The sequence below is a fragment of the Hemibagrus wyckioides genome, linkage group LG07, assembly GCF_019097595.1.
Source record: "Hemibagrus wyckioides isolate EC202008001 linkage group LG07, SWU_Hwy_1.0, whole genome shotgun sequence".
Classification (NCBI taxonomy): domain Eukaryota; kingdom Metazoa; phylum Chordata; class Actinopteri; order Siluriformes; family Bagridae; genus Hemibagrus; species Hemibagrus wyckioides.
The window spans coordinates 21103264-21175352 of record NC_080716.1 but is presented as its reverse complement, the minus strand read 5'-3'; the positions used below and the strand labels follow the sequence as shown (position 1 = coordinate 21175352).

The following is a 72089-nucleotide window of genomic DNA, read 5'->3' as shown; positions in this document are numbered from 1 at the left end:
CAGACCCACTCTGAATAATGCATGGGCTGAGATGAACACAAACTGACTTCAATATGCTGCATTATGCAGGTCTTTCGAGCAGAATTGAACAACTGATAGAACACAAACTGCTGTCCAGTGGGCCGCTCAGTCTTACACACACACACACACACACAGGTATAGACCTCCACCATACATACACTCCTAGAGAGATTCCATCTAATCGCAGGCTGTGTGGTCACTCTGTATCTGACCTGACAGAGGCTTTTTCCATCAGCATCACAGCTGTCAGAGATAAACGTAAGAGAAAGGCATGGGCGGGGGAGAGGGTGTGAGCACCGACATTCTGCCGCTCAACATCAGCAGGAAGATGAACAGAAATGCCATTATTGGAAGAAGGTAGCAGAGGTGGAAGAGGGAGGAGAAAATACAGGCTGACAACACTACTCCAACATGGAAGAAAAGTTGGGCAAAAGGCAGCATGTGGTTTGAAAATGGAATCAGTTCAAGGGCATAAAAAGTCAAGAGCACAAGATGTCCATGATCAGATCCCTCATTATATGAAATGTAGCATATAATAAATGAATGTCACAGGCAGAGTGGAGGACTTACTTCAGCCAAAACCCAGTTTTACAGAAGAGTGCAGCTAGCGTAAGTCTAGTGCAAACAGTCGTGATGAATTAGGATACAAAGAGATATTACACTAGTGATTTAGGCAGGTAGATTTAGACATGCTAAACTAAAACATCCTTTGATGGATGTTTCCTATTACTGTATGTATATAGATTGGTATCTGGGCCAAATTCCAATGTCTGCAGTTCTCATTTTCCAAATCAACAAAATGTATAAAAGGAAAACGAGCAGCAGGGTTTGGTGTCTGGATAATACTCATGCAAGACACTGAACGTGACAGCTCCAGTGTGTGCATATTCTTAAAAATACTCTTAAAAGCAGTGATGTGTTTCTATTCAGGTTTATATTGTGAAGTTAAAGGTTTTTCTTTTGGTATGAGCATTATGAACTTTATCGCTACCATCTCAAACATTTCATAATGTTAAAAGTACAATGTGACATTCATTAGACAAATCAAAGCAAAGCAAATCACTGCAGCATAAGAGTGAATGTCTTGGATCGTGCTGTTATATGAAAATAAATGAGAGAGAATGCAATGGGGAAAGCTCTCCATTTTCATGAGAAAGTCTTCAGGACCAAGGCTTTATGTTTTGTAGTTGTTCAGTTACAAGCTGTTTATCTCTCTCTCTCTCTCTTTTTTCTGGAAAGTAAAAACAAAGAGGTTAGTGAGGGAATGACTGTTTATAGCTGTTATAATGTAAGTGTTCCACTCTAAATGGTTAAAAAGCATGTGTTTTTATTAACTACAACTCAGAATCGCTGAAAAAAATCACTGTAGTTTTCGTCACTTCGCTTCACACTGGGCCACTGCATCATGGATTATTTTTCTATAAACATACACCATGTTGCGCTTTCTCTCTTACATATTTATTATTTTCACATGATCCCGTGACGCTACGTCCTGCACTGATATTATCACGTCTTATAAATAATAACAAGTTTCTGTGGTCCTCGAGCAGCAGCTTGGCTAGTCGCTAGTCCGTCTGTCTACGCCTGAGGCAGAGCCTGAAGGCCATGTCCCACTGCAATTTCTGTCTCCGGCATCCACCCACCTACACACATATACACATCCACACACATGCACACACACAGGGACTGGCAATCGATCAAGCCAATCTTAAAGGCCAGCAAAGCAATAAACTGATAATAGTTGTTTGTGTGTACAAGTGAGAGGTGAGGGAGGTAATAGAGGCAGCCGACATGTTTGACTCTATAAATCAATTGATGATGTATACTGACACCTTCTCCGTTCCAAGACATTCCATTTCTTCACACATTGTTAAACATCAGCTTGATCCCAAGTGCTTTTAGCATGAGCAACACAACCACAAACTGACCTCAAAGCCCTTGAGAGCAAAAACATCCCCATGAACCTCTCTCACTCATGCAGTTCTGTCCTGAACGTCAACAGTTTCTCCTCTCTGTGAGTTTCTACATCTTCTCCACGTCTCTGTCACGTAGCTTAGAGCAGCTCAGCGTTCAGACGAGTCAGGGTATCATCCCTGACTGAGCCTTTTGTTCGTTATAAAAGCTTCAGTTCATTGGCAGTTTATGATTAAACAGTTTTTTTTCAGACGCAATCATCACTTTCCAGTGCCAATAATAACAGGGCAAGAGGATTCATTTTTTATTGTCAGAAAGCATCTAAAATAACACTTCAGCAGAGTTCTGTCATGATTGCTTGATTATTTTTTTGAGTCCTCACAACAGCTTTCAGGAATAATGATATGCTAGTGCACTAGCCATTAAAAGCAGCCCCGCTGGCTATATTGATTTGGTGCTTGAGGAAAGACTGTGAAGTAAAATGTTTGCAGTCAATTACAGCGAAAATGACAGAGATAGAAATAGTGAATGTCTGTATGAGTTGGGGGGGGGGCTGCAGATTTAAGCAGACTCATATAATCAACAAAATATTTTCACCCATTACGAGTAAACTTAATATCATATAAAAATTTTACAACCTAGCAATTTGAGTAATCAAGTAAGCTTGTTTAAATAATAGTGCTTTCTTATAAATGGTTGTGGCAGATATACTGACGATAAAAGATAATTCTGATAACAAACTCATTCATTCCTTCAAACTTCATGTTCTCTGGCTATGTTTTGACCCCTGACACAGACTTTGATATGGTTTCTGGATTAGCCTGAATAATTACTACACTTTATACCCTCGTGTCCTGCCTCACGCTGTAATACTAAAATCCAAACACATTTTCCTGGCATTTATTCTCATTACCAGCTCAGTGCACACTGTGCTTGACCTCTGAGCTGTGCTCTCATGACATATTATGATGCTGACTTTTGTAAATCAGTGAAAGAACCTTGACCAGGACAAAGACTGAAGAGCTTTTTCTCTACACTTCTCTATCACTCTCTGTAATCAATACTGACTAGGTAAAGAATTCGTTCTTTCATTTGCCTGGAAGAAAAGTACACACTTGTTTAAAGGCCACCAGAGACTCTACTAAAATATGTTTTCATTCATGTGGCTGAAAGAAGAAAAAAACGGATGATTGAAAGATCAAGCCTTCAGAGTGTCTCTGACGGTTTCGAAGGAGCGTTATACTTAAGCTCTCTTTCAATCTATTTGATCTCATTGTACCTTGTTCTTCTATTTAAACTGTTTTAAAGAAAAGTACTCTCTCTGGATCTGTTCCTTAAATAAACGTGAATAAAACATCATCGACAGACAGAACCGTGATTGCAGTAGAGTCCTTCCGGTTCCTAGGAACTGCAAACACCAGGGACTCGATTTCACAGACTCATCACTCCATCACTAAGAAAGCCAACTACTTCCTGCTCCAGCTGAAGAGGTTTAACCTGCCTCCGTGTCTGATGATGCAGACCTATCTACCTGTCTATCATAGAGTTTGTCATCTATCACACCTCCATCACAGTGTAGTGCGGCTCAGCCTTCAAACATGATATTCACAACTGCAGTGCATCATCAGATCATCAGAGTAAAGCTGCCCACCTTGTGAGATCTGCACAACTCCAGATCTAGGAAAGGTCCAGAGACTCAGCGCTGAACCATCGCACCCAGTTCATCACCTGTTCCAGCACCTTTCCTCAGGCAGGAGCTTCAGATCAGATTGAGGTTTAAAACAGCCAGAGTGCAGAGAAACTTCTTCTTCTTTCACATCATCACACTCATGAAGAATTGAACAAAAACCCTGAATCTGTACTTCAATATTTCATTCATTTTTCTTATTTCTTTATATTTTTATCAGGTTTATTTTAGTTTATTCCACCCTGCTATCTCTCATCCACCTGTTGCACTCAGCACCTTAAACCATTCCAACCAAAGTATGCATGTGCAAGGTCTGCAGGTAGAAATGTGTGTGTGTTGAGTTTCCATAGTGTCCATCCATATATGTTGCAGTTACTATATTAACAATAAACATTCGATTGAGTGCATTAATATAAATCCAATGGTTATGTTACATCCAGAACTATTTTCAGAGCAGAAAATGACCACACCTTGTGATCTGAGAATTCACTACTAATGTTGTGTGAAGAAAATTAAGCAACACTTTGTGGTGTAACAGTGGAGTTGGACTCCTTCCTCTCCTCCCTCCTCCCTCTGTATTGCTCCTCTCTCAGAGTCACTGATGTGGAGGGAGTGGTGCTGCTGAATAGCTGTAATTAGGAGATATGTAGCACAATTTCACTGAAGAACCCCAATAAAGCTTCACAGGAAGTTTCAGCAAAGTGGAGAAATAATCAGACGGAGAGTGAAACAGATATGACAAGCTAGACAGAAGAGCTATAAATAACCGTGTGAATCCTGGAGAGAAGCCCAGTTTGTGAAGTTTGATGAAAAAGGACGCTGTAAATTAACTCTGTCATCATTGTTATATTATGTTTTTAATCCCTATCCCTATCCTAGCTTTCAGGAATAATCATATAATAATCTGCTTCAAACATTACCAGTATCCCCACAGGCCACACTGATTGATATTTCTGATTTGAAAGAATGAACAAACTAAAACAAAGAGCTAAGCTCTTTATTACAGCAGGCCGCCAAAAGTTGTTAGAGAAGAATGGCTCATAAATGGACTTCTGTTCCCAAGAGTGATTTGAAAAGACTATGATTAGGAAATGTGAGTGCTTCAGGGCTGTGTCCTCGGGCCGCTCCCGTACTCCTTATACACCTACGATTATGTGTGGCCACAAACAGCTCCAATGTCATTGTCAGATTCACAGATGGTGGTTCCGGTCACCAACAATAACAAAAAGACAGAGGAGCTTGTCATGAAGTTTAGGAGACAGGACAGAGAACGCACCCTCAACACCAGCGATGGGATGCCAGTGGATTGGACCTCACATGGCCTACTCACAACCAGAAGAAAGCCAGCCTCTTCTTTTTCTTTCTCAGCATCTTCTTTACCTGCCTATTCTTTCTCTGCATCTTCTTTCTCCACCTCTTCATTCTCTGCCTCTTGTTTCTCAGCCTTTTCTTTCTCTACCTCTTCTTTCTCCACTTCTTCTTTCTCTGCATCTTCTTTCTCTGCCTCTTCTTTCTCAGCCTCTTCTTTCTCAGCATCTTCTTTCTCTACCTCTTCTTTCTCCGCCTCTTCTTTCTCACCCTCTTCTTTCTCAGCATCTTCTTTCTCTACCTCTTCTTTCTCAGCCTCTTCTTTCTCAGCATCTTCTTCCTCCACCTCTTATTTCTCAGCATCTTCTTTCTCCACCTCTTCTTTCTCAGCCTCTTCTTTCTCTGCCTCTTCTTTCTCAGCCTCTTCTTTCTCTGCATTTTCTTTCTCTGCCTCTTCTTTCTCCGCCTCTTCTTTCTCAGAATCTTTTTTCTCTGCCTCCCTTTTCTCTGCCTCTTCTTCCTTCACATCATCTTTTTCAGCCTCTTCTTTCTCCACCTCTTCTTTCTCTACCTCTCTTTTCTCCACCTCTTCTATCTTTGCCTCATCTTTCTCAGCCTCTTCTTTTTCAGAATGCTAAGGAAGCTCAATATGAGTGACAACATCCTTATTTTGTGCCTGCAACATGGAGAGCATCCTGACTGGATGCATTACCACCTGGTGTGGGAACAGCACAACCACAACACTCTACACAGTTTGGTGCAGACAGTCCAGAATATCATCAGCGCATCGTTGAGGTGATATAGTTCCCTTCAAAGCAGGATATCTACACTAGGCAGTATGTGAGAAAAAACAGGGATCAATGGAGATTCCAGCCACCTGAGAAATGGACAGCTCTCACTGCTACCATGAGGCAGACGGTATCACAGCATCAGATCCTGCACCAGCTTCTCCTCACAGGTCAATAACACCACCACAAGCACAATCTACTGTATCCTCCCTGCACTGCACTTTCTCATCTATCACTTACATTTCCACTGGACTCTTAACCCTGACTGATGGATAGAACTGATATCAGACTCTGACTGTCCTTGTACTGTATGTACAATATTCTCCACTACATCACGTTTTGTGTACTGCATACTAAAATTTTTGCAATGTTTAAAGAATATTATGCTTTTTTACTTGTTCATAACACATTAATAATTTAGACTACTGTATTTGCAAACTCTTCCCCTACATCACTTTTTGACTGCATGCATTGGATACAGATTATTATTATTTTTACTTGCTTTAGGGCACATTAATAATCTTGCACAGCCTTTTGTCTGTGTTCAATGATTACAGTTTGCTGCTTTGGTACTAGGTTAGAGAGGATTTATCATTGTGTCTGGGTAAGAGTGTACAGCTGTAGCAAAGAATTTCATTGAATATATAATATGCTTAAAGCACTCTTTATACACATGACAATAAGCTTGAAACTTGGAATGTATCGATAAGATAATGGGTGATAACAAAGAGGCGTACAAGGGTACAAGTGTTGGGCTGAAGAAGTCTGAACAAAGTTAAACATTTAAAATATTGAAGCTATTTTCATTTTCTGTACCGCTTATCTGATCTATCCTCAGGCATCATTCACTCACTCCAGGCAATTTAGAGACTCCAATCAGAAGCATATCTTTGGACTGTGGGAGGAAACCCACCAGGCATGGAGAGAACATGCAAACCCCGCACACACAGTGAGCAGGAGCCAGACTCGAAACCCAGGACGCTGGAGGTGTGAGGCGAACGTACTAACCACTAAGCCACCGTGCCGCCCTATACTGAAGCTTCTGGGTGACAATCTATCTGTCAATCATTTCAAGATTAGCCAATCATACGCAACTGGAAGCTGATGTATGTAGAAGAGGGCAGATAGTGCTTAGTGTTTTATGCTGCCCTGTGATGATCAATGAGCAGCAGTTTCAATAGATGTGTGGTTGGCTATATATGTTTCTGTAGAAGGGTGTGTTAGCCTTCTCCCTCACCAGTTGGAAGCAGTTGTGTGATGGGGAGTAAGTGGGTGGGAACTGGCAACAAAATGGGGAGAAAAAGGAGGGATAGATAGATAGATAGATAGATAGATAGATAGATAGATAGATAGATAGATAGATAGATAGACTTTATTGATTCCACAAAGAAAATTAAAAACACATTGAATATCATATAATGATTATGAAATGATAAATTAGGGGGCAATAAAATGGCAGTGAATAATATATACACAGCTTAACATTAACAGTAAAACCCCTGACAGATGACGTGAATAACATTAATTATCTTGTTACAGTGACACAGTGTAATGCTCTAGGCAATGTTCTGCTGGGAAAGCTTGAGTCCTGCATTCATGTGGATGTGACTTTGACAAATGCCATCTACCTAAACATTGTTTTAGACCATGTACACCTCTTCATGGCAACGGTATTCCCTAATGGCAGTGGCCTCTTTCAGCAGGATAATACATCACGCCACACTGCAAAAACTGTTCAGGAATGGTTTGAGGAACATGACAAGATCAAGTTCAAGATGTTGGCTTGGCCTCCAGATTGCCCAGAATTCAATCTGATCAAGCATCTGTTGGATGCGCTGAACAAACAAGTCTGTGGCTCTACCTCACAACATCAACAACCTCAGGATCTACTGCTAATATCTTGGTATTAGGAACCACAGCACACCTTCAGAGGTCTTGTGTGGTCCATGCCTCCATGGATAAGAGCTGTTTTGATAGCACAAGGGAACCTACACCATTTTAGGCAGGTGGTTTTAATGTTATGGCTGATCTGTTGTATGACAGCTTGCACAGAAGGTTCTTTGGAAGTCAGAAAGTTAGAAGCAGACTTTTCTTCTTCGGAGGAGAAAACACCTAAAATGTTCAAAGAAAAATTGTTCCAGGACGAAGATGGGTAAACAACGCAATAGTGGAAGAAGAAGAAGGTATGAAAGATGAAGAAATAAATCAATATTCATTCGTCTCCATTGTGTGTAGAACCAGAGACTATCCTGAGAGTTAAAACTGTGAGACTGGGATACACCAGGTCATCACAGAAAGAGAGAGAGAGAGAAAGAGAGAGAGAGAGAGAGAGAGAGCGAGAGCACTAGGGGCAACAAATATTCAGTCCACCTACAGGCAGTTTTAGACACTAGAGAACCCAGAGAAAACCCACACAGAAACAGGGAAAACACATGAAACTCCACACTGTCAGTAACCTGAACTCAGATCCCTGAAGTTTCAAGGCATGTTTTATTTTTTTTCTTAATGGAAAATAAAGGCTACAGGTTTGCTGTCAGGTCCAGTAAAGCAGTAACTTTTTGGCAAAAACACTGCACTCTATTGTCTCTCACTGAAACAGCACTCAGGCCAGAAATGAAATGCACGCAATTCTCCTCTTAACCAAGTAGGTTTGTTCAGCCAAAACAAGTTTGTTGTACAAAGTTTGCTTCTCTGGTTTTGCACTGGAGTTATAAGGCACAGAGTTGGCTCATTTTCATTGTCTTTTATTTTTAATAGCTGTTTCCTAAATGAGCAGCTTTGACAAAAAGCCCATTTTGTCTCGTCTTCATGCAAATAATGTGCCAATGTTCTGTCGCTTTGTTTACAGTAAAATAAAAAAAACTTTCTGTGAGATGCACTCAGAAGTTTTGCTTGGTTCATATTTTCATAATTAACATAATTGGAAGGCTATTGATTTCTTCAGATTGAGTTATTCGGTGAAGCTTGATGAGCACTGTGGATTATGCCACAAGATTTCACAACACTGTTGATGTGAATTTATTATTCTTTTAGCACATTTGGCTGTAATTCTGATTGACAGTATTGCAAAAAAAAAAAAAATGTTTTTTGTTTTCAGCTGTGCTTTCCGAGAAAGAGAAAGAAATAACATAAAGATAAAAATGTTAATGGAATGGAATAGAATGAAATGGATGAATACTTAAATAACCAACCATTCCAGTCCAATTATTGCTAGAATGATATCTACAGTTTTAAAGGATAATAATAATTATAAATTATAAAATCTTGATGCTGCATTCAGGTTACTGTCTGGATTTTCTGGTGTTCTCACCGTGTCTCAAAGTAATAGTATTGATTTTACATGAACACATTCTTTAGACTATGGAACTATTTTAATATTAAAGGTCCTTTGACCTTTTAGTGTTCTACATACATCCATTTTTGGACAAACCCCAGGGGTCTATATAGAACCCCAAGGCATCCTCGGTGCAACATAACTTTACTGAAGTTGAATGAAAAATAAATTTTTCAAAAATGAATGTATTAAAATATTTGTTTAGCTGCTTTTTAATATAATGTACTGTAGTTACCAGTCTAGACCATTCCATATTTTGGGGGATTTTGTGAATATAACAGGTCTCCACCACATCTGCTCTGAGAATGCTCTCTTTATCTAGTTCTCACTCTCTCACACTCTCTCTCTCTCTCTCTCTCTCTCTCCCTCCACATCCACTCAAAAGATATTCCAGCCAGAGCCAATGATGTGTGCTCCTGTTGCATTTCCCAGCAGTGTGTACCATGCAGACAGGTGAAATAAGCAGTGACTCAAAGTGTCTAGCTCCATTTGTCTAGCTGGTGATTAGTGCTGGCAGACAAACAGAACTCTTCAGTGTTCACCTGAAACAGACCACAAGTGCACCATCACCCACCATGAAGCTGCAGGAATGAAAAGAGAATGAAAAGGCAGAAATAGTTGTGGGTGTGGTACATAGGAGGGGGAAAAAAGGGAGGGGGTGAAAAAACAAGTCTGTCAAGCATAATATGAAAAGAAATAAGAAGACAAGGAAACATCATCGCAGAAATAAATGAATTTAGGCCACAAACTCTGTTTACTGGCAGACGTCCACAATTAAACTTACACTCTAGACCTCGAAGCAGTGGGGGTTTGAGTGGTTAAGGCTCTGGGTTGTTGACTGGAAGGTCAAGTAGCAAAGCTGCCACTGTTAGGTCCCTGAGCAAGGCCCTTAACCCTCCCTGCTCCAGCAGTGCTGCATCATAGCTGCATCTGCACTCTTAACCCAAACCTCCAAAGCTGTAATGTATGTGTGGCAATAATAATGGAATTTTCTCTCTCGGTCTCTTCTCTGTGATTTCCACCAAAACAATGAGGCTCACTGTTGTTAATTCTCCTCTGCTCATTTGCAGGATTCCTCAGGACAAATCTTCCTGTGGCAGAAGGGCGGTGTACTCTTCCCCAGAGTTAATGCCATGCTGCTCTAAACATGCATTAAAAATCAATTCATTGTTTACTTGTCATTTGTACACCCACTCTGCAGAGCAGGGGCTGGGGCGAGCTGATTAACAGCAACTGTGACTGAACGTACCACGTTTTACCAAATAAATCCCATCTGCAGAAGGCCTGAATACAGTCACCCACTGCAAAGCTAATTATGTATGTGATTATGAAGTGACTTGCTTCTGTACAGTTAGGAAACCTCAGCCAGAGTAAAATACATGCTTAGTGGTGCCCAAAACTGTGGTCCCTGAGATAGAACATATTATAGTTTGTGAACAGGACTTCGGAAAAAATTAGGAAAAATCAATCAATCAATCAATCAATCAATCAATGTTTTTATTCACCATATACATGCCATACAAGGTATTTCTTTCTGTGTAATCGCACACATAGCACAGGAGATTAGAAATCAAAATGATAGACCAGAACACAATACAATACAATGCAATACATCTGTACAGGTAAGACTTTGTGAAAGGTTTAATGCAATGTAAAGTACACTGGCCTTTCATTATATCCTGTATTAAAGTGAAATTCTCCCATTAACCATAAAGTTTTTGTCCTCTAGCTTTAGACACATCCCTTAAATTAAACGCAAAATAATTCATCTTTAAACATTCTATTTTTGTCAAAACCTACCTTTCTGAACTCTGTATCTCTCTCTGACCTGATGAGCTGCTAAATCATTCCCTTAAATGTATCTGACTGGATAAACAGCAACCAAGGATCTACTACAAAAGCTGTGCTCATATATGTTTAAATAAATAAATAAAAACTATGGCCTTTTTTTTATACACTGCACGTTGTTCTGCTCAAAACAGAACTCTGTCTGGTGTAATGCGGTCGTGATCAGAGCAGATTTCAAAAGACCTTTGAAAAGTTGCTGAATCGGAGATCAGAACTCAGTCAAGCAGCGATTTTATAGAAGAGAGGCATGTAGTTCTGTTGCTGCTGTCACTAACTGGACCTCCAGCAAAGATAAATGCAAGAGCTCACTGTAGAATCCTGACCAAAAAAAAAAAAGGTTCCAGCTGCTGATCTGAAGGACACATCAATCCAATTTTATCTGTAGAGTGCTTTTAACAATAGCTACTGTCACGAAGTAGCTTTACAGAGATATGGATGGGGATTTCGAACCCTTACAGAGCAAGTAGGGGCGTGACGGTGGCTATAGAAGTACTTGTTGATATGACATTAGGAAGAAACCCTCGAAGGGACCAACTCTGAAAGTTGACAAGAAAATCTTGGGTTCTATTTTCCACTGAAATGACAGCAGTAATTGTTATCCAACATCATCATCATCATCATCATCATCATCATGTCCAATCAGGAAAACATGCTTGTTATCATTGTCCCTTTATCTGATCAGTCATTTGATGAGACAGCTTCAACAAGTTCAACTTAAACAAAATCCCTCAGTAAAATGATTGTGAATAAAAGCTCTTGAAATGTAGTAATAATAACTACAATAAGAACAGTGCATCAAGATTTAATATTATCCAAAATTTCAAAATATAGCCAGACAGAAATAATATTTTAAGGATGTGATTGATGCACTAAAATGCTTGTGAAGTTGTACTTCATATGATCAGAACGTGAAAATTCTGAAGTTCAGTTCATGTGTGCTAAACAAAAATCACTGTATTACTCATTTATTAAATTAACCTTGAAAGGTTATGAGAAAACAGCACACCTTTTACCAGCACAAGCAATAAACCAGAGCGTTTAAAGGGCATTAATAAGAGCATGAGTGCAGCCAACCTGCGAGCACAGAGCAGCATCAGACTGCATGGTCAATAAAACTGCTTACAAAGTGCCATGAAATCCACCTGGACTCGCAAACAAAGTGTAGAGCCAGGGGAAAAACAGCATGTGTGCCTCTGTAGTGCTCTCACGAGTAACAGTTTATCTTGCTCCACTCTCAGAAATAACTTCACACTCTCTAGATACATGTTTTATCAGGTATGATAGAAAATTGCTGCAGCTCCTCCTCTTGATATTTTCACAGTACACAGTTTGCAGTCTGCTTTGTTTTGAACATTAATTGTGAAATACATTCAGGTCGCGGTGATTTTGTTATCTGTTCATTAGCGTGACAACATACACTCGGATAATGTTACATGATATTGGAGAATATATCACAAGTGCAAGTAAATTAGCATGGTATTGAACCAGTATCAGTATCAGTGCTGTATTGGTATCAGTGCATCTCCAATCTGTGTGTATGGTGTGGTATGTTGTGTGATGGAGTGCTAACCAGTCAGCAACAAACAGCGGCATGCCAGTGCTAAAGACATACCTCTTTAGCCAGGCATACACGTAATACATCCCATAACCTTGTGCTCCAGTAGATCTGATCAAATGCACATTATCATCTAATGCTTGCTAATATTATGAACGACGCTAATTTCTCTCCACTTGCTTCTCTTTTTCTACGCATCCAGAGGCATCTAGAGATGTGCTCCAGCTGTGTTCCGCTTCATGAAGATTTCGGACATTCGGAGAGAAGCTGCCATGTGGACTTTGAGGATAACAACCTTCTAATCAGTACACAAAATAACATTCTACATAGGCTGTATGTCCATCATTGAGCATCTGAAGGCTTCAGCATGGAGGATTTGGAGTTGATTCTATAATAATCTCATATGTTGAGCTAATTTATGAGTTGCTCAGGAGCTCCTGGAACTCCATCTGACTGTATATGACTGTAGAAAGGACATTATTCATAATCACACTCTTTGTTGTTTATAATAATTTATAATCACACTCTCTGGTGTTACCCAAATGAGGATGAGGTTCCTTTTTGAGTCTGGTTCCTCTCAAGGTGTCTTCCTCTTACCATCTAAAGGACTTTTTCCTTACCACAGTAGCCTCTTAGCTTTCTTATTACAAATTAGGGATTAATACAAATAAATTTAATTGTAAGTCTAATATTAATCTTGAACTTTTGCATTATATTTGTAAATCTGCTATGAGGCAATGTACATTGTTGAAAGTGCTATACAAATAAAATTGAATTGAATTGAATTGAATTGAATTGAATTGAATTGAATTGAATTGAATTGAATTAAAAGCATCACCCATACACTATTAGTTCCTTGTCAATTATGAAAAATAGTAAGAAACACCAAAGAAGAAACACCAAAAGTTAGAAGGTTAATTTTGTACAAACTATCCTGCTCAAAGATAGATATATAAATAAATCAAACTTATAAATCGGTACAAGGCAGACTCTGTGGCAAAAGTAGAATAAAAAAACTTTATGAAACATACACAGTGTTCTATTAGGAGTCCAACAGAACCAAAGAAGGTGAGGTCACACACAAGGACAGGACGACTGAGTGACACAAATTTCTCATTTTAAACAGCAAAGTTAAAGTCTTGACCTCAATCACTTTGAAATGTTGTGACATGTTGTGAGTCTTTTATGGAGGATTGGCCCAAAATGCCACTTGACCGCTGTGCAGAACTGATCAGCAGCTACAGAAAGTATTTGATTGGGGTCATTGCCAACGAAGCCACTTCCACTTATTAAAGAGTTCCCATATTCTTTCCTTTACTGGCCGGCTTTAAGAAAAACATGTTACTGTGAAATATTGCACGTCATCTACTGAACAAAACAGCCTGTTTATTATTGTGAGTTATTCCACATACAGGTTGAATTCTTGAACCTGATTGGGCACAAGGTGTCGATTGAGTTTGTATATCATCAGCTGTGTCAGTAGTGTCCACTGCAAGACAAATCATAGGTTTATATAAAAGGCCAATGCACTAATGATCGCTAAGTTACAGATCTACACAATGCCTAATAATATAAATAGCCCTTTGGTTTTCTTCTCAAATCTTAGGATCAGAGCACAGGGTTAAGGAGAGAGGGTTAAACAGAGAGAGGGTTAAGGGCCTCGTTCAGGGGTCCAACAGTGGCAGCTTGGTGGTGCTGAGGCTTGAACCCTGACCTTCTGTTCAACAACCCAGTGCCTTAACCATTTGAGCCACCTAAAAAAGCTGAACGGTTTATAAATGAATGAAGAGAAACCTGAGCTATACCTACTGTTATTTCACAACAAAAAACGTACCAATTTCTAAAGATTTCTGTAAGGAGACATTTATTTAACATTTTTTGGAAGTGTCAGAACTTTGTTACAATCACAGGTGAGGTTTTTCATTCCGGGGTTGTTGTTGTTGTTGTTGTTGTTGTTGTTTTTATCAAATCTTCAGTACAGAGGTGATCGTTTGTGGTAGTTAGTTTCTTTCTTTTCTTAACTTCAAGAGAAATTGAGGGAACAGCTGTTTACAGTTGTTCTAGTATAAGGGATTACAGGAATTGCTTTCACAGTTTGTTTGTTTTTTGCAGCTGTTCCATAACATTAAATGTGACATTTTTTTTCATTACTAAAGAAAGGAAACCACTGGCCAATTGCTGTGGTTTAGAGGAATGAAACACTGGTGAAATTAGCCTCGTCGTTTACCCTTCTCTGTCAGTGTCAGTAGATATTGATGCAGAATGGATTAGACTGAAGGATCTGTTCACACAAGAAAGTTTCTCAGTTGGATGACTTAAGCCAAGGTCAGAAGTGTGCTTATATTTTTCCTTTTTTGTTTTACATTATCTGCTTGAATGAAAGCCGGCAGTAGTTACTGTAGTAACAATATATCACCTTGATCTGAATGAAGTCTTGCCTAATGCCCCATCTTAAAAGAACCTACACACACAAAAACGTGGCAATTAATCTTCTTCTCAGAATCTTCTCTTTGTCTCTCCTGCCTTCTTACACACATATAACACACCCACATCAAATGCAGAACACAAAGTAAACAATTTCTCATTACCTCGCTATCAAGGTCATTTCATCAATGATGCTATCCTCACAAATGCAGCAACAGAAAGCAAGATATACAGATCTAGAGAATCATTGGATATAATGTGCATAGTTCACTGCATACCATTACCTGAAAGATTTTCTGTGGTAAACATTGGATATAAAGCACATCAAGGTCACTCAAGCAGATGTATGCAACCTGCGTTCTGGACAAATATAAAGCTACATATTAGCCTGCTGAGAACTTCTCACTGTACTAAATGACTATACTTTACTCTGCCTTGAACAATTGATTTATTTGTCCTCTCCACACCAGCCCATGTGTTACAGTGGCCAGGGCTGGTGTTTTATTGCTTTGTGATGATGCTTTTTCAGCATCACTGGGGTAATGGATAAAAAAAACCTCATCTAGCAATTTGTCACAAAAAGGGGTTTTGTCCATTTGCTCTTTATCAGACTGGTTAAAGGAAGTGCTTTTAGGGGCTTTCTATATAAAACCCAGACTGTATACATTAATCATGGCAATGATTAGGGTTGTTATTTGTAGCTTCTAAGCAAATCCATTTATGGGAGGGGGAACAAAAAGGACATTAATCATATACGCTGAAGATTAGGATATATCTACCATTTCGAATAGTACCCTAGTTGGAAACAAACCAAAGAGCTGAAAAAAATATGAGCTATTAAAATAATAACCACTGCAGGCTGACATTTTCTCTCTCTCTCTCTCTCTCTCTCTCTCTCTCTCTCTCTCTATCTGTCTATCTATATTTCCTCTCTCTCTCTCTCTCTCTCTCTCTCCTCTCTCTCTCTCTATCTATTTCATGTTACTTCTGAGATACCAGTGGTCTTGATTGCTTCTACTCTCCATCCCTGCCTGATCCCTCCTCATGCCCTACTTCTGGTTGGAGCCTCAACCCTTGGAAACCACTCACTGTTACTGAGGATAGTCCCACATGGATAGCCTTGAGATTCATGGGATTGCTGTGGATGGCGCCACTTAGAAACCATGGAGATGGCTTTGGACTGTAATTGCCATGTCTGCATCATTAAACATTTGATAACCCTCAGACAGTTGGTGTCCTTGACACCATGGCTTGGTCGTGGATAAATATACAGTTTTATTATTAATAATAATAATAATAAAACATTTAGTTTTATTATTTACATTCAAAAGTCTAAAAGTGCTATACAAATAGAAGTGAATTGTATTCAATTTTGTATACGTTACAGTATCAAGGCCTCCTTTATATACATACAAACACTTATTTCTATATACAGTGCAAGATCTTACACAGTTGTGTATACACTTTAAAGAAATACACAAGAGGGGTTTAACCTCATCTCTATCTGCTGCATCTGTAGCATGTGTGTGTGTGTGTGAACAGCAGAAACGAATTTCACACATTTTCCTGCAGTGAGCAAAGAAAACTGGATTACTTGCGACTTACTTGTAATTGAAGTGTCAGTAAGAAAGAAAACATGATACAAGCATGCTGTTACATGAAAATAATCGATAGTAGGGTGGTGTGATGTAGCCTGATATGAGGTGGCATTACTATTCTCATCCCAGTGTTGATAATCTTCCTCTAACAGTGAATTTATCCTACTATACTACAGCAATTAGGCAACGGTCAGACTGTCCATTTTTTACAGTTTTGATATGAGATGGTATTTGGCCAATAATGTACAGAATACACTACTGTAAAAATGATACATGTTAAAATATTAGATGTGGGCACAGGGCAAAGATCTACAGGATATTGCTAGTTTATTGCTGGTTTATGGTATATAGTTGGACATTTATAAATTTTTTTGTGATCAACTTTGTATCAGTTTTATCAGTTTTACACAAAACACAAAATGTACACTTTGTTACATGTCTAGTAGTATATACAGTGTGTGTATTTAAGTATATAAAACAAACATCATATTTAAACTATATACAATTGCCAAAGCCTTGAAACAAAGAATAAATAAATTAATAAATACAATGACATTAGTGCCATTTTTAAGATCCATTTACAATATGTGCTATCTCTAAAGGAAAACAGGTGATTTGAGAAGTGCAGCAATAACTTTATCCCAAATATCCAAAGTTGAGGTTTGTGCTTTATGGATGATGATCAATGATCTCTCTATAAGAACAATATCACTAAAATAATTATACCATTCTTTTATTGAAAGGGGGTCCAGGTGAAAACCAATAAGCCAAATTAGTGCAAAAACTAAATAATGAATCATCGTTAAATAAAAAATAAGGTAAGCAATTTAGGGACTGGGAACTCCAAAACATCCTCAAGAAATATTACCATTTGGGACCAAAGATCAAAGATTAGAAACATCAGGGCAATCCTAGAAGATATGCAGGTAAGTAATTATATATATATATATATATATATATATATATATATATATATATATATATATATATATATATATATATATACACACACCTTTTTTCTATTTGCCCTGAAACTTTCATATCAAGAGCCTTTGGAGTAAATCAGTGTCCTGTTCTTTTCTCAGTACAAATATATTGGTCACACTATCTGCACATGCACTACAGGTACGCTAAAAAAAAAAAAAAAGGTCTAGATTGAAAAGTGCTGGAGTATTTCTTTCCTCCAGCAGTGATATATCACACTAACTTGTCCCACTAGTGTTCTTATATTGATAGCCACCACTTAGCATCGCAAAGCTCAAATGATTGATAACCACAGAAAAGCAACCCATCAAAGAGATAGCGAAGACATCGACTGAAAACAAACCAGCTCCTCGAATACAGAAAAGGGTGAAGGCAATTGTGGTCACACCATGCAAAGTCCACTCAGTGATCCTGATCCTGCAGATCTCCAGCCAGCATCATCTATTCCCAAGCCTGAGCTAGACCTCTTTGTAACATCACGCAACTGTTCTCAGAACAGAGAGAAGTGGCAACCTGGAGCAGCGGCTGTAATGGATTGGATCGGCATATAATTGCTCCCAGCAGTCCTAAACACGTAATCAAGGGCTGCAGAATGCTGATTACCTGCATGGAGAGCTGGGGCAGAATAAAAAGTGTGGCCTCTGTTGCTGAATACAAACTGAAGTTACTTTGGATAAAACTTTGTGGCTGTAAGATCTAGGTTTCCCATTGGTTTTTGCACATATAGCAATAAAATAATAATAATAATCCACTCCTGTATTGCTTTCTGATGGATTTGCCGTGAGAGCCGGGGAAAAAAATAATAGCGCAGTACAGTGCCTGATGGTGCTGATTTAGTGACTGATAGTTTAATTTACATCACAGTGCTGTTCAATTTTCTGAAACCACATAAACCTGATGGTAGTTCCTGCTGTGAGGCGATAGGTTTTAAGTTCTATTAAGTGATTTTTTTCTTTAATCCTCGTTATACAGAGGAACTTATAGTATACAATATACATAATCTAAGGCTCATAAATCAACAGATTCTAAAACAAACAAAACAGTTCTTTGTGGAAGTGGGGGCGTGGTCAAGGGGCCACAGGGTTTGTAAATAGCGGACGGGGCCGAGGGAAGTGAGTGGTAAGGTGTTACAGCACTGAAAAATCTGCCTCCGGTTTCCTCTTTCCTAATCCCCAAACACCCCCCACACACACACACACACACACACACACAGTTGATGTGGTTTCCGTTAGATGTTTAGTTACCATTTATGGAAGGAGTCACCAGTGTAAGTACTACTTTTAAGTCAGCTACAAAATTTACTGCCACTGTGTTTTGTGTTTTTTTACCTCAGTAACATAAGCTACACTTTCTAAACTTTGTCTCAATTTTTTAAAAGGGGAAAAAGGAAAAGAGGCTGGTTAGGGAATATAGCTGTATTAGCATAGCAGCTGAAAAGAGTAACTTGTCTCATTATACAGTTCGTTGCTATAAATCCTGACATGTTGTTCATTAATCAGTGCTGTGGTATAAGAGGAATATAAACACATCACATTGGGCTGCTTGTGCTTTACCATATAAATATATGGTTTATGGTACACTTAAAATGTACACCAATGAGCCACAACATTAACACCACTGACAGGTGAAGTAACATGTAACATTGATTATTTCTTTACAGTGGCAGCTGTCAAGGGCTGGGATATATAAAGCAGTAAGTGAAGAGTCAGTTCTCAAAACTGATGTGTTGTAAGCAGGAAAAATGGGTAACTGTAAGCATCTAAGTGACTTTGACAAGGGCAACCATTGTTGTAGACCAAGTACACCCCATCATGGCAACAGTAATCCCTAAAAGCAGTGTCCTCTTTCAGCAGGATGTGGAAATGTCACACTCTGCCACACTGTACAACTTGTTCTCAAATGATTTGAGGAAAATGAGTCCAACTGAGAAAGTGAAAATGTCTCACAAATCACTCAGATCAAGCCTCTGAGGGATGTGCTGGACAATTAAGTCTGATCCATGAAGACATCATCTCACAATTTAAAGGATCTTGGTGTCAGATTCCACAGCACAGCTTCAGAAAGGTTGTAGAGCCCAAGCCTCGGCAGATCAGAGCTGTTTTGGTGGCACAAGGAGGACCTACACAATATCCGGCAGGTGGTTTTACTGTTATGGCAGATTGGTGGAGCTCAGAGATTAGATCCTGTAGCTTCTCGGTTTCTGTTTGCACTTCCCCTCAAAACAAAAAAAGGACCAATCACAGGACCACTGCTGAGAAGATATTACAGTCGGTTGATCATTCTCATACTTTTTCCTCATTTGAGTGATTGGAGTGTTATTTTATGTCATTTGTTATGAATTCCAGTTAATTCTAGAGGACTCTGTAGCAACACATGACCTGCTGTCTGTAATGGAGCTAAAAGACAGGTTGTCCAAATAAAAGGGGTAATTACTGTAGGTACAAATTAGCTATATCTAATAAAGTGGCACCTCAATACACATCGATCAAATAGATGTTGCCCTCTTTTGGTCAAGCCCTGTTACTACAATTCATAAAGTCGAAAATAAATAAATAAATACGTAAATAAATCAATAAAAATAATTATACAACATACTAAAGATATATTATTGGTTTTAATTAAATGAATAAAACATAGAAATATTACAACCAACACATAATAACGTTGTTAGAATAGTAGGGAAAATATTTATAATATTTATACAGAAATACATTTACATGGTTTAATAACATGGTTCATTTTAAGAACAGAGCTTGAACACTTCTTTTAAAAGGCTGATCAACAATCGAGAAATATTATTAATAAAATACATAACGGTTTTAACAACATATTCGTACATTTTTGTTACAGCAAGTATTTACTGTTTAAAGCTCCATAAAACTGCACTAAGAAAAACAAAGCATGCTGTAGAACGGCATGAACGGACGTTATTTTTTTCACATGAGGAGAGATATAATATTAAGTACAAATATTTACATACTTTATAGATTACATATGATCTCTTTAAGCTCACTTCAGAAACCTCTCAAGCTTCTCGGAGCTCACGGCGGGCAGCAGAGCGACTTCAAAGAAAACCCTGTCAGAGAAAGAAGCTGGGTGTTAAACAATATGGGGGGAAAAATCCACACCGACATGCCAACTGTCATCTGTGCCATCAAATATGAATGAACTGCTGCGGCTAGTCGCATGGCTCAAAAATTTTCAAGCATCTGCAGGAGACGCGGGAACATTGAATTATGAATGAAACTCAAGGTGATGAGGTTTTATTTAATATTGTTGGAGCGCTGTAATTCTAATTACACCATGGTGCTGTGGAATTCTCCGTTTTGATTGGACCGGACTTTCTGATAACAGCAGCAGCTCTGATGATTCTGCCAGCTGCATTTAAAATGACCACACGAGGTCATTAGCGTGATATGTTCTCCTTTCTATAGACGACAACTTCGACTTTAATTAGGATGGCTGAATGCTTAAGAAGACATTCTATAACAAAAAAAAAAAACCTATCATTGATACAGTGAAGTGTTCTGTAAGGAGAGGTTTATTAAACGTTTGTGGAAGGAGTCTGAGGTTTCTAAAAAATAAAAAATAAAAAGCTGCTGTAATGCTTGTGATAAGTGGTATTATAAAGGGTTAATAAGCCAGCACATCCAGGAGTTTTACAAAGTTTTACAAACACAAAATCAAGCAAAGGTTATAATATTCGGAGGAGCTTGCGATTTTTTTTCAAAAAACACTGCGGAATTTCCAGGAGATCTGGGCCGAGCCGAGTCATGTGGCATCAAAGCAACATGCATTTAGCCCAAAATCCCCACTATTGGTGGGTGTGTGTGTGTGTGCGCGTGTGTGGTATAAAAAACTATGAGGTATAAAAGCATTAAAAACTTAAAAAAAAATTGTAATCACTTCCTGCTAATTGCTGTGAAAGGCATAAAACACTTCAAGGCATAATGTTGTAGAATAATAATGCATTTGGTATGGTGGGAAAATAAAACCCAGGCTGCACCAGGTGCGTTTCATACTCTTGAAACATCATGTCTTGGGTTATTTTCCAACAACGTTATGCCCCAAAGTGGCGTCATACGACCAATAGAACTAACTGATGTGTGTCAACAAATTAATAATCATCTTACATAAAGAAAACAATTTTTTTTTAGCTGAAATGTCATTTGTTTTAGGACTAACACGATCACAAGTCAGTGTTTATATGTCTGTATGAACTTGCACTGCAGCTGATTTAATATTCTATAAGTTAGAGCACATGAATAAATGCAGGAGCATGCAGTCGTATAGAGCACAGTAAAAGGCCTGGCTGATTCAGCTTACTTGTGAGAGTATTTGCTGCGGATGGTGGCGAGCTTGCTGTCTGACGGACTGTTCAGCATGTGCTGGAGCTTTCGGGCCACGGGCGCCAGATCCTCCACGCTGTAGCCTGAGTGGAACTGCAGAGATGGTGTCTGTGTGCGAGAGAGAGCGAGCAAGAGAGAGAGAGCTTTAGTCAACATTATACAAAACTATGACAAAAAATCTATGTATGTAACACTATATCAGTTCAAGCTAGGATCTAATAGCAGTACTCAGAATCAGAGAGATGCTCCTTACTACTAAAATGGGCTCTTTTAAAAAGTACTGTTTGAGTGTTTCTATCTCAAATTCCACCCCAAAGGCATGCATACAAACTTCAGCATTAGCGTGTTAGATAACACATCAGACAGGCGGCTAAACTGCTGCTTTAACACTGCACCACTGAGCCAGACACAGGAGGATCATTTGTCAGTGTGTGTTATTTAGTATTAGCATCATCTTACATCACCATGAAAAAAAAAATCTGTGACTAGATAAATGAGCTCAAATGCAGCTCTGAAAAGATGCAAGCATTAGGAATGACACACGAGTTTCACAGGTCACTCCTGAAACGCTCCTAATGCCTCACCATGAGCAATCATTTATTTATTTATACCGTAAATACATACAACACAACATGATTATTATATGTAGTTATATGTAGCTACAGAATATGAGTGTGGTACAGGACAGGTCAAACAGGTGCACAGACAGACAGACAGGCACACAGACAGACAGATAGGTGTGCAGGCACAGACAGACAGACAGACAGACAGACAGGTGTACAGACACAGACAGATAGGTGTGCAGGCACAGACAGGCAGGCATGCAGAGACAGACACACAGGCACACAGGCATAGACAGACAGGTGTGCAGACAGACAGAGAGGCGCACAGACAGAGAGGCGCACAGACAGGCACGCAGACACAGACAGAGACAAACAGGCACACAGACAGACATGTACACACACACACAAGGCAGACAGGCACACAGAGACACAGACACAAACACATCCTATATGCAGCGTGTAATATAACAAAATTTGGTTGTCGCTTGTTGAAATTTGGAAATGGAATTCAGTCCCAGGCGTTCGTAGCAGAGACAGATGTTTGAAGTGAATGATATCTTTCTTCTCTCCTATCAGATCATTTTGCTGCACAGTACAACACGAGTCTGCTAATATTACAACCTTTTTTCTTCAAACACCTCTACTTTATTATAGAAGTGTAACCCCTCATAAATTTTTCTCACTGTTATTCGTTAACCTTTAACACAAATGGGCTCCAGAATGCCATGTTACACAGAGTGTGCAGTACAATACCCTCACCAGAGATGGTCATAGAGGGAATAAGAGGAAATGTGCAGCCTGGATATTTGCATTAAACAAAAATTTGCACCAAAAACAAATTTGCAATTAAAAAAAAAAAAGTCGTCAAAACCTATTTCCATCCTATTCCATAATTATAATTATTACTACAGCTAGCACTGTTAGATATATAATTATTATGGATGATGATTAACCTCACATCATTACGCTTAGAACGTCCTGCTCAAATTGAAGCAGTTTCCGAGCAGATGTGCGTTTGATCACACAGATGAGCCCAAGATAAAACTGATGAATAGTGACTTCATGAATATGGTTTGATGAGTGTGTTAGAGAATGGGAGATAAGGACGATTCGGATACTGTGGGGTGTGTGTGTGTGTGTGTGAGAATTTGTGTCCAGTATCGTGAGGTGCTCAGACACACTTACCCATCCCCCTAGGTCCTTGGTTACCAGGGCGATGAGCAGACAAGCGGAGGCCAGCAGAGACGCTCGTACAGGGACAAACTGCATCTCCAGTAGACTGAGCTCACAGACAAACCGGGACAGCGTCAGTGTGTCCATACCGGCATTCACACACTGTGTACAAGACACACACACAAAACACAAGTGAATAACAAAGTCCCAAAGAACTCACAAAACAGCTGTATAACAAATTGTTAATAAATAAATAATACAATAAAAATTTAAATAAAAATTAAAAATAAAGTTAAAATAAAACTAACTGTGCTATTTTTCCAACAATTAAATCAGTCTTAGGTGACAGAATCTTATTTTAATTCAGATTTTTTTTTCCCCAATTAAAGGCTTATCCGCTATTGCAAGAGGCCCCAGAAGTTATAACCACCACAGCCGTGCTTTCAGAATGTATTAAAATAATTGTAATTATTTTTGAATATTGCACACCAATGGCTAAAATGATCAAAATGACTCCATGGCTCAAACAGAGAAACTGAAAAATACCAAAGCCAAGTCACTCCAACCCATACACCAAAACGTGTCAATCTGATGAGACCATGGGATATTTCTTAAGAATGAATCTAAAAGACCACACTGAAGCATGGTGGTGGCAGCATCATGCTATAGTGCTGCTTCTCTTCAGCTTGGACTGAGCTCTAGACAAGAAACACTTGTAGCGTTTCATGACTCCCTGCAGGCTTCTGTTAGACAGCAAAAAAAAAATGAAGAAAGCTTCCAGCATAATAATGACCCAAAGCACAAAATCAGAGCCAAAACAGAACCGACATCTGAAGATCAATGTTTTGGAAAATCCCAGTCAGGGCCCTGAACTAAATCCTGGCAAAAAACCTGTGGAATGACCTGACAAGGACTGTGCACAGGAGATCACCTTGTAATTTGCAAGTAAGAGCGGAATAAAATTGCCAAATTAAGCTGTGACAAGTTGGTAGACTCTTGTGCAAAAAAAAGTACCGCAATACAAGCGAACATGCTTTCACTGATAGACTTGTGCACTTTCTTTGCTGAAACAGCTAGATAGAAATGTTTCCTTAATAGATTTCTTTTTTATTTACAGTTATTACTATTGTTATTTTGGCTTTTTTCGCAATATATTGTTCACTTAAAAATGTATTTATTTACTTAAAAATGAAGCACCAGAAACAAACCGCTACCACTTTTTACCACTATACAAGTGTAAAGTAAAACAAATGAATTATTTTCTTGCTGCCAATCTGTTATAAATTGAGTTAGGACCCTGTTGGCTTTCAGTGCGAGATGTTTTTCCCTCTGTTACACAGAATTTTAGTGGTTGAACATAACAGCTTCAGATTTTAAACGATTACGAACAAGCACTTGGAGCATCATGGAGAGCTATCAACATTTACTTTGAAAATAGAAACGTTTGTGCCGGAAAAAAAAAAACACTGTTTTTTGGCACTTTTCTATGAATATATTGCCCCTAGCAGTCTAGTTCAAAACAGAAATGCTTATGAAAAACTATAAATTCTTAAAGCCCTGAGTGTCTACTTTCATATGGGCCATTAACCTGCGCTGCATTGATATGTTGTGTATCTACATAGCTTTAAAATATCCACCAAGAGTCGAGAGTTAAAAGCTGCACTAAAAATACAATCGTGTTATTTCCTGACCCTCTGTCAGCCAGACCCTTCATACATTTTGGGTGAAGGCTAGTGTTCTCCACTGTCTTTGTTCACTCCTCCCTACTGAGCAGATTTACAAAAAGGATCTCACAAACCATCCCACACACACAGAGTTCACACACTCCCTCATGCAGCTGTATCAAACAAAAGGGGGCTACATCTCTGAATAGCGAGTTCAGCTTTAATAACCGATTTCCATATTGACACTGACATGAGTAGCGCTCACCATAAAAGCTGCGAGGCTGCCGGAAAGTCACTTATTGAGGTTATTACACAATCACTTGTTACTTTTCAGCGGGGAAGCGGCTTCAAAGTGTCAAATCGCATCTCGTTAACAGAATAAGCAGTGTATGGGTTTTAATAGGTGCCTAATATACTGCACAGTCGGGTTCTGTCACTGCGGCTCGGCTTTGATTCGCGTGCTGGAGTCTGACAGCTGGATAGGCTCGTATCGAGCGCAAAGGACGCCGCGGTCCCTCCCTTTAAGTCTATAAACAGCGACGTTAATAATCAAGAGTCGCCTTCAGTGTCATATGTGCGGACTAAGCAGTTAGCATGTTGCTGTCCTTGAAACTTCAGAACGTTCAATTAAAGCACAAACAGCAGGATAAATACATTAAAAATATCCTCTAGGAGAGTCGACTGTAACGCGTCACGTTAATTACAGCGTAGTCATTTGTAGCGGCACACTAAGGTGGTGTTTGGTTTAGTCTTGTTCAGCATTGAATGGAGGAAGCTAGCCTCAAGATTCTCAGCTCCATTAAGTCATTTTAGAATGTAACTGAACTTCCGGGAATTTAGCACAAGACGGGTTAAGCATGTGCAGTGCAATGATGGAGCTATTTCCATAGCACAGCTAAAAATCCCCCGCTGTCAGAGATTTCAATGGCATTAAACAGGAGCGATGCTGTACTCGACACGATGTGTGATGTCATCACTACACACATTCAGCCAAAGCCTTCTTCTATTCACACGTGTCCAACACGAGTACAGCGATCATAGAGAGTAATTACATGTGTCTTCACTGCTAGGAGTTAAAAAGAAGCTTTTAAAGAAGAAAACTGCAATTTCGCAAAGTAGTTTTCCACAAAAAAAATGCAAAAAAATAAAATTAAATTAAATTTAAAAAGGCAAATAATAATAATAATAATAATAATAATAATAATACAATTTAAATACATAAATAAAATAAAAAAATTAATTAATTAATATAATTATTCATATTATTGCTTTGGCATTAATTCACTTGTCTCCATTTGTTGCATAATAATAGGTCACTAAGTTCACGCTGAATCACAGGCGTGTTGCAATATCGCTTAATTGTATGTAAATGAAATTCTTCCTTTGGAATAATTGCCTACATTTCCCCTGAAAGGTCACATGATCAGATATGCACACTATTATAAACCACTGACTCAATTATTAAACCTGCTGCGGTTATAGAAAAATCGACCCGGCCTTAAAAAGGTCACCATTTTTGCTCCTAAATATCAGATAATCTAATCTGATGCATCACCACAAGCTTCCATACACACGCTTGCATAACCTAGTTCTCACACACACACACACACACACACACACACACACACACACGCTCTACAGTTTCTCTCACTCACCTTGGCATATCTTCGTAAGAATCGATACGCCACAGGAATATTGAGTTCGAACTTCAGCGCCTGTAAGATACTGCCCTCCATGGCGATGAGCTGAGAGCGCTTGTACGCATCGTCACATATATACAGGAAGTCGTCGACGCAAGGTGGGAGCCGCTCCTGAAACACAGATCCAAAATAGTGACTACGAAAAGTTTATCATTATAACTTAAATCTGTCAGTAAAAAAAAAAAAAAAAAAAACTTCTGCATTAAAATCAGAGCATTTCTAATAATGAGCACTGTAAGAAAAAAAACAGCTCACATATGATTAGTACATAACATACTCATGAGAAACACAGTGTAAGCAGCTTCTCTGACATATGGCTAAATAAATAGTCATCTTTTAGCCTCATCTTTATCTTTTAGCCAGATTTAACCAAAAATAATTTTGGCAAATCGAAGAAGACACTTTAAAAGTCAACTATAGTTTGTTCCTGGTGGCTGTGCAGAAAGTAGATAAGGAATGCAGTAAGATTTATATACATATAAAACCCTGATATCATGGGCTGATATCTAATCAGTGTAGTGCCTCAGCATGTCATTCATCACTCTTTCTAGAAGCTACGAGGACATCTCATATTGCTGTGCTAAATTCTGATTTAGTCGTATGTATGTTATATCAAAGCTACGTTCACACACACTCAGCGACAAAGTGAACGGAGATGTGGGCGTGTCCAGTGTGGTGACAATGTTGAGAAAAGCTGAACTTTATGGAGCTAATATGGAGTAGCTTGGTGCAGCGACTACTAATGGGAGTGAAGACAATGGAGTGATCCATAGCAAAGAGCACACACTGCTCCGGCTTTGTCGAACACAGATGTTATTGTTTAGCAACAACTGAACTAGGCACTGGTAAACGTTATCACTATGCCAAACAGTAGTAGGAAGATCGACTGACGATTTGATGCTACACAGAATTGATGCAACAAAAAAAAAACGCACAAATGTATACGTCTTAACGCAGCTTTACAGTGAAACACATAACCAGTGCATCATTTCTCTGGTATGTGCTCCAGCCTATTCCACTATACAGGTCTCTAAACACTGCAGTGTGGCATAATGCTGATTATGCTCAGCCTTGCTTTTCTGAATCAGTGGACTATATAGTGAGCAGGGTGTGGTTTGTGGGTAATGAGTGCAGAGGGAGTTAAAATGTGCATGTCTCACCTCAAACTTGCAGGCGAGAAGCATGGCTGTAGAGCCGATGAGCTGGAGCGACTCCCTGCTGGCCTGAGTCACAGCCAGATAATGATCAGTCATCTTCACAGCCAGATACAGCGTCTCATGATTCAATTCAAAATTCTCCTTCAGAGAGGGAGAGGGGGAGAGAGAGAGAGAGAGAGAGAGAGAGAGAGAGAGAGAGAAAGGTTAGATGGGATTATCTGATCTGGCTGAACCAAGTGTATTCTAGACAGATATAAAACACTACAACAGATCAATATTATATAAAAACACACACATCACAGCACTCACCTGGACCTCAACCAGCCAGTCCACCAAAATTGCCCTCATGCTCGAGTTCAGGCTCGGCTGACTTTCCATGTAATCGTGCAACACAAATTTCTCCTGGAGGATAAAACAATCCATTCAGTTTGTAGCGTAAACACTGCATGGTTATTTGGACAAGTTCTAAGCTTGCTTTCTCTCCCATTAGTCCCATTAGTCACACCGCACATCATTAAACAAACCCAAAAATGATTGACTGAGGGGGGTAAAGACAATACTCTTCTCACACTCATTACATGACTTTCACTGGTCAGAAATATAGCAATGGAGAAAGGTAAACATTTACAGTTACCAAGTGTAGCACCCAAAACAAATATGATAAAAAAATTTTTTAAAAAGTTAAAACATTTTTTAAAACACACACACAGAGACAGAGACACACATGCCGACAAACAGACAGAGACACATACACACCGACACGCAGACAGACAGAGACCGACACACCCCAACAGAGAGACAGAGAGAGACAGAGTTTCTATTCATTGACTAAACACTTATGCAAAAGCACTCTAACGGCATGATGGTCCACACAACCACTATAAAAGTTACTTTTCTGTGAAGCTTGCTAGAACTTGATAACCAAGACACCAGGCTTGTGGCTCTGTCAGTCCAAAGCAGATGTGGATATACATCTGCAAGTAATATCAATACATGCTAAGATTAATCAGTGGATTAATAAAAGGACACCACTATATAAAACCTAACGAGTATACTGAGGTGCTTTCGTATGTAGCATCAAACTCATTTCGGTTAAAACGAACCAAAAATTGAATCTGATTCTTTTTAGCACTGATTTCAGACCCCTTGTTCACACCACAACTCCTTAAGAACTCAGACTCCAGCCATCAGATAGTTAGCGTTTAATGCTCCTGAGACCACACAAGCCCACAACCGGACACTGTGACAGCTTCTGGTTTAACCAGCGACAGATGATGGCAGCTGTGTATACGGCAAGCATCAAGGTACGTCTGGCAGAACAAAGCCTAAAGCAGACGGTTTTCTCCTTTACTTTCCCATCGCTTAAATCAATCGAACCACAAAAGAATCCCTCAGTACGAGTCGCTTGTGAGTCCTTTCAGGGGCGTCTGAGATCAATCGGAGTGTTCATATAGACACAAAATGAAATGAACCAGCTGTGAAAACACCCGAACTCACCTCACTTTTCTTCAGGTAATCAAAAATGTCTTTGGCATATTCCGGTGTCTGTGTGTGGTCATTCGAAGCATCGGAGTCGATGTCAAACTCTGGGGGGATCTGCAATAATATACACAGTCTTATTTTATTATTACAGTGATGAGGTTTTTTTAATAGGTTTGTTAACAACAGCATCAACACTTTCACATTTCTTCCATAGAAAGCAGAGGCTTTTTCAGTACCAAAAGTAAAATGAACTAAAATATGATGCTGGGATCTTTACGCAGCCACGTTCAAATCCGCAATGGCTTTGGACCAATCAAATGCAAATGATCAGAGTAACTATCTGTAATGTTACAGCCATTCTTTTCACTCTTATTTACTAAATGAATCATTTTGGATATATTTAGTACTTAGGAGGTATGGATTTGGATGCACAAGATTTATGTTTATCTTATTATTATTATTTCCCTATGTTTGCCATGTAGTGGGGCAGTAGTATGTAGTATATTAGGCAGCAAGTGAACATTTTGTCCTCAAAGTTGATGTGTTAGAAGCAGGACAAATGGGCATAAGGATTTGAGCGAGATTGATGAAGGGCCAGATTGTGATGGCTAGACGACTGGATCAGAGCATCTCCAAAACTGCAGCTCTTGTGATGTGTTCCCGGTCTGCAGTGGTCAGTATCTATCAAAAGTATCCTCTGAATCCTGTAACTATCTTTTAAGTCCTGTAAGTTGCGAGGTGGGCCCCATTGACAACTTACAGGACTTAAAGTATCTGCTGCAAAAATCTTGGTGCCAGATACCACAGCACACCTTCAGGGATCTAGTGGAGTCCATGTCTCGATTGTCTCCGGGTCAGGGCTGTTTTAGCAGCAAAAAGGGGGACCAACTCAATATTAGGCAGGTGGTCATAATGTTATGCCTGATCAGTGTACATAATGCATAAAACATGCTTGAGCATGGATTATACAAAAAAAAATGTCTGTAGTGTGATGCAATTTGATTTGAAGCTTGACTGTTTTAGTGTCTAATAACAGGAGGTGAAGGTCAGTAGATTTGTGCTACAATCACCAAGACATTTAAGCAGAACTGATGAAGGATGCAACCAAAATTTAATCGTCTTGACTCACTAATACAACACTTTCTGTAAATAGTCTTTCTCTGGACATACCTGTGGAGGCAGAAGGTGTGCAGGAAGGGGAGCTTTGGGAAGAGGCTCCTCCAGTTTCTCTACTGGGGATTGGTCCTTCTCCTGCTCCTCACACGAACTCTCAGAAGTGACTGAGGCCGACCTGAAGACACAGTGAGAGATCAGGTTTTTGTACTGGGAGCAAAAAGTTCAACTTTTTATAGCATTTGAACATAAGTAGCATGGAAATGTTACTTTTTTAGGTTGGCCTCATTCTTGGTGGTCACCCAGGTCTTCTTCTGCACCTTCTTGGTTGGTTCTTTCTTTTTTATAGGATTGCTAAACTCAATCTTGTGAGCCTGAAATACAAGGAGAGCATGGTGTGTCAGTGTGATTTACACTCAGGTTTTTCCCTCAACCTTAGAACCATTCTAATCTGTAGCTTTACACATGAATAGTCCTCAGGAGACACCAATCATCAGACATAAAAGAAAGCTAGAAAAGGTGTTTCAGACCACAATGAACTGGTCCATAAGAGCAATTAGCATATGAAAACAACTCACCAAGAAAGAAGGAAGGGTTCAGGTTAGCAGTGTGAATGAGTACAAAAAAAGCGTGCCCTTCTTGTATATGTAAAGTAAAGGAACACCCACACCAAACACACAACTTGTGCCTTTTATCTTTGCGCGGTTGCTTTAAATTAAAATAGCTCACCCCGAGTTAATTACAGCTAGAAGCAAAGCAGACTTTGTACAAATGTGGACTAACTCTCACATTAAGGGTCTGAGCCTGATCCTGTTCTAAGGCCATAGTCTATGTGTATGCGTTTTTAATTCACTCTGAATGAGAGCATTTGCTAAATATTGCAAATGCAATGATCTAAAGGGGATTAAACATCTGTGTAAAGTCTGCTCAACTCACACAGTACCAATTTTGCCAAGAAACGGTTTTCCGGCATACATTACGCACTTACTCGCCTGACATTAACAACATCATCATCATCACTGAACTGATGCGTCACGAAACACTGAGACACGGCCTAGTCGAGCAGATGAAGAAACAATGAGGCATGGACACAACACACAGCAAAGAGCTCACCACCAGAAACCAGACTTACATTAGTGAGGTCTATAAATGCGGTCCTCTTCCTAGGAGCCCCTTGAGGAGGAGACGATGACCGCTTGACGTGAGGGCCATCGACCTATAACGCACAGAGATAGAAAGTTGTGTCAATGTGCAAAATATAATGTAAAGGAAATATCAATACACAATCTTTCCTTGCTTTAAATCACCAATGCAGCCTCTAGGCATGCTATTTGCAGCAGTAACAAACATTTCATGCATGTTGAAAAATCCAGCTTGGTTACACCAGCTACCAAAACACAGCCCGAACTGGTCAAACTGGTAGAAAGGAACCAGTTTATAAACTACTGATACAATGTGAACAAGAAAGTAAAACAGATTAGAAAATCTTACACAATGTGAAGCTGATATAAGAGTACCAGTTTGAGCAGCATTGTTCAGCAGGAATGTTTGTCATTATTATTATTATTATTATTATTATTATATTAAACCTACCACATTTTCCGAGCTTTTCAAGTTGAGCTTTGGGATCTTGCTGACCGTGGGCTTCTTTCCTCTTGAAAAAGGCATCTTCTTATTGTCTGCTTGTGCTTCATAATGAAAGAGCAAAGCTGATCAATGACTGGAGGTGCATGAGGCTCTCCAATCATCACACTTCCTGTTTAATGCATCCGGTATAGCTCTCATTACTGTACGTGATGTAAGTTCAGGCTATAGGATAACACAGTCATAACAAAACCCCCTGATCTCTGCGATACATAATAAGTGCACTAGATACTGAACTCTCCTCTATGAGCCTCACTCCAGCCAGCTTCACTTAAATACATGTGCAATGATCATCTTCAGCGAGAAGTAACACAAAGTAGTGGTCAAAGAACAGCTTACCTTCGTCCAGGGGATATTTAGAAAAGTTTGATCAAAAATCCAAACAAACGTCTGATTTATACATATATATATACATATATATTTTGTTGATGTTTTCCTCCCCAAAGCGCTTTTGAAACACTGCACGATTCAAGCGTGGATCCAAACTCTGCACACAAAGCGCTGATTGGACAAAACCTGCTGCCAGCCGACCAATCAACGTGGCGGCTGAGATGCTATTGCTAGGGGCGGGATTTGTAGAATTTTCAAAATCCATATTGACCAATAGAAATCCACATGTGTCTTTGTTTGCATCAATGCGGAAGACGAGACGGCGTCTGTTTAATGTGAATGGAATTTCCGTTCAGGACAATAAAATAAAATGGAGTGGATTCCACCAGATTTATAAAAGATTGTTGTTAAATGTGGAGAAATATTACTTTCCAGATTATTATTAGAAGATTTGCAAATAACTTCCATTAAAAAAAATAAATAAATACAAGTAAACTGTATTATTTATTTATTTATTTATTTATTTATTTATTTATTTATTTATTTATTTATTTAATTTTTATCTTTTTTTGGTTATTTTTATTATTATTATTATTATTATTATTATTATTATTAATTTATTTTATTTTTATATTTTTAAAATTATTATTATTATTATTATTATTATTATTATTATTATTATTATTATTATTAGTGCAGAATTTTGGACAAATAGTGTAAATGACCTACTATAGGATGCTGGTGGCTCAGTGGTAGGTTTCTCACCTACCATGCAGAGGGCCAGCCAGTGCCCAAACCAGTGCCAGTGCCAGTCCCAAGCCCGGATAAAATGGGAAGTTGTGTTAGGAAGGGCATCCGGCATAAAATGTGGGTCAGTAAAACGTGGGACCCCTCACACATGTAGGGAGCAGCCGAAAGATCGACAGTGTAAATGACCTAATATATGCAAATATTCAAGTGCATTACAAATATCTTATGTGATCATTTAGAACAGAAACATTGTCTGAATGATTATTATTCACTTTCTTTGTTTGATTGCTTGCTATATATTAAACATTCTTCCAGTTTAAAATGACACTATTTTTTACCCTCCTAGCTATTTCAGTGATTTTTAAACAAGGGAGAAAAAATTATTTCTTAGTATTTTTGTAATATTTGACAGAAATGTTTCTCACACTGGCATGAAGATTGTTTTGGTTGTGTATGATGCTACAATTAAAGGCTTGTGAACACCTGACCATCACACCCTTACATGCTTATTGAATGTCCCATTCCAGGTTTAGTTCCCCTTTGCTATTATTACAACCTCAACTGTTCTGGGAAGTCTTTTAACTAGATTTATTGAGCATGGCTGTGGGGATTTGCTCATACAGACACAAAAGTATTAGTGAAGGTCACATCGTCCACAACAAAAGGTGTTCAGTGAGGTTGAGGTCAGGGCTCTGTGCAGGACACTCGAGATCTTCCACTGCTTTGACTTTGGCAAACCATGTCTTCATGGAACTCGTTTGGGCCTACTGGTTCCATTGAAGGTAAATAGTAATGCTACATAATACAAAGACATTCTGAGTGGTGTGTGCTTCTACAGTACTTTTGAGGCAACAGTCATATGTATATATATATATATATATATATATATATATATATATATATATATATATAGAGAGAGAGAGAGAGAGAGAGAGAGAGCAGTGTTAACTCTTAAGTAATTTCAATTAAACGACTGGAAGTGTAGCGGCATTATAAAGTGCAGATGCACAGTGAAGTTTGTTGGTCAGTGGGTGTTGGAAATGGTTTTGTCTAGTCCAGGTGTTGGGAGTGTCATGAGGCAGCAGTGTGTTGTGCAGTCTCACTGCCTCAGGGAAGAAGCTGTTGCAGAGTCTCTTGGTGATGCTCCAGTACCTTCTCTCAGATAGCAAAAGGCTGAAAGTTCATGAGTGGGATGGGAAGGGTCGCCCACAGTGCTGTTTGTCTTGCAGATGCAGCAGTTGTGATATGTGGGACTTTTGTGTACAGTGAATTTGTTTTTACAGGTTACTCAGAAGCTGTACTATGCCGCTACATCATTCTTGCCTCCTCAGAAACCCAGTCAGAAACACATTGTCTGTTGTTTCTCTCTGCGTGACCTAATGTTAATGTAGGTCACGTTTAGAGATGATACATGCTCGTGGGCACAATGGCTTAGTGGTTAGCATGGTTGCATCTCCAGGGTTAAGAGTTTGATTCCTGCCTCCACACTGCATGCTTGTGCTTTTGGGGGTTTCCTCCCTCCACTCTGCTTTCCTTCCCCAGTCCAAATTCATGTGCTGTATTTGCATCTCTAAATCGTGTGTGTGTGATTGTGCATTGTGATGTGTTGACACCCTGTCCAGGCTGTCCCTCTGAGGATAGACTTCTGGCTTCCTGTAACCCTGTGTATGATAATCACTTCAGAAAACAGATGGAGGGGTGATATACACTGGCTCTGATTTTATGATTCCATGGCTGATTCTATAAAAGCACTGAACACTGTAACCAACACTAACAGTTTTAATATTCTTTTTCTACCTACTATTCAATGTCTACTACTTATTAAGGTGAATATACAGTATATAATTCTGGACAGCTATATTTAACTGATTTTCAGATTAAGCATATAACATATAATATTTCCTAAATACAATATCTGCATATATTTGTTCCATCATTCCACCCACTGCTTTTAATTTTTCCATTCCGTCCCACCCGAAGCACAAACTCTTTGAAAACCACAGCTCTTTAGACACATATCATTCTTGTCCTTCTTCTTCTTCCTCTTCTTCTTCTTCTTCTTCTTCTTCTTCTTCTTATTATTATTATTATTATTATTATTATTAGTCAGGAGGATGTTTATCCTTAATGTTTTCTATAAATATCTCTTATACCTGCCTTTCTCTAATCACATATAAATGCACCACACAAACACATTTGCATTAGACACACATACAGGAAGTAAATGTAGGCTTGTGAAAGTAACTATAACCCCATTTTCATTTCCGCTTGTTCTCACAGCAGCATCAGACGCAACTTTCCTGTGTGAAGGTATGACCACTTTATTACCTCCTTTACTCCTTTTACAGTTCTTTATGCTTTCTTTAAAATCTCAGTACTCAGCATCTAAACATCACAAATCCTCGGCTGATTATTTATGGTTCACTTACGTTATGAAACGAAAAGGTGCACGTCAAACGTTGTAATGTCAAACCTTCAGGAGAAGCAGCATACCGAACACCACATGTGATTGGATAAGAAAAGCAGACAGGCTGCTTTCAAAGGCGATTCTGTGGCATTTAAATGATGGGAACTTTTACACTTCGACCACCTCTCGCCCTTTTCGAGAGCCATTTCGATAAGCAATCTCTAAATCTGTGAATCTTTGTTACAAAATCCTTCAAGCTGTCCTTGCAATATCCCCATACTGATAAAAAAAAAAAACTGGATTCATTATTTTACTACTCAATTTCATTGAGTTAAAGGTTGAACATAACTGAAACTCATGCTCTTCTCGGTAAATTATCTAATGCAGCAAGTGATAGAGACATAAAACCCTTCCTGAGGTTTTTATGCCAGACTGGTATATTAATATCAGATACGCATGGTCACATCTATATTTTGTAATTTCTTCACATTTTTCACGCCTCTACCAAATAAATCAACACACAATGATTTATACAGGCCAATAAATTTCCACCATGTTTTTGTACACAAAGCAACTCCTTTGCTGTCCACCAGATCTCAGAAAATGCAATTTACTTTGAATTAAATCCTACATGAGGTCTATTTGAGGGTGTATGTGAAGAAGATAAAAAGAAATTAAAATGTCAGTCTATCACTGAGAGTGAAACGCAAGGTCATGCAGCAGCTGCAGTTGGTCTTATTATAAGGATTTATATTATCATTTTGATCAGTGCTAATCAGACTGGTGCATTACACCTTACAGTCACCTCCAGCTTCAGGTTTCATTCTAATCAGTCACTACACGGTTCCTTTGGCTATTCATAATCCCATAGAAAATGCAATATATTGAAAATCATTTACAATATACGTTATCTGCATGTTCTTTTAATGAGAACATGGCCCCTCTCACAACCTCTATAAAAGTAGATCTCAGCAAAACTGGGAAACATCTGTCACCACCAAAAGCCTCTTCCTTTCTTAGCAGTCACATGGCCGACTTCCTGGAACAATATTTATCCTGCGATCAGTTGTGGTTCTGAGTTTGGCTGTTAGTTTCATCCTTATGCAAACCGCCGCTCGTTTTTGTTTTATTTTTTTTCTTCAGGTTTTTAAAGGTTATGTGGAAAATAAAACAAAACAGGCCGGTGTTAAAGCAGAGAAGGACGTGAGTCTGTTAACATCTTCACAGCAAGCCACCGTACAAATACACGAGGCTCAGATATCACAGTCGGCTTACAGGGTTGTGTGTTTCTGTTGTAAATGTGATATGGGATGTCTGAGATAAAGAGTAAACACATCTTTTTTTAAGCAAACTGATGAAAGGTGAGTCAGGACACAAGATTTTGATCATTTTTGGATGGATGATTATTTGTAGGTTTATTGACATACTCAAAACAATCTGAGAACATTTGTTGTTCATTTGATACATATCATTTATTAATATTTTTTGATGTTTTTTTGCTAGATGATGACTAAAGACTGGTTGTGTAGTAGAGTGAAACTTTGTCAGCTGATCATTGGACCAAATGTTGGTTCAACTAATGTCCAGGTAACCCTTAAAATTCTTATGAACTTAATCAACACAAAGTAATATAGTATACATACTGTAACACATACACTCTATGGTCAGATGTATATGGACACCTGACCATCATACCCATATGTGCTTCTTCCACAAACTGTTGCCACAAAGCTGGAAGCACACAAATATCTATGTCTTTGTTTGCTGTAGCTTTACAATTTCCCTTTGCTGGAACTAAGAGACCCAAACCTGTCCCAGCATGACAGTGCTCCTGTGCACTAAGTGAGGTCCATGAAAACACAGTTTGGCAAGTTTGGAGAGGAAAAATCTCGGGTGTCTTGCACAGAGCCCTGACCTCAACTTCATGAACTCAGTTCTCACACCAGGAATCCTCACCCAGCATCAGTACCTGACCTCACTAATGCTGAAAGTTAAAAGTCCTCACAAACATGCTCTAAAATCTACTGGAAAGCCTTCTCAGATGGTTAGAGGACTAGTTTTAAAAGTGCATATTGGCATGATAAGCAGATGTTCACATACTTTTGGACATATATTGTTGTATTTAAAAACCTCACACCAAATGCTTTTTAAATTAATTATCATTTTATGTTGAACACCATCAGAGGTTAAGTGGTCAGAGAATCATCTGACATACATTAAAACTTAATTTCTAATGTTCCTAATATTGCCTAATGTTCTGAGATCCTATAAAAACATTAGCGAGCCTGTTGGAAGGGTGCTGAAACTTTCACACAAATTCTTTTTTTTAAACGTCATCATATTGGAAATAAATTGCAGATGTGCACTTGCTCCTTGTGGAGGTTGTTTTGACTTTATCATTTGAAAATCAAGTCAAAGTTTGACTAAAATGTTTACACATGAGTATAACTGTGGAACAATAAATACTTCAGACATGACATGATATCAATATCTGCAGTTGCTATGGAAACTCCTTTGACAATAACATTAGCTGAATAATTTGTATATTTTTTAGGATCCAGTAGAAGTGGTGGTTGATACCGAGTCATATCCTCAACCTCAGTATAACCCATCGTCTATCCCCATGACATTGGAGGCTTTCAGTTGTGCCTTCGATGAATTACCAGGCAGGAAGTCGGTTGCGAAGATGAACTTCATGGATCAGAAAGCTCTTGGACCCAACCCAGTTCAGACAGAAGTTGTTCACCACTTTGCAGAGATGTTATCTGGAGATATACTGGGTGCAGCTTTGAGGAAACAGAACAACGAGTTTGCTAAAGATGGTGATCAACTATGTAACCTGACTCAAAGTGAGGATAGCAAGTGGACAGTAAGTGATCAGGAAATGCTAGCTAAGAGGATAGCAGCTGAGATTTATAGCACTGCACTGGAAGAACTCACCAGGCATGGTTGCTCTGCTGGAAGGAAAGCTGAACCAGATTTGGTTCAGACATATGAAAAACAGATCATTAGTGAAGCTCACAGTGAGCCTACATCCTACTTTTGCTCCTCCTTGCACCACTGCAACCAAGAAAGACCTGCAGCAGAAATAGATGATATCTATCCCAGAAGATCTACCACCAGTCCTACCACTCTGAATGACATGGCCCATGTAGGCTCGCTCGACTACCCTGATGCTCCTCCAAGTACGCCATTACTGCCAGAGATGATAAAAAGCCGTGCGAGCTTCACTAGGAAACTGAAAGGCGGACTCGCTAAGGAGTTCCTACCCTCAACCCCTCCACCCACCCCTAAAGACCAACAATCTCTAATGGAGGAGAAAATGACTGACTGCACTGCAGACAAATCAGAGTTCATGGTTCGGTTGATGCGTTCGCTCTCACTAGCCTGCTCACAGCTTGAGGAAGATAGTGGCACAGAAAACGAAGGCAAGTTTCAGAGTGAGATTTCAGACTATGCGGCACAGCTCTCAGCAGATATCATCCATTGCATCACTGCTGTCCAAGCAGGCAGAAATAGAAATCTAGAAACGCCTGTCAGAGATGTGCAGGTCCTGGCTGACCACCTAGCAGAAGACATCATTAGGACATCTATAGCAGAGGTTATGAGGAGCAAAAGAGCGGACAGAACAAACCAAGAAAGCCCATCGTATTTGGAGAACACAACTCAAGTTTTGAGTGATAATTTACTGTCAGAGTCAATTCCTGATATCCCTCCTGTGGAGGCTCTGAGAGCCATGGCTGGCAGACTGATCACTAACACACTGGTCCAGGCTTTCTGTGAGCTGGGAAGTGGTTCATTACAACATGCCACAAGCAAACAGCTCCCTGATCCAACATCTGAACTAATGCCATGGGAACAAGGGAATGATCAATATTTAAATACAGGTTTGTACATCCTAAACTCCAATCAACCCCAAACTAATGGATGCTCTAATGTGAATTCAGAGACTAATTATATCCCACTTGACGTTTTTGCTGAGAACATTGTGCATGAGGTGCTCAAGTGCTCTGTAAGAGAAGCTTCAAACTGTCACTTAAGATGTAAACAAATATCCGTTAATTCAGATAAACTGAGTTCTTCAGTAGCTTCTGCACCTCAGCAGGCTGTGATGAGGGCCTTCATATCTGAAACACTGGGCCATGATACACAGGAGCTGCAGTGTGTCCTGCTCTGGGCTGCAGCGTCTCACACAGGAACTTCAACATTACAGATTGATCTAGCTGACGAACACATTCAGCAACAGGTATGAAATATTTGGGATAAAATGCCACACTGACTGTAATCCAGACATCTTTCACACATTCTCTGAATCAGATTCAGATAGAATCCATGGTTCTTAAAGCGTTTTTCACTTTGCCAGGTTGGTTTAACACTGTGCATGTTTTTTATTTTGTAACATCACTGAATGTTACAAAACTGTAAATACTGTATATATATATATATATATATATATATATATATATATATATATATATATATATATATATATATATACAACACAATACATATAAAATCAAGATGCAATTTCAATCAAGGAGCTGTGACAAAAAAACTTTTCTTGCAGTATTAATTATATTAACAGCTTTTGGCAGACACCCTTATCCAGAGTGACTTAAATTTTATCTCATTTTACACCACTTACGGTTAAGGGCCTTGCTCAGGGGCCCAGCAGCAGCTTGGTGGATCTGGGATTCAAACTCACAGCCTTCTGATCGGTAGTCCCATGCCTTAGCACTAAGCTGCCACTTCCCAACAGTAAGTCCATGACTTAGTCAACCAGTATTAAAGTATTTATTGACAGGCTTTAAAGCACTTCTGTAAGTCAGTCTGGATAAGGATGTCTGCCAAATGCCATAAACGTAAATATAAATGTGTTATGCAACCCAACATGTAGTTGATTATTTTCCCATTACAGCACATCCCTAGAAGTTATATTCCACATGCCATTCTATACCACTCTACCATTCTACATATTAAAGAATATCTATTTATTAAAGAATGACACATCATACTTTTTTTAAATCAACTTTTATTAAATTACATCATTACATTTCATGTTTTCATGATTTCACTTACAGTATAACTGCTACAGCATAAAAAGCTTTCTTTCTCTTGAAGTGAATGCAAATGCAAACCACAACATACTTCATCCTCAAGACCTTCACTTGGAGCAAAACCTAAATGTGCAGCTTTATATCTGAATTTTACAAATCATACAAATCGTTATGTAAATCTGGAAAAAAAGTTAAATAATCTCATTACAGGAAACTCCACCATATCAATGGTGATTCATTTGTTTCTGTTCAGTAACAGTCTTATGTCTTATATGGAGGATGTGCGATAGTCCCTGTGACTTAGCTGTTACGATAGAAAGTAGTGCATTAATTTAAAGCTGCAGAGTTCAGAATTCAACAGATCTGAGAATTCAAGAGCGCTGTGTTATAAGCAAACTTATTTTATACTGTATATTAAAATATAGAGTTTATGTGTTTATATACAAATTACGACAACAGTTGTAAACATTAGTATATCTCCTTTTCTGATACATGTACTAATGATGCTTTTGTTGCTCTTCAGCTCCTCAGCGTCTCTCTACAAGCCCAGTTTCACGGCTGGACTGTAGGCCATCTGATGTCCTCTCTCCTCCAATACTGTGAAGAGCTGCAGACTGCCAGCAGAGGGCACTCTAAGATTTCCACCTCTCTCCTGGGGCATCTACTGCTCACACAATCAGTTCTGGACTAAAGCTTGAATCAATTAGGATTGAACATCAGTCTAAGAAAGGATTTTTTTTTGTTATTATGGATTAATACATGATTGACACAGTGTGATGTGAAATCTAGAGACGAGAGCACGGAAATGATTACCAATGAGGAAAAAGAGCAGGCTGAGCCAAAAAAAATAAATTGGGTTCAACTTAGTCTAAGGCCCATCTGCACACTCTCCTGGAGTCAAACTTATGATGATTAAAACATGACAAAATGTGCATTCGATTTTCTGCTTAAATCTGCTACAACACTTAAAGTTGGCCATCGCTCTTGAGACGTCACTCCCTCACGATGGAGCATCACTCAAATTCTGCGCCTCTGGATGAATATCGATGATCGACTCTGCATGGGAGCAATCTGCAGAGGAGAACATAGAAATGACTAAAACTGCAACGTTTTATTGGAACACCAGTCTGATCCAGAAAGATGACCATCAACCTAGCGTAACACCCAGCTGGACACTCGGCTGGGAGGAAATAGGAATCAAGCCAATAGCGTTATGAACATCTGCTGAAATTGTGCTCGCCTATGTAACGCATCACATTAAATTAATAAAGACTGGACATCACATCAAGGATGAAATAATAAAACGCAGATGGCTCTTTGATTCTAAACCATTTCATATTAGCACATTAATATAGTCATCCTGACATATCTGGACAGGAAGAATGCTAATCCTGCCCGTGAAATGACTGACACTGATATCACATCAGAGTAAATGAGAGACATCTATCTATCTATCTATCTATCTATCTATCTATCTATCTATCTATCTATCTATCTATCTATCTATCTATCTGTCATATTAATAAAAGATCTATCTAATTATCTGTATTGTATTAGCAAATATTGTTTCATGCTTCAGTGCAATTTTAAATATGTTGTTAGCGTGAACAATAAAAAAGCACTGCTGAAGTGTGTAGTATGACGCCATCGTGTTCTCCTTTGTGATTGAAATGGCTGTTCGGAGCCTGTAAAAGCAGACTTTTTACAGCATTCCATTAATACTCCCAAAGCAGAGATACCTAACATGGCAGGAATGTGCTTTAGTGAACTCTCGCCTCCCACTCGCTCCCACTCTTGGCGACCACTGCTTGAGAGTAACAACAACCATACAGACACACACACGCACACACACGCACATGTGCTGCTGACATTGCAGCTGTGGTTCAGAGAAGACACAATGGGTCCACGCCTGTTGCTGCATCTGGTGAAGTATTTATTTCAGTTTCTTAGGGAATTCCCTGCCACTAAAAGAGAAAAGGACCAGGAAAGCGAACGAGGAAGGCTCGAACGTGACCGCGGAGGGAGAGATGGAAAGAAGGAAAGGGTGATTACAAAAGAGCTAAGATGTATGAGGTTGACTGGATGACTGGGGCCTGGAAAATCTCCCAGCTCCAGTCCCCGCTTTTCCTGGGAGCTATATCACACAGATTTATTTTTCTCCACAAAGAGCCAAAAATATCTACGTAAGAGCTCTCTACACCCAAGCCGGCCTCATGGATGTCTGTAAATACACACATTCACTCGTGTGTGTGTGTTTGTGTGATATCTGATGGAGAAGCAGCTGTCATATCATAATGTAATACAATCAATCATATAGGTACACTGTAATACATTTCATATTGGTTAAAACCTTAAACAAATATTCACCTGCTGCGTTAAAGAACCTGAAGATTCAGATCAACACTAGTGAAGAGTATAATTTAATGTTTCAAAATGTAAAAACTTGAGCTCAATATCCAAACCCTGTCTTGACAATTGGAGTTAAAGAAGAAGAAATAAGTTCACATAACTTCATGGAGCTATCATGTTTTACACTGTAATGAGAAACTAGTCCAAACATCCTGGAAGGAAAGCAAATATTAGCAAATGAAAACTAGTGAAAACGAGGAGCTTTGTGAGTTAATTCCTGTTTGGAAATTATCTGCAGAAACTCAAACATCAAAGTGAACACACACACACACACGCAAAAAAAAACCACTTTTATACACATTTAAACACTCACAGTCTCACAGACAGTCTTACATTCAGTCTCACAGAAAGATACTAACATGGACGGTTGCCAGAGTGGGAGTTTTACCACCCATGAAGGTTATTTTTAATCAGACAAAAAAAATGCCTGGGGAAGAAAATGTCTTTGGACTGGTAGATATAATTTGGACTTTGGACTTTGTGGTTTTTACGGTCTCTCATTCATTTGGAAGGTTACAATATGGGCTGGAAACATTTGGACTAATCTGGCAGCTCAGATGCCACACACGTTAACCAGACAGCTCTCTGTTGTCCCGTTTGACCAAACATCTGTCTTCCATTTCCATCCGTTTAAGACAAAGGCTATGTCCCAAACCACATTTTGCTGTACTATAAAGTGTGTTACCTCAGACATACCCTTTGGTGATGCCAACTTCAAAAGGCAACAGATCTTGCTACAGGTCAGCAGCCATAAGCCTGAAAATGAAGAATCTGACAATCTGGATCACCAGCATGAACAGCAATATAATGTTTGCTGGATGAAAGAAAGCAACCATCCTGAGGATATGTGTTAACAAAACCTTGCAGCTAAAGAAGCTGGCCATGCTGGATACCTACTTCAAGCCAGAATGTATGATTTAATTCATGGTGGTCTAATATGTTGTTTTTTTCTCCCAGGAGAGTAGTTTCCATTTTCTAAAATGCAGTCTGGTCATATTGATCGACTCAACCAACAGCAGAAAAGCTTCATCCAGCACTAAGTAGCATGAGCATCAATGAATGTTATGCTATTTGCTATTCTGGCAGGGTGATTACTGCATGACAATACTGCTGCTTATGCCAATAATAACAGCACTCTCTGTTCCTTTCACATGCAAAATCAGCATATCAGCAGTATTCATTATAATAAATGCATTATAAAAAAAAAGCCGAACAATAAGCAGCCTTATCCAAAGTCCTGCATGAATTGTATCATAAATGACAGACTAAGTTATAGGTCAAGCACACATTATTATGGTAGGCCACAATGGCCTGGTTTCTCAGCCTTGGTGTGTTCCTGCTTTGTATCCCACAAAGGGCTTTGGATCCACCGCAATCAAGACAAAGTAGCTGCTGATTGAATGAACGAATGAATGAATGAATGAATAAAAATCCAATCGATTTGCAAACAAAGCTAAAATGATGATATTTGCGCTCAATGGTTCAAATCCAGAACACATCACTACCCCATCATGTCTCAGAGAGCAGTTTTCAAAAATGGTTTATTTCATAACAGAATAGATTCTATCTCGTTGTAAAGACTTTTCCTAACTTTCGTTCAGCTCAGAACAAATTAAATCTGTGTGCTATTGAAAATGTCTTAAACTCTACTAAATTGGTTTTGGATTACCAGCTCGGGAGTAACCCACAAAAAAAACAATTTTAAACAGATCCACTCTGATTTTCTTTTGTATCGTGTGCCTTGTATTCATCAGTATAGACTCATGTACAATAACTGTGCAGTATGTATCAGTTTAGGCCAGGGTATTATTCATAGCTGTAACTGAAATCTGGACCTCACCACTTTTGGAAAGTTTTTTTTTTTTTCGGCTTTCACATAGTCCAGTTGTCAAATTTATTAAGGAAACAGTGATGTCCAGATGATGTGGTGGCAGAATGTAGTCTGTTTTCTGGGGAAAAGCATGTATTCCAAGATTATCCATGATGGCTGGTTCTCAAATGATCTCAGAGCAGCTGAGGAGGACATGTTGTGTTTCATAATATACTTAACAAATACACATTATATGTATTTATTCATTTATTTGGGCCTCCTGGTGGTCCAGCGGCAGGATCCCGCGTTCTCATTGCCGCGCCCCGGGTTCGATTCCTGGGCGGGGCGCCACCCCAGCTGCTGAAGAGTTCACTCTCAGTTCCAGTCCCAAGCCTGGATAAAAATGGGAGCGTTGCGACAGGAAGGGCATCTGGCGTAAAACCTGTGCCAAATTGTGCGGGTCGATTGATCCGCTACAAACAGCAGCAAGTGTGCGGGACAAACACTAAGAAAAAAAATTATTTATTTAGATCTCACACGACATTGTGCTAATAGGCTTCTTTTTGAGAGCTATGCAGCTAAAATATTACATGCTTGATAAATCTCTGATATAAATATTTAGCAGATGGTGACCTTGTGTGTGTGGAGTTCTCCACATGATTTGGGGGTTCCTCCAGGTTCTCCAGTTTCTTCCCCCAGGCCAGAGATATGTGACGGCTGATTTGTTTCTTTAAATTGTCTATAGTGTGTGAATGGGTGTGTGATTGTGCCCTGTGATAAGTTGGCACCCCTGCCTTGTGCCCTGACTCCCCTTATACATGCTCCAGGCTCCCTGTGACCAGGAGTTTTTGAAGGCAACTGGCAGTTTGTAAAATGCAAAGCAATTTCTAGTCTACTCATGACACTGATAGCTAAATCAGCTTGCTAATTACAAGCTCTTTAGCTCTTGCTAATCAACACTTAATGTTAGTTCAATTTTAAGTTGTTGTAATTCTAAACCAAAATATTTAACTCAGCAGTCTCTGGGGCCAAGGAACTCTGCAGTCAGTTTAAGGAAGAATATAAGAATAAATGAAGAGACATTACTAATTAGCAATCGATGTAGCTAACATCCAGCATTATGATATTTAACTATAAAACCCTTCTGTAATGTGGAATCCACTAAAATCTGGTTGCATCCCTGTTTGTATTTCTTTACTTATGTTGTTGCAACAAGAATATGATTTGTCTTTCATGTATGTTATGTATCTTAAATGTGAAAGTAACTTATGATTCAGGGCTGCATGAAGATTTATAGCTCTGGAGCCAGTCGTAGTCTTAACGCACCTCTGGCGCTGGTTCTATTTTGGCAAGGTGGCTTTTGTTCACAGCTTTTAAACGCACAGTCTGTAACACTGTCCAAACTAAATAATTGAAGCCTACGCTAGGGACTCAGAAAGGGAAGTGCTTCCAAAATTAAGTGTTACAAAGCAATTGTTTTCAAGGGTTTTTTCCAGATAGTCGTTATTAACGAGCCAGAGCCATGGGCAACTTTCCTCATAATATTTGATAGTTTCTGAATATTAGCTTCATTTCAGATGCAGTTCAGACGTACTGCAATATTACTGTGTCACCGTGAACCCAGTGGTCTTCTATTGCATATTTATTTACACTTATGTAAATGAGTAGCTCTAAGGCAATAATAAACAGATATGACTGATAGCATATTTTGTAGCTTAGTTATATAATCATTTTCCTATTCAGTGGGACTAACCCTTGTATTTTGGCCCACTCTACATTTTACCATAACATGTAACATGTGATTTATAGATGCTTGGCTTACATTTATACACTGGAGGAAAAACGGGAATATGTGATCAGTCAGATTTAAGAAAAAAATATATATATTAAATACATACAAATAAATAAAATCTTTCAAAATGTGATTTCATTGCTTATACTAAAGATAATCTAAACAAGTTTCTAATTACTAGATTGAATGGTGTAGGGTGAGCGTGATTAATGTAAAGTGGAATTTCATGAGGATGTTGCACTGATGAAAACTATAACTATATGTATTAATTTTGGGTAGGTCTGATACATAATATATGTTAATTATAGAATAGCCTAGAGGTAATGTGTTCCAAAACACCCGCATTGTGGGTTTGATTCTCTGGTCAGTTGTGCGCTTGATATTTTATTTTATTCTAGGCTTTGAAAATACACACTCAAATCATGTTAGATGAACAAAAACTAATTGTTTAATGTTACTCAATTCAATGTACACATCTGAAATAAAGACAAATTTTATAGTATTTTGGTGCTATTTTTCAATAGGAATGGTCATACGAGTAGCTGTCGTGTGTATTTTCCATGTGAACTCATCTGCCTGGGCTTTGATTATTGCACCATTTTAATATCAAATGAATAAACAGATGGAAAATGTCATTTCTCAGTCTTCCTGTTGACCTCAGTGCAAAGACATATTTGGTGGGGTTTTTTTTGTTAAAGTGAAACTAAATGCTAATGTGTTGAAAGAAGTTTATCTTACTCCAGATCTTATCCTTAACTCCTTGCGCTGATCTTTCTGTCATTGTTTTCAAGTAACATTATAGCTACCAATTTCCATTATTAAATGAACTATTTGTAAATTTGCAGGGTAAATATAAATTATATTTAGATTTATATAATATATATTTTTTAATATATTTGGGAACGTCATCATCTGCTTAAGTGGGCATGGTGGCTTAGTTGTTAGCAGGTTTGCCTGACACCTCCAGGGCTTCGATTTCAACCTCCACCCAGTGTGCATGGAGTCTACATAATCTCCCTGTGCTTTGATGGTTTCCTCTGGTTACTTCTGTTTCCTTCCTCCTGTGTTGTATGTTGATTAGCATCTCTAAACTGGCTGTAGTGTGTGAATGGGTGTATGAGTGTGTGTGCGCGATTGCGCCATCCCATCCATCCAGGGTGTCTTTCACCTTGTGCCCTGGTACAGCCTCCAGGTTCGCTTCAACCCTGTGAAGGATAATCAGTTCAGAAAATGGATGGATGGATATAGCCATTTTTCTTTGGAATGTAGAGAGCTTGTGTTGGTTGCTACCATGTCATATTAATTTTTTTCACCTGATTATTTCTTTACAGTTGCATGCATTACTAACAGATCATAACTAGTGGGCATAGCATAGCATAGTGGGCTCTTTACACCTGCTGACATTGGTCCTTTGAAAGTCACTTTCTGTGTTTATACTGTTTGGCAATTATCTAACTTTCCATGACTAAAGCAACAAACTATTTAGTAGCAGTTGCATTTAAATGCACTTCTATTTATTTAAAACTTACTCTAACCAAATTCTGGAACGGAACAATAAATAGATAATCATGATTCTAAACACAGAACATGTGGATAGATTAAATTGACGCCGAGGAACAGCCAAAGAGCCGCAGGTTCGACACCCCTGAGGTAGGATAACCTTGGTCGACTCCTTTCCTTGTGTGATGATAATGCAGTCTTTTTAACATAATCATACCACTCTACTATTTACTCTGGTAGCTATGCATTTTTTATTTAAGCCATCAGTGCTATGTTGACCTTTTACTTAGTGCGATTGCGTATAGTTTGGTACATTGCCAAAAACTTTCCCAACCCGGTCCATGATGCTTGTGTGCAGCTGTTTTCTCTCCAGTTCTGACAGAGACATGGAGCAGACTGATATTTGCAGTGTGAAGATAAGACAGAGGAAGCTTCATGGTTCCTCCACAGAGAGTTTATCATGAATTAGGAAAAGTATCTACAGTTGGACTATAAGCTTTAACCTTTATCTGTGCAGAGATAGAGATTATTTATTAAGTTATTCGAAGAGAAGTAAAACTTGTCTATTTTTACTCTTTTTTTTTCTTGGCAACACAACAGGCTACCCAAGCATTATCAAATATGTAATGTATTAACAGGTCCTCTGGGATATAAATATAACACTATATTCAGGGACTTCCTTTACTTATTCCTTCCTTTTTTCCTTAATCCATGGTTCATATTGTAGCACCAATAAGGGTCTAATTACTGGGGTTGTGCTCAATACATTTAATAGTTTGACTATGTTCAGAAAATTAATCTGTAATGTGATAAGTTTGCATAAGTAATCACTCCCATTAACATTTCCACATTACTTTGTAATGTTACAGACTGGAGCTGAAATGGATCTAATTGTGATTGCATAAGTCAAACAAATGCCCATAGTATGGGAGGGGGGGAGTAAAAGTTGTGATGGTCACGTGATTAGATAAGTGGTATGCACCCGTGTGCGCGCAATTAAAGGTCACGTGATTTGAATACCTGCTCCGGAAAGACCCGGGTTTGATTGAGGGGGGAAAAAAACTAATCAGGTTTTAACTATAATAACTTTATAAACTATAAAACACTATAAAATATATCCCAAACATAGGGCTCTCACAGCAGTGGGGGTGAATCATTGTGCTTATAACTTTATTAACGCTTTTTGTTCTTGTTGTTTGTTTGTTTACTATATAGAATTCTCAGCTCCATGTTAAAAGCCTGGGGCAATTTTGGGTACAATCATGACATCTAACTCCAGTTAAGTCCATTTTAATATTACAAAATGTGGAAAAGTTCACAGGGGAATACTTAGGTCTATAATCATAATGAAAAGCAAAAAAAAAAAAACATTTGAGGAAAAGTTTTATAAAACAAAGTTTGTGAAACCCTTTTCTAACGGGTGTATAGATACAAACAACAACAAAGGGGTTAAACACATACATCCTCATCATTAGTTTACAAAGTTTAGCCTTGCTCCCAAATACCTCCATATTTTGGACACTTTAGTGCACTAAGTAGTTAACACAAAGCGTCTTTGACACCATTGGCAGTGCGCATATGTAAGGAGGAGGGAGTGATTTAGGACACGGCCCCGGTTCAGACTCGCCCTGCCTCCCTTCGCTCTCCAAGAAACCCGGAGAAAGTCTCAGCCTGGTCCTCCTACACCACACACCGAGCTCTCTGAGCTTGTTCACACACACGCCTAGTTTCGCCCGGTTGTCATACGAGCCCAGGAATGCCATGGCCACTCAGCCCAACCAGGACTACTTCCGCTCGGTCAGCAGCGAGTCCACTACCTACATGATGGTGCCGGCGAATGGCCGCAGAGAGTCTCCGTCCAAGCTGTGGCTCGCCATGGTGGTGATTGTGGTGGTGGTGCTGCAGATCGCCTCCACCACAGGACTCTTCCTCTACCTGAACATGTCCCTGTCCCAGGTGAGAGCACTGCTTTAAAGACTCGCACAACCTTTTTTTTTACAAGTCTGAAATAAGTTGTTTTAGTCAGAGTGCGCGCAACTGGTCTTACTGGAGTCTTACTGACATCCAAACCTGTGCAGACTTTCATTTTCTACACCCTTTATAATACTGATTATTTGTATTTAAAGTCATTTTCCACTTTACCTCGAGAGTGGTAATACTTGCATGTTTATACTTGCATATACATTTTGTAAGCTATTTATTAAGACTAATGTTAAGTTTTCATAAAGTATTTATTAAGCCTAGCTTTTATCAGTCTTGCCCTGTCACAAAAAGTGTACTAAACTGTACCTGACTATATCAATGCAGTGGAATCTTCTTCCTTAAAAAAAAAAAAAATATATATATATATATATATATATATATATATATTGAGAGAGAGAGAGAGAGAGAGTTAGAGAGAGAGATAAGGTACATAAATGGATAATAATTCATTTAAAAGCTGTATGTATAAAAAAAAGTATAAAATATATACTCTTGATGGTATAAAACCCAGCAACAAGGAAAGTTACAGTTTAGTACAGTTTTCTAGAAGGAAATAAGAAGATAATAATGCAGCTATTACGTCATAAGACACAAAATTATTTTAGGATCTCTTTCTGATTACCATCACATTTAGACAGAGGGGAAACTTTTGATGGCTCATCTTTCACTGGAGCACGTACGTTTCACCGTGCATGCTTTTCACACAAAACCAAAAACCCCATATGATACAGCAGAACTGATACAAATGCTTCCTCTTGCTTCCTTTTTTGTGAATCTGCCAAAGAAAGACTCCAGACAGTTGAAGCATGAACCCTTGAGGAACGCTGTAAATCTGTTCACTGGATACTTTCGAACATTTGTAAAAGCTCAGATCTGTAACTGTCTTTGTCGTTTGTAGAGCTGCACTTTTGTGATGTAAAGTAAGAACTACGGCATTGTTTTGTTAGATTCAGGGCCGTGGTTGTTTTGTGCTGTTTTTTTGATCAAAAGGGACTTTTCCCTGTTTTGCCAGGAGATAGCAATAATTCTTTTTTGAAAATAGACATTGTGGTTTGGGAGAAAACTGCTGTAAGCAACTGAGGCTACACCAAGGACTGTTTTGGTTTAGGTCATGAAGTGATGTGTCTCATCACTGTTGTCTTCACCATCACATGATAATAAGCCATATTCAGATAGAGTTCACTTAGGACTTCTAGATGTTTGATTACTCAGATCCTTCACAAATGTCTGGTTTCACCTTTACAAGACAAGGAAAGATTGTGAATATATTTTAAGCTGATTCATCATGTTCCATCATGTTCAGTGAAACAGAGAAATAAGAGATCAGACACTTTCAAAGGAAAAAGAGATCAGACACAGTGACAGTAAACAGTAGAAGAAGACCAAAGGGAAAGACCCTCACATAAGGTTACAGAGCTGACACTGCACTGAACCAAACGCTGACCTATTTCTGTCTACTTCCTGCTGTCCAATGCAAAGGTGCGTGCCAGAATGGAGTCAGTCTGCTTTTAGGTACGTCATGGCCCTCGACCGAGTCCGTGACTAAGCCAGTTTGCCGCTGAGTATGACTGGTGCGCCCACTTCCACATGTTGCTGGGGTTTTTTTCTTTAGTCAGCACCCACTGGAGGCTTTCGTCATACCACATCACTCAACTCCAGGTGCTCTGTGAGAGAAAACTTCACCAACAATGACAAAACGTTGCTGTAAAACTATCTCCTGCAACTGGTGTTTAATTTTTCCCCCCGACTCCGTCGAACACTTTGGTGACAGCTTCTATTGCCAAAATCCCTGAAAAAATCTTACGCCTTCCAATGTCCCGTTTATTGTTCTTTCTTTCTTTTCTACTTGCTCTTCTGTGTCAGTCTGAACTTTGGGGTTTCATGCAGAACAGTCCTTATGCAGCTAAATTTGGCTGCCTTTCTTTGTGGATTCATGTTACGCCAAGTTAGCTAGCCCCAAGCAGGGCCTGGATGTTTCCCAATGAGACACAAGATTTAATCTAAACTGTTTCACAGAGTCGAAAATAAAACACAACACTGTGCCTACAGATAAAGTATGAATATTGATGCGGATCTGAAGCTGTTCTTTAGCTGGAGTATACAGTGCTTTCCAGTTTTTTTTATCCCTTTAATTAACACAAGTTAATTTACTCCTATGTAAAAAAATACACATTCCATGTGAGTGATGTTTACTTAAGTGAAAAATAATCGGACTTCTAAGCAAATAATAGAGAGGGGTTACAAAACATGCACTTTTAAACACACACTTTGTATTACTACTCATGTGAAGACAGTCCACTGATTAATGCATTAATACGACTAATCAGTAATTAATGCTATGCCTGTACCAATCCTAGCTCCAACTTTCATCTCAGTAACCAAAAGTAAACATTTACGCTATTTAAGTTTTTCTTTTGTTCCTCATGTGGACCAGCTGCAACTTAATGAAAGGTCTTTAGAGCTAATGTAAATATCCCGTGCTCACACACAGCGTAGCGGCCAGATGGGACAATCTACCAGCACTGTTGTCCTAGAAGCATGTAAACATCTCCACTCAGGCTCAAGTTATCACAACTCGTAAGAACAATATTGGCAAAATAATAAGACCCAGCCGTTAAACGGACCTCCGGGTCACTGCAGCGCTACACGAACAGATAGATGCTATCTCTTCATTAGGGCCCATTAGAGAGCCCCATCACGCACAGCAGGTTCTTCTCGCTTCTCTAAGCTCTCGCTCGTACTGGAAATAATACTTCAGGAAGAGAGACTACATTTTACCGTCACATCTCACATACCGTCCCTTTTGAAACATGTTTAGAGGCGATAAAGGCAGGAAGGCTGGACAGGCTGCATTTTTCCAGACCAAACACGCAACACATTAAGATTTAAATGTGTTTGTTACTCTGTCTAAGATCTTCTTGTGTCTGGAGTGATTTTAGTATAAATTAAAAAACTTAATTGCCGCCTCTTTTGAGCGCTCCACTGCCTTAATAGGAGATTATTGGGTGGTTTTGGCTGCAGGATTTCGGCCTGATTCCACCGTCAGGCCTGTAGTTAGCATGCCGCAAGCACTCTCTGTGATGAACCCGAGCTGTAGACAGACGGACGGAGCAGAAAGCAACAGAGTTGCAAGTCATTCGAATGAACACCATTTCTTTGAAATCGCCTTACAATGACGTCTCAAAGGGGCCCGTTTCCCACTGGCCATTTAAGAGATTTACGAGCCAATGAGAATAGGAAAAAGAAAGCAGATTAAGCGTAAACGGATGGTTTCCTGTAGCAACATGCGGTGATTCTTTTTTTTTTCCCTCTCTCTCATTGGCTTTCTGTGTTTCTTGATTGCCTTTGTGTCTGTGCACTCAGGTGTGAGATCTAGTGTTATGGAGCTGCATAGCTGGAACATTGAATCAATTTCACTGGAGGATTTACAGGGAAGCAAAACTTAAACACTCACTACACCTCAGAGGCTTATCAGCAGCCACTCCTTATTGTGCAGTGATTTCTGAGAAACACAGGGATGAAAGGAAAAATCTCTACCCGGAAGGCTTTCTAGTCGTATTATATAAAAGCCCTGAACCACAAGTTGTGAAATACGTTTAAGTGCTGTGTCAATATTTTGAGTTCATCTCTCATCTTGACTTGTTACTTCGACTGCTAACACTTACATCGTCCGTGACAGTGATTTTGACAGGTTGAATTTGACGTAACGTATGTGAACACATTTAAATCTCTTTATTGGTATATATTAGAAGTAGATGTTTATATCACATGAGCAACATCTGGCTTGCTTACAATCTCTGGAGCAGCATAACAAATCATTTATAATCTACAAGTCAATACTGAGAGATTTGTGGGGTGTTTTATAAAGTCTAGGTCAAAGAAATGAATATAGGTCGAAGCGATGAGTAATAAAGATATAATACCTTGCAATAACATGTTATTATGTTGAAACAGCAAGTTATTGAGTCACTTGTTTACATCTTGCACTTCAAGGCTTCAGGAGTATGAGACTTTATTTGAATGACAACCAATTGAAAATAATAATGATTCAGTTAATATCCTTTACAGAGTACAATTACTTATTATAGAACTATTAAGCAATAGTCATTATCCTTTATAGATGATTATTAATGATTACTATTCACACTTAGTTTCGCTCACGGTAGAAGAAAGGGCTTCAAAAGTTGTTGTTTTTTTATCTTCAAGTAAATAAGCTGGGTTATGAATAGCTAAATATAAAAAATAAATAATAATAAGATTGATTTCTGAGTGCATTCGTCCTGCCTGTCCAGACAACCTGCTCTCCCCCAGGCTGAGTTTCCCAAAGCTGAGGCCAAGCAGACGAGCTGGAACAGAGAAGACAAAAAATGAAAAAAAAAGAAAGAAAAAAAAGATGAGTCGTTCTGTTTCCTTCTGACATCACAGGGGGAATTAGGGGGAAAAAAATCAACAACAGAAAATATTCATACACTGACAAAGAGACAGTATGACTGAGAGGAAAAGGAAACAAATTGAGAGAGAGAGAGAGAGAGAGAGAGAGAGAGAGAGAGAGTGAGAGAGATCCAGGAATGGCTTTAAGTTACATGACTGGTTTCTCTTTTTAATCCTTCCCCAAAAAGTAGCGATATGTTGAGTGAAGCATAAAGTTCAGCAGTGGCAGGTCCACTCCACTCTTCCCCCGGCTCCACACACCAGGAGTAACACTAGAGCATTGTTCCTCATTTCCTGCTACTCTCTCTGGGATCAGAAATCCTCACTCACCCTTTCTGGACCCCACACTTGCATCCCTACAACCAGCATGGTACTGCTACTGATTTTATAGCACGTTATATGTATATTATAAAGTATATTTTACTAGCAGTACATGCTATACATTACATGCGGTTACGGATCCCGACGCACAGTTTCGATTAAGGAAGCACGACTCCCTGTGTAGTTCTGATGCAACTTGTTTTGCTCGCTCTAAAGGCACAGGCATGCCGCAAATTACTGACACACAATAATAAACCACACCTTGGACAGTGCTGTCAGATACCAGTACACACATATAAGTTCAACGATTGTTGTCCTGCTACTACTTGTTGGATTTCTTCTCTTTTTTTTCAAGCAAGCATGAACTTGTACAACCAGGGTGTATTTGTCAAGTAGACAGTAAAATATTAAAGTGGCTCCAGCAGTTTGGCTTGAACCTGGAAAAAAAGTTAACAGTTCTACCAAAAATCCACAAATCATAACTGTAGGCATTACTAGAAAACCACAAAGGTCTTCTTTTCTTTCTTTTTTTTTTTTAAGACGTCAGCATGCTCGGCTCTTCACAGACACGGTTTTAAATCTATACATGTAGCTGAATAAAAAACTGCTCTAGCGCATGAAAAAGGAGGCTGATTTCCTGGAAAGCTTTGAGGTTGCCTTTCACAGCGCAAACCAAAAACAGTTTGTTTTTAATTGAGGGTCTGTTTTACTCTTAAATCCCAGCCTAAAAAATCACAACATGACCCATAAAACTGGCCTCGGATCAGCTCTGCCCTACATGCCGCGGGGCTAAAGCCCCCTCATTAGCTGCTTGATTCACACTGCCTGATTTGTGTAACATCATTGGTTCTAAAAAAAAAAAGACCCCTTCACCCCGCATGGCCTCTCCGTCATGCTCTGGAGGCAACTGCTGAAGAATCATTAAGAGCAAACGCCAACCGTGACGCTGAGCAATTTCTGATTCTAGGCTTCAAATTGCATGCAGACCTCCTTCCTAGATTTGTGAATGTGGATAAAGAGAAAAGGAGAAAAAGGACCTGCCTCCGAGCGAGATCATTTAAACCCCCCCCTTTAAGGATGTAACAGCTCTTCAGCTGGCACATGGTCACTGAGTTGAACATGTCCTCACTCGATTTGCTCTAGCACGTCCTTACAGAAAAGGTCAAGACTTGTGTTCAGACTGACCACAAATCGTGTCCTGGGTTTCAGACTGCTCCCTTGTTAACCGTCCCCGGAGTCTTGTTCGGATTGTTCTTTGATTGTTGTTCAGAATTTATTGGGTTAGATTCAGTGACAGCGGAGAACAAAGCAATCTGAGTGGGTTATAGTGTCCCTTTAGCCAAGCACACATTGTACCACTGATTTCTCTTGGTGCATGTCTCTATAAATCTAAATAAGATCATAGATCGGATATGAAACGCATAAAAACGAGTGGGCAGTACTCTCAACTCAGCTGCACATCTTTGCACTCCCAATGCAAAATCTTTTTGCCCATTACTTTTTATGCTGCACTTTATAACAACAATATATTCATATTCATATCCACATATTGTATTCATATCCTGTCTTATTCTGTATTATTTTCTTAGTTTATTTTTCCCTGTACAGATCATTTAATTTATTGTGTGCCAGTTCCACTTTATTGCAATTGCTTATTATTCTATTTCATCTTTATTCCATTTTTTACTGTTTCTATCTGACGAGTTTTATAACAAGGACAGCTGTAAAAGGCATTTCACTGCGTGTCGTACTGTGTATGATTGCGTATGTGACAAAGTTTGATTTTAAACAAAAACAAAATGATGCATGGATCACCTACATCTTTTCTGCTATTAAATGTCCTTTAAAGTTTGCGTCCATAAATAAAATGAAATCCATTGTAGTGTATTGTACTGTCTGTCTTGCAGTGTACACTTATGTAGTACGGTCTAGTGAACTTATTTCTGTAGCTGTGTACTCTAATACATGTACTCTATATATGGCTGAAATAAAAGCTTCTTGACTTGATTTAACGATAAAAGGTGAAGATATTTCCAGGTGTAGATAGAGAGTGAGGTGTTGATAAGACTTAATAAATGACTTGTTGATGAGACTAAATAAAATAATAGATCTCTGAGCTGTGAGAGTGATGCATTGGAGGGTGAAGGTTTATAGAATTGTCTTCGACAATGTACAAGAAACTCAGCTTGATCACTGAATCCTTCCTGTGATTGACACATTGACAGGTGAAGAACCAAGGAGTAACAGAAGAGCTGCGATGTCTGAGATTGCTCAATGCCCTGGATAAAAACCGGGATGTTTCCGAGGATCTGGCCCAGCTCTTAGGAGAATCCTGCTTCAAGCTGGCTGAAGGCATCAAGGCCTACATCTCTAAGGTGAGTTTACATCTGGAACTGGTTAAGAAGCACAAGAGCTCCATTACGCAACCCGTGAAGCGCGATGCGTGCTGATTGTCGCCAGGACTGTTTATCGACAGGCGGCTTTATTACGCTGACTTTTTCTCTTTTTTTTTTCCACAACGTTCAGATCAGCACTTTTTAAATAATACGTTTCACTCTAGTGTTTGGACTCAGTGGCAAAAACCAGTAGGCGGGTTCTAGTTAAGCTCTTCATTACTGCTGCCATAAATGTGTCAAAGCAAGTCAGTCATTTCTTACTGCATAAAAATCTGGATGCATGACTCGTTAATTGCTTTAAGGCATTTTATGCTTGTGACTGAGTTTCTCAGCGATATGCCAAGTGAGTCACCAGTGTGCCCTATTCATGAACCACTTCACTTCCAGTCCCAGCTCGAAGGGAACTTCTTGGATTTCCACTGGAACATCTGGTTAATCCTGTGTTCAGTGATTTCATGTTCTGTCCTGTAGAAATGGACACAAAGCAAGTTTTTGTCATTTAGCATCTTTAAATGATGAAGGATGTCTAACTGCACACATACACGTCTAAGCACAGGTGTGTGTTTTGTCTGTAAATTTAGATATCAGATATTTAGATATTCCTTTAGATATCATTAGCACCAAATAAGCAGGGTTTGAATCAATTTCTTTTGTTTATTCTAGTCCAGCACCTCCATTTCTCCACACTTACAGACTTTATGACGCATGTCACCCCCTCCCGCTCTGTCAAATCTTTCACTACTAATTGAGTGAGGCTGCAAACAATTTATTGGTGCTGCGAGACTGAGGCATTTGGCACTTAATTCAAAACACATGTGCCATTTTCAGAGAGATGTGGACGCAATTATGGCTCCCAAAAGAATACCCAGATCGACTTAGGGGTCAGCAACTGGAAAAAAGAAAAAAAAAAAAAAAAGACTTCACGAGGACACATATATGTCCTTGATGCAAGATCCAATGCATATATATGGATATATGGATATGCATTACTCTATTTTTCTTGCGTGCCTACAAGAGTTAGCAAGTGAGATTTAGGCTTAGATAAAAAAAGAAAGAAACAGGTCCAGCAAGCAATAGGAATGAGAGAGAGGGAGGAGAAGGAAACAGAGAAAGAGAAACAAAACAACTGAGCAGGAGAGAAACAACTAGGGCATTGAAAAAGAGAGAGAGAGAGAGAGAGGAATGTTTATTAAGTATAGACCTTCAGAATGTTGAGAATGCCAGCACACGTGGTAGTTATTACTAATGGATTGAAACAAGAAAAAAAAAATCCCAGTCCCACTTTTACATTATTGCTTATAGCAGAGTGTGAGATTGTTGTAACGCCCCTTGAACACTTGTATGCACACCGTCTGCCCAGGCCTTTTGTTACTGCTACAATTATTGTGTCCTGTGCTCAACTTTGATCTAAAGCCAAAACAAAGCTCTGCTGCTCAGCCCTAATACAGAGAGAGGCTTTCTGTTTAACCCTTCACACCGACAAGCAATACAAAACAAGCAGTCGTAAATGCATCACAACGCACTGGGCCGAGACTGGTGATAAAATCAGTCTTCCTGTGCCAGTTAATATCATGAACACTGAGTGTACCTGAGCAAGCAGGAGCGGAGGAGGAGTCTGACAAAGCCCTCAGAAAATCCCTAAATCCAGGCTCCATTTCCCACTGGTTGCTCAATGGGACTTTTTGTCCCTTCATCCTGGTCCCACGTCCATCTTTGATTCAGACTAATGACTCATTAAATCATAGAGGAAGCAGTAATTCTTCAAACATGGAGAAATTCTGAACCAAGAAGAAAAAAGAAAGAAAGTCCCTGTGTGAATGTTTGAAGCGATGTTCAGCTGCAAGGGAAAATCATAAAAGTAAAATCGAATTCAGGATATTAAAAAGTAAAATAAAATTCGTAAACTGTATCTCTTCTGGAGTTTTTTCTTCCCCCAGTGGAATGCATTGTAATAAAGGCTATTAAGGTCCAGTTACGACCCTTCAGTCTATACCACAGCACTGTTATAGACTCTTGAATCTCATTAAATATAACTGTAAATGGATTTTAATGTTGCTCTATGATGATTCAAATTTGTAATTATTGGCAACTTGCTATGGTATAAGAGGAATAAAACACTTTAGAAAGGGTTATTATTGGAAAATAATCAACTTTGGGATGCTACCAGAAACTCGGAAAATAAGTGTTTATACTAAAATAAACAAAAGTATGTGAATGCGTCCAGAAAGATAATACACTTGAGTGCAAAAGTTTGCATCCCCCTTGATTTTCTGATGAAATAATATTGTTTATATACAACAAGATAAGAGTAGTAAAAAAAAAAGAGGGTTTATAAGATAAAACATCTTCCAAAACATGAGGAAAAATGAATCAAAAAAGAAGGCTCTCTAGAAAGACGTTTTGTCAGACTTGACCTAAAGAAGGTATAAGTGGATGCAAACCTCTGACTTAACTTACTATTGACATCTTAATGTACACTACATGACCATTTCTGATATTTGTGATCATAAAAGAACATCTGTAAAACATAACACACTAAAGTCCTCTTTGGTTAAAAAGAAGTTCATTTATCCTAAGGGTATACAAACTTTTGCACTCGGCTGCAGGCGTTATTTTCTCACTTTCCTTTTAAAGAAGATGTAAAACAGACGGATTTTGAGATAGAGAATGTGCAATGGGGCTGTGAGTGAGAGACATTTGGGAAAAAGGGACAAAAAAATAGTTAGAAAGAAACACAAAAAGCCAGTGAAGAAAAAAAAGAGAAGTTAATAAGGTGATGGAGCCGGGGCCGGCTGGCGCTCTCGTGTTGCTGCACTGTGGAGTACGCGAGGGCTCGCCTCCTGCCAAAAATGTTCTCGAAGCGCTCAAAGCTGGTTCTACTTAGAGTCAGATTTCACTAACCCACTACAGCGACCGAGAGAGAGAGGCAGAGCGAGATTTAAAGGCAGCTTTAAAATGTTTGGAAGCCGCCATGACAGTTTTGTGTACAGCCAAGGCCGAAGGCAAACTGTCATGTCTTTAACACCAGCATTACGTGTCAAAAAGTCAAGTGAAGGGGCTGGTGTGTGCAGGGAAGGAACGAGCACAGAAGAGGCGAGGGAAACGAGATCGGAAAGTCAGAAAAAGTGTGTATCAGAGCAACAACGAGGTCTCTGCTCAAGGGCAGCAGAGCGGGACGCCGTTTTGGGTCGACTTCATCCTGCAGCCAAGAATGCCAAACTGCACTGACCCACAAACACAATACAAAAACACACAGTGTACCAACACACATATACATGTGCATGAGAAAGAAAATCAGGTTTGTTTTAATGCATTGATGTTTTCATTTCATTTAATCAGCACCGTTATCAGTCTCAAATCTGCTGCTGCATTCCACAGCGCAAAGTCTGACCATTTGAGATTTATGGTTAACTCAGTCGCACTCTTCCTGAAGCACAGCCACTGTTACTTATTAATGCCTCGCCTTAAGAATGCACAGTGGAGAAAGTCATCTAGAAAATAAAATTGACTCCCTAACCCCAGTCTCTCACAGATATTAAGGAATTAGATTATCTGCTGAGCTCAGGCAGAGAAGAAGCTAAATAGTTTTCTCCACAGTGTCTTTTTCTGTGTGTGTGTGTGTGTGTGTGTGTTTAGAGAAAATACTCCCCAGCACCTCTGTCCATTTTGCACGCTTTGCGGTCAAAGGTTTTGCGTCGAGTTTGTTTATTGTTAGTGTTGAGGCACATTTTATAGTTCCTATTCCTGACCTCGTCCATCAGCATCTCACAGTTTACAAAACAGCTGTTTTCTCTGCACACCAATTATCTCTGTTTCCTCTCTCACTTCCCTGACTAAGTCAGACGAGCATAAACTCAGGTATTGCAGATTTCAAAGACTTTACATATCTCAGCATCCGACACAATTAATGTTCTTTTATGGACTGAATAAATACCTGTCTGTAATATAACAGGCATGGGATCACCTACAGGCAGATGGGGACGATCACAACGTGTTAGAGAACACAAAGGTCTTGTTTATTTTGTTGATATTAATCCACTTATTACACGGCTACTTAGCAACAGTCATTCATTTGACACAGAATATTTATTGCTGAACATCTTCTAAAATAGTCCATCAGGAATGCATAGGCATGTGTAGCCTGGTTGGCGTTTCCATTTAAGGCAAAGTGAAACATGCCTGAGAGTCGAAATTCTTCTAAGATGTTGATCTTAACGGACCACATTGAGTGACATGAGAGACATGGACATCTGCGTTCTGTAATCTCCAACCTCCGATTGCATGAGGAAATCACAGCGAGTATTCCCACAGACTATTATGAAACATTTAATTAGAATTGAAGGACTAAACACAACACAGTAGAATTTGTGAACCTCAATTCACATCAGGGGTTAAAACCTGTGCCAGATAAAAATATACGGGCCAGATGATCCACTGTGGCAAGCCTGAACATGGAGCAGCCGGAAGAATAACAACAACAACAACAACAACAACAGTTCACACCACTCCCACACAGCGAAGTGATGTAGTGCTCCGGTCAGGAGGCTTGGACTTGTCTAGTTAATTATTTTATAGGATTTAATTACCATGTAAAAAATTTAAATGAGTTTAATGGATGAGACTCAGCATTAATAATTCTTCCTCTATCTAATTTTAATACCCTTTATTTCACTACATTGTTTTGCCAAATGTTTGTGGACAGCTGACCATCACACCCCCTTGTTTATTGTTTATTTGTATATTTCCCGAACTGTTGCCACGAAGTTGGAATGTGTTTGCTTCCTGTTACCATTTCCCTCACTGGAACTCAGAGGCCCAAACCTGTCCCAGCATGATGATGCCACGATGAACTGGGATGCAGTCTGCACATCAGACCTCCTCACCTGACATCAGCATCTGACCTCACTAATGCTCTACTAGCTGAATCAGCAGATCCCCATAATCACGCTCCAAAACCTTCCGTGAAGAGTGGAGCTTATTATAATGAACTTATGAATGAATGAACTTGTTTATTGTCATTGTGGTACAAAACAACTAAATGGGGTTAGCAGCTCTGAAGATATTAAATACAATGAGTTATTAAATAGTTATTAATAGTAATTATATAGTTCAAAACAACTAAATGGGGTTAGCAGCTTTAAAGATGCCTAATATTTCAAATACAATGAGTTATTAAATAGTTATTAATAGTAATTATATAGTTCAAAACAACTAAATGGGGTTAGCAGCTCTTAAGATGCCTAATATTAAATATAATGGGTAATTAAATAGTTATTAACAGATATAAGCCAAAATAAGAGTATAAACATTATAAAGAGGACTGGAGTGACCGCATAGTGTTAGTAAGAGAGGCAGTACCTTGTACCTTGAAAGTTTTAATGGTGTAAACATTATAGGCATTTGGATCGATATAACAGCGAGCAAGCACATATGATTGTGATGTCCACAAACTTTTGGCCTGATTAGCAATGCCACTTTGTACTCACTTATTCTATGACTCACTTTTATATTATTCTAAGGCTTGAGATTCCACTCAGGCTCACTTCACTAGGATTCGACTCTTAGTCGCTTCTCAAAGACACTTAATAGCTTCTCTGAGACTTGAGATTCTCTTCTGTAAAACTCTATTAAGACTCAATTATTTAACATTTAAGACTTGACCTTTATTTCTTGAGACTGTCCGTCCCTGACACCTGATCAGACTCTTTTGTTAGTGAACTGAAACTCTGACTCAGTTATATAATAACTTGTGACTCACTTGTGTATGACTTGACACTGGATTAAGAATCGCTTGGTCTGTGAGATGAGACTCAACTCAGATTTAGACCTGTTTCAGACTCACTTATCTATAACTTGGATTCGATTATCTAAGACTTCCAACTCCACTCGGACTCGCATACCTGACCCGCATACTTGAGACTTGACTCTGACTCACTTATCTATGACCAAAGATTCGACCCTCGGCTCCGTTTGTTTCGTTAACAATCGAACTGCAGCCTACTGCAATTAATTATTGCCTTTCCATGACTCCAGTCTGGAACTGATTTGATGTGAGTGACATCTTGGGGATTTTTGGACTCGACTGGGAGGTAAGGGTGAGATCACTTAGACTCAACATGGACAATGCTAAGCGAATTGATTACAACACCAAACGTTGCAGTGCTACAGCTAAATCTTTTCCATTACTCTGCAGACAGCTTGTGTATACCTTTGTCTCAACAGCTACAATACATTTACAGCATATTACAATATGAAATAGTCTTAATCAGTGTGATGTGTGAAACAGTGTTTGACGGATTTGGTGTCAAGTCGATGGAGAGGAACTCCAGAGGTGAGCGTGCCTCGGTCCACTGTCTCTCATGCTGTCACGAGGAGATTATGTCATTTTAGCGTGTGCGTAGGCGCTTCTATGTCTGATGAATAGCGAGACAACTTTGCGCCAACATCAACAGAGTCTCCATAGTGCACTCACACAGCATGCTGAAGGCTAGACGGAGAAAAGGAAGAAAAAGACTGAGGGAAAAGGGGGGAGCTCTGCATCTGCAGGAGAGAACAGAAACAGACCATAAATAGAGACTGATAATAAGCTTTAGTTTAGGAGAAAAACGATTGCTTTGCAGTTTAGCGAGCACACGCTTGTTAGAAATAGATCAAATATTTTACATGTCTGGTACACACTAATCACGGTAGTGTTATTTTTTTGTTTGTTTGTCACTGTATCAGCTTTAATACACTGTGTAGAAAGAATCAAGACCGGTTTCTAATCCAGCATGAAGGAGTTGCTTCCCTGAGCTTCAACATGCTACTTAGTAATTTCTTGAAATCCGATACTTTTGAGAAGACATTCTTTAGCCCTTGAGTAGTTTTTTTGAGTGTGTGTGTTGCTTTTCTAGACACCATTTTGTTTTCCCACCATTGTGCACCAAGACTTCACATTTGATACCAGTATGAAGACGTATGCGAGTTTCATAGTCTCACAGCATTATGCTTGGCATTAAGGTCAAAGTCTTCCCTCTTTCCAGACTTTTACATTTCAGACACCTGCAAGACATTAACCACACGTGCCTTTTCCTGAATTCTCCTAAAGTTGTGCTCGGGACTGTAAGTGGACATTATTAAGTATAATGTGAGCATTTTTTATTTAGCTAGGCACTCAAAAAGTCATTAAGCATGTGATTAGTTCAATCAGATGTTTCCATGTGGGGTTAAAACATAGTGAAGTCATAGGTTGAGGCTGGCCTTGAGGCATTCAAACACAAGCCCATTATGCTGAAAGTTGCTGGTTCAAATCCTGGTCAGTCTGACAGGGACAAATGAACTGGATACTGGAGGGTGACTGGTATAAAATATGTCTGTCACAGGTTACTGCAAATTTCACCCCCCTGGGCAAGACAACCCCCCAAAAAACTTGAGGAATTACCTCAGTTTTGGCTGTGCAGCTGGCCAGTGCTCAAATTGTGCATGTGTTGCTGCAAAAAGAATCTAATTTCTATTGTATATTTAACTCTAAAATACAGCTGTAATGTTGGCAAGCTTGAGATAAACCAAAACTGCACAGAGTAAGAGGGAATGCGTGAGAGACAGAAGACAGGAGGTGACTAGGGGGAAAGAGGAGAGGCTCGACGAACTGAAATATACTGTGTTAGGTTGCATGGAGCTGCCTGCCAGGACGGAGACACAAAGAAAACAGATAAAATATCCTCAGATGTATAAGACGGTCAGGAATGTTGATGAGCCATGTTGCATGTTGCATGTTCTTGCTTCCTGTACTGACGGGATATGTCTCATCTGTCACAGGTAACAGAGAACATCATCTCCAGACAGACATTACAAGGTGAGCATTCAATTTTTGTATGTTAATCACGCTCATTCTGTCATGCAAAACTAAACACAGACGGGCTTCTATTCAGGCTCGGGTTTGTGTTGTCAGTTCCTGCACTGATTTTTCTTTCCTACCACAGAAGCCAGAACCCTACCACACAGTTACAACACTACAGGGGCGAAGTTTGTGACACAGAGACCTTCAGCCCACCTTACACTCAGCAGCCTACAAGGTGAGCCATATCTGCTTTTGCTAAGATTTAGGCTTTGTGTAAATGTCACAGTGGGCAAAGGGTTTGCTTTTCTACTTTTTAATTCCACTGTATATCAAGTTCCAGGGTAAATAAAATGTAGAAATTACAGTATTAGAAGTACGTTCACACAGTCAGTGAAGGAAATGGAAACCAGAGTTAGTTAGGTCCCATTAACTGAAATATAAAGAACTCCTTATTATGGGGCGGAGCTTGTGATTTTAGTTCTTACGGAATTTCTTAGTAATCGTTTATCCACTATTAAGCTTCAGTTTGTGTACAACGTACAAATATTCAAGACTCAAGAGTTTATTGTAATATATGCAGGAAACACCAATGAATTCTTCCTCTGTGAATCCTCCCAGCAGCCTGTGACATAAATCATAATGACATAAGGATAGAAGGAAGGGAAAAAAATTAAACATAAATTATAAAAATGACTATAACAGTCCCGAAATGTGAAATGCTGATATCAGATTTATATAACAGTGATACAAATACATATGCAACATTTTTGTATTTTGATTTTCTTCCCCAAAAAGCATGCAGTGCAGCAGAAAAGCTGCAGCCGATCATCTGTGTGTGAAGGGATGGAATATCGTCTGTCAATCACAGCAGCACAAGCCAATCATGGGCCTCTGTGAGCTAGTGTATGTAGAAGAGGGTAGACAGCTCTTTCCTCGGAGTGTGTCACAGCATTAGCAGCAGTAACGATATATTTGGCTCATTTTATGTTACACATGTGGCCAAATTGTGAAGAAAAATAGAAGGGAAAAATGCCTGGATAATTACAGCAACCTCCTGCATTTCAGATACGTTTAAATCTTCGCTCTATTGCTTTAATTTTGTTTCCTTTCTGTTTCTGTTCTTTATAAAGTGCTATCCTGTATAGTTTCTTTTTTCACACAGTCTATCAGTCATATTCACTTCTGTTTATTTGCCTCTGAAAGGCTTTCTCAGTGAGGGGAAGAAAAAGTGTCATCATATTTTAATGCAATGTACAACACACTCGGGCTTAAACAGAGTTTAACTGTCAGTGTCGTTCTGCAAACAAGCGTTCAATGCCGAGAAGGCTCGGTTCGGGGTTACGACAATTCAAACAAATTTAGCACCAATCACTAGATTTGTACACAGTATAAAAGTAGCAGCAACTGATTTTGTTCGAGGCAGGTGAAAATAAACACAGTGCGATATTTGTTTCGTAGCTTTTCTATTTTGTAGGAAGACAGAGTAAAATGTGTTTTTGCTAAGAATCTATTTTTTAAATCACAACCAGATTTGCAGAATTGGAAGGTTTTATTGCGAAATCTTCACGGATATACTCCCACCATGTGATCCAGATGGAGGAAAAGTTTTTACACTTCTCCCTGGTCACTTCTGCCAAAATACTTCTTGAGTTTATTTTATTTTATTTTATTTTATTTTATTTTATTTTATTTTATTTTATTTTATTTTATTTTATTTTATTATTTTGTATGTTTCTGTAATGAGATAAAAAAACATGAATTTCTCTATCTTTTCAACATTTATTTATTTATTTTTAAGGCTTTTAAAGACAATTTCATTTCGAAAGAGTTTTTAAAAGGTCATTTAGGGTGGGGGGGTTCATCCAGTGTCTGAATGCGTTGTTTAACATTTTATAAATTTTCATTGTTTAAAACAGTTTATAAATGTTTCATTAGTATAACCATGTAAACCAACTGATCTTTGTTAGCCAGCAGTGTTACACGCATATGCAAGGCAAGCCAAAACGACTGTGTTTCTATGCCATGAGTCACAAGCATGATAATTAAACTGCAAAAGAGTTGAAGCTGGAGTTTCACTTCCTCAAGTGTTTTCCTGTTTGGTTGCAAAAAATATGCATTGATTTCGGCTCAAAACAAAAATGTTGACAGACAGTAAAACGTTGATATAAAGCATGTATCTCAGTAATCTCACTTACAGGCATGTATTAAGTTCAAACCACTAAAAATGCCACAAATCTGCAAATGTTTATATCACAGAGCGGGCGATGAAAGCAAAGCGCTAATGCAGACATCTGCTGCTCATCTGCACACTTCTTCCTGTGTCTCAGGCAGCTTGAAGTTAAGAAAGTTTTGAATCTTGGAATATAAAGTCATGGAATTGTTCTTGCGTGATCTATTGATCTTTATTGAGGAATCCTGCTTGTTTTGTTTGGATAACCTCCCACTGTGTCTCCCACACACACACACTACTCTCAGGCCAGTCTCCACACTCCTCAATCGTCCTGGACATTCTTCCTCTTCCTCGTCTGCTTTCTGTCAGCTTCAGATCCATACCTTCCTCTTAAGCACTAATCCTCTATATTCATCACTCTGCTGCTCTCAGCTCTGTCCTGTCCTCCTTACATCACACACTTGTTTTCTTCAGTCTCTGCCTGTTATCCATCTGTAACGGTTACATCATTGCCGAAAGTCGCAAGATTTTCAGCAACATGGTGTAAAAGCGTCTTAAACACGAGTCATGTTTCTGCATTCACACGATTATCTACTGAAATGTAAAAGAACTCTCTCTCAAGTCTGTTTTAACCTCACTCCATTTTATAGGGTCGTTAATGGAAAGAATAAGTCATAAGTAGATCCAGCACAGCGCTGAAGTCTGAACTGCTCAGACGGCATGAAGCAAATCACACGTTTATATTAACCCACTAGTTCTAATATGTTGTCGTTACCGTAGTAACAAACGTCTTGTAAGACAGACAACAGATGTAACTGATAATATGGTCAAATCTTCCGTATAAGAGATGTTTATTTAGCGCTTTTTGAAAGGAGTCGGCAGTGTCTTTAGGAACTTTTCTAGTTTCTAGTTTTCAGGAAGGAAAGCTTTGCAGTTTCTCTGTAATGTGAGACGCAGCTTCTTTTTTTCTTATGGACTTCAAAGGAAAGAAAAAATAGAGCTGGGTGAGGCATATGAACATTTATACAGGCTTATGTCAGGCATCATAAGGTTTTGTATCCTGTCATGTGAATAGATTCATGTGTTGCCTGTTGTTTTTGTATTTTTAAGCAAAAGCAAACCTATATTATTAATATTTGTGTATTTTGTAATATTTGTGTTATTGTGATGTTTTGCTGTTTTATGTATGCATTGTACCAATTTTAAATATTCTATTAATATATATCTTATTTGTGTGATATGCGTTATTTTTGTAATATTTGTGATTTTCTGCTGTTGTATTTCTGCTCATTTTAATGTCAGGTAAAAACCTCATCTAATATGGTCAGATGATATTATACCCAGTCTCCCAGGCCTAGTTTCTACACATGCTTTGATTGTTTCTGTTTTCACCTGAATGTGTCTCTCTCTTCCAGGTGCCAGCCCTCAGTATCCGAGTCCGCAGGCGGACCTGCACCAGTCGTGCCGCCACCCCGTGCGCTCCTGGGCCAACCAGAGCTTCGGCGCCCACCTGCACAACATGACACTGGCCAACGGGCGTCTCCGCGTGCCTCAGGACGGACGCTATTACCTGTACGCGCAGGTCTACTTCCGCTACCCGTCTCCCAGCGAGGGCGAGCAGAAGGGCACCAGCCACCAGCTGGTTCAGTGCATCTACAAGAAAACATCATACCTGAGACCCATCCAGCTGCTGAAGGGTGTAGGCACCAAGTGCTGGGCTCCTGATGCTGAATACGCCCTGCACTCCGTCTACCAGGGAGGTCTGTTCGAGCTGCGCGCCGGCGACGAGGTCTTCGTCTCCGTCTCCTCCCCCTCGATGGTGCATGCTGAGGACTCCTCCAGCTATTTTGGTGCTTTCCGGCTGGACCTGTGAGGACGGATCAGAGACACTGTGCCGAGGTTACATTACCCAAGAGACACTGGGAGGATTTGCTTGTCTCTTGTGTGGTCCCAGGAGACAGCTCAGACATTGCATTGTTTCTATTTTCTTTTAATAAATTGAGATTTTTTTTATATATATATATATGTATATGTATATATATATGTGAAGGAAGTGGTTCAGACGATTGGACCCCCCTTTTTTAAGGCGGAAGAATGTATGTATATTTTTAAAAGCACATCAAAGATGTGGATTTTGGAAACAGTAGCAAAAAAAAAGACAGTAGGATTGCCAGAACTTTGCGAGGCTTCATCTGTGCCAATCGTGCGCATGTCTGATGTACGAGGAGAAAAACTGTGCTTTCGCCTCAAGCCACTGGGCATCGGTATTTAATGCATTTTTTCAAATCTATTGAGATGCAAGAAGAGAAGAGCATGCCAGGCAAAAGAGGAGAGGCGTATGCTGTGCAGATGCAGGAATTCTCTGTGGCCAGTCCAACCAGTGGAGCAGCATGCAATCACAGATAGAGACTTAAAAACAGACATCACCACCTGGACATACACACACTCTCTCTCTCTCTCTCTCTCTCTCTCACACATACACACACACACAGACAATGCAGAATGCACTTATTTAATGCAGAAAGCCAGAAATGTGGGCACATGAGATGAGATTTGTTGATCTTTCATTTAGAAGTCAGACTCAATAAATCAAAGGCACAGACATGTTTACTTTCAAATACACATAAATCATATACTCCCACTCAAGTCCCGCTTTCTAAAAGCAGACCCGCCTCGTTCACCCAAACACAAACACGCCCTCGTTCAACAAGAGCACAGTCCACTCGGCTCGGACATCTGCGATTAAAAAAAAAAAAAAAGAGTGTATGAAAGGTTAAACAAACAGTGTGTCGTACAGTTTAAATGTCACACCCGTGGCCTTTTAATGCTTTGTTTTCTCCAAAGCAACATTCACATGATCACAAACATTTTCGGTGGAATGACATGTATGTAACCTTTCTTTCTTTCTCTCTCTCTCTCTATTTCTCTTCTCAGTTGTGTGTGTATGTATGTAAATATAAATATACAGTACATGGTGGCTATTTAAGTTTGCCTTATACAGTGTATTGGGAGAGAATAACACAGGAGATGTGATCTCACCTCCAACCTACTGAGGTTCTGAACAGGCAGAAGATTGAGAAATCTGCAGGCCAACGTCTCTGCCAATACATATCGTTTGATGGACAACAGAGCACGCGTGAGGCAATAACGTGTAATTTAAATGGCCAGATTCTTGATCAGTGGCCAAGTTGGACTTCAATGTAATTTTTTTTTCTTCCTGACTGGACTCCAGCCTGACGTTTCCCTGATAATGCCACTATTCTCAAGGCCTTAAAACCAACTGCTGCCAATACACAATACACACAGGAGTGAAATGCACAGCCCAAGCACTTTCTGTTTCCTTTCCCAAGGACTTGGCTGTGAGCCACATTAGACGTTATAAATCATCATCTCCATCTGGGACGACATCTTGGAAGGAGTAAATGCATCAAGGAGACGTATTGTGCAACAGGAATAATCGATTCGAGCGAGCGTGAACGCGCGGTATCAGTCATTGGAGAGGCAAATGCCGAAGTGGCTTTCAGTGTTGCATTGATTTGAATGTGTTAGCGTGCGAGAGTATTGGACTTGGTCTGCACAATCAGTATAAAAGAGGTTATGGCAGGGTGCTACAAACGATTTGGCAGCATGTTACTAGCTCAAGCCTCAAACATTTAGGCTAGGATTTACAACTGGCTTCCAAAATCTCAGTAATCTTCAGCACAGCACACTTGGGGCCGTGGCACATCAAGTCAGAACGGAGGAACTAGCACTGGCAAGGCTAATTGTTGAGCACACAAAAACAACGCAAAAGTACAGCTGAAAGCTGGCATGCGTGTCCGTTCCTCACTTATGTGAATAGTTCTCCATACCGGCAGATGGCAGTAGTCTGTCTTCATAATCACACTTTTCAATTAGTTCTCCCATCTCATACTACTGCAGTCAATAGTTTGTCATTATCATACGCCGTCTACTGAGCAGGTATCCCGACTTCTTACGTTAGCATATGGCTTATATATCCGCTAGTTTTGACTCAAATAAAACACAAATAAAATATGCAGAGCAGAATAATCCACAGGAGGAGAGAAGACGCCAAGCAAGCAAAACGAGCATTTCCTGCAGGTAGCAGATACTTTCCTTTGCGATAACTTTATCTGGATTGAATTTTGACCTGTGAATTTTTTTGTGGCCAAAACAAAACACAAGGGTGGAGCCATGGTAAGGAAAAGTGCAGGGTCTTGTTTATTATTTATGCTTTTATCTAGGATCCGTTTCTTCAATCAATATATGCCAAAAGTTTGTGGACACCTGACCATCACATCCACATGTGTTCCTTCTCCAAACTCTTGCCACAAAGTAAGAAGTGCAGAGTTGTACAGAATGTCTTAATGCTGTAGCAATATGCTTTCCATTCACTGGAACTGCGAGGCTTAAACATGTTCCAGCATGTTCATGTTCAGAAAGCGAGCTTCTAACCTCAACTGTAACACTGACTGAGCCCCAGGCCTCCTCACCTGACATCAGTGCCAGCGGCTGTATGATCACAAATCCCCATATCCATGTCCCAACGTGTAGTGGATAGCCTTCACAGAAGAGTGGAGGTTATTAGAAGAGCGATGCGGGATCGAT

The 72089-nt window shown here is 39.3% G+C and overlaps 3 protein-coding genes across 6 annotated transcripts; 2 read left to right on the top strand and 1 right to left on the bottom strand.

Annotated features, from left to right (window-relative positions):
* Nucleotides 1–20139: 20139 nt before the first annotated feature.
* ccnb3 (cyclin B3) lies at nucleotides 20140–32793 on the bottom strand. 2 transcript variants are annotated; one of them, XM_058393871.1, is made up of 13 exons: nucleotides 32646–32793; nucleotides 32256–32350; nucleotides 31795–31878; nucleotides 31651–31716; nucleotides 30933–31036; nucleotides 30720–30840; nucleotides 29565–29663; nucleotides 28377–28469; nucleotides 28071–28208; nucleotides 26866–27021; nucleotides 23559–23708; nucleotides 21788–21918; nucleotides 20140–20537 (listed from the first exon to the last, which is right to left on the bottom strand). In XM_058393871.1, exons 2-13 carry the CDS (start codon nucleotides 32328–32330, stop codon nucleotides 20471–20473), a joined length of 1284 nt encoding a protein of 427 aa, XP_058249854.1. In that variant the 5' UTR covers nucleotides 32331–32350; nucleotides 32646–32793; the 3' UTR covers nucleotides 20140–20470. The 2 variants fall into 2 exon arrangements, with proteins under 2 accessions (XP_058249854.1, XP_058249855.1); XM_058393872.1 differs by lacking the exon at nucleotides 31651–31716 and having other exon boundaries at nucleotides 20141–20537.
* Nucleotides 32794–35584: 2791 nt separating this feature from the next.
* On the top strand, nucleotides 35585–42492 carry si:dkey-171c9.3 (uncharacterized). Of its 3 annotated transcripts, none has more exons than XM_058393821.1 (5): nucleotides 35585–35696; nucleotides 36937–37154; nucleotides 37297–37380; nucleotides 38348–40039; nucleotides 41374–42492. In XM_058393821.1, the coding sequence occupies exons 3-5, from the start codon at nucleotides 37297–37299 to the stop codon at nucleotides 41539–41541; spliced, it is 1944 nt and encodes a 647-aa protein (XP_058249804.1). In that variant the 5' UTR covers nucleotides 35585–35696; nucleotides 36937–37154; the 3' UTR covers nucleotides 41542–42492. The 3 variants fall into 3 exon arrangements, with proteins under 3 accessions (XP_058249804.1, XP_058249805.1, XP_058249803.1); XM_058393822.1 differs by lacking the exon at nucleotides 36937–37154 and having other exon boundaries at nucleotides 35630–35696; nucleotides 38348–39680; nucleotides 39861–40039; XM_058393820.1 differs by lacking the exon at nucleotides 36937–37154 and having other exon boundaries at nucleotides 35631–35696.
* A 7515-nt stretch (nucleotides 42493–50007) lies between these two features.
* On the top strand, nucleotides 50008–71660 carry tnfsf10l (TNF superfamily member 10, like). Its single transcript, XM_058395065.1, has 5 exons — nucleotides 50008–50317; nucleotides 57322–57471; nucleotides 65290–65326; nucleotides 65454–65546; nucleotides 68897–71660. The coding sequence occupies exons 1-5, from the start codon at nucleotides 50123–50125 to the stop codon at nucleotides 69352–69354; spliced, it is 933 nt and encodes a 310-aa protein (XP_058251048.1). The 5' UTR covers nucleotides 50008–50122; the 3' UTR covers nucleotides 69355–71660.
* Nucleotides 71661–72089: the final 429 nt, after the last annotated feature.

Coding starts and splice junctions, on each gene's coding strand:
- ccnb3 (XM_058393871.1), bottom strand. CDS start 32,330: ATGCCTTTTTCAAGAGGAAAGAAGCCCACGGTCAGCAAGATCCCAAAG. Junction 28,209..28,376: donor ACTGGCTGGTTGAGGTCCAG/GTGAGTGCTGTG, acceptor CCCTCTCTGAAG/GAGAATTTTGAATTGAATCA. Junction 20,538..21,787: donor CGCAGCAAATACTCTCACAA/GTAAGCTGAATC, acceptor TTTCTCTGACAG/GGTTTTCTTTGAAGTCGCTC.
- si:dkey-171c9.3 (XM_058393821.1), top strand. CDS start 37,297: ATGATGACTAAAGACTGGTTGTGTAGTAGAGTGAAACTTTGTCAGCTG. Junction 37,381..38,347: donor TTGGTTCAACTAATGTCCAG/GTAACCCTTAAA, acceptor TATATTTTTTAG/GATCCAGTAGAAGTGGTGGT. Junction 40,040..41,373: donor ACGAACACATTCAGCAACAG/GTATGAAATATT, acceptor GTTGCTCTTCAG/CTCCTCAGCGTCTCTCTACA.
- tnfsf10l (XM_058395065.1), top strand. CDS start 50,123: ATGGCCACTCAGCCCAACCAGGACTACTTCCGCTCGGTCAGCAGCGAG. Junction 50,318..57,321: donor TGAACATGTCCCTGTCCCAG/GTGAGAGCACTG, acceptor ACACATTGACAG/GTGAAGAACCAAGGAGTAAC. Junction 65,327..65,453: donor CTCCAGACAGACATTACAAG/GTGAGCATTCAA, acceptor TTCCTACCACAG/AAGCCAGAACCCTACCACAC.